General features: G+C 38.7%; 4 protein-coding genes across 8 annotated transcripts; 2 read left to right on the top strand and 2 right to left on the bottom strand.

Annotated features, from left to right (window-relative positions):
* Positions 1-6457: 6457 nt before the first annotated feature.
* Positions 6458-10990, top strand: LOC144705435 (protein SELF-PRUNING-like). The gene is made up of 4 exons (XM_078578103.1): positions 6458-6728; positions 8545-8606; positions 8718-8758; positions 10573-10990. The coding sequence occupies exons 1-4, from the start codon at positions 6528-6530 to the stop codon at positions 10794-10796; spliced, it is 528 nt and encodes a 175-aa protein (XP_078434229.1). The 5' UTR covers positions 6458-6527; the 3' UTR covers positions 10797-10990.
* A 7-nt stretch (positions 10991-10997) lies between these two features.
* Positions 10998-38556, bottom strand: LOC144705432 (Sodium Bile acid symporter family). Of its 5 annotated transcripts, XM_078578099.1 has the most exons (15): positions 38188-38556; positions 38004-38109; positions 37690-37797; positions 37540-37607; positions 36663-36741; positions 36524-36582; positions 36377-36445; positions 35776-35889; positions 35593-35614; positions 19311-19378; positions 18552-18637; positions 13230-13359; positions 12746-12847; positions 12576-12650; positions 10998-11849 (listed from the first exon to the last, which is right to left on the bottom strand). In XM_078578099.1, exons 1-14 carry the CDS (start codon positions 38347-38349, stop codon positions 12576-12578), a joined length of 1248 nt encoding a protein of 415 aa, XP_078434225.1. In that variant the 5' UTR covers positions 38350-38556; the 3' UTR covers positions 10998-11849. The 5 variants fall into 5 exon arrangements, 4 of the variants coding, with proteins under 4 accessions (XP_078434225.1, XP_078434224.1, XP_078434227.1 ...); XM_078578098.1 differs by lacking the exon at positions 10998-11849 and having other exon boundaries at positions 12432-12650; XR_013582039.1 differs by lacking the exon at positions 10998-11849 and having other exon boundaries at positions 12612-12650; positions 13216-13359.
* Positions 22345-26784, bottom strand: LOC144705434 (uncharacterized). The gene is made up of 2 exons (XM_078578102.1): positions 25722-26784; positions 22345-25392 (listed from the first exon to the last, which is right to left on the bottom strand). Exons 1-2 carry the CDS (start codon positions 26782-26784, stop codon positions 25364-25366), a joined length of 1092 nt encoding a protein of 363 aa, XP_078434228.1. The 3' UTR covers positions 22345-25363.
* Positions 38557-39848: 1292 nt separating the features above from the next.
* LOC144705892 (Glycosyltransferase family 29 (sialyltransferase) family protein) lies at positions 39849-41382 on the top strand. Its single transcript, XM_078578750.1, has one exon. It carries the CDS (start codon positions 39979-39981, stop codon positions 41203-41205), a length of 1227 nt encoding a protein of 408 aa, XP_078434876.1. The 5' UTR covers positions 39849-39978; the 3' UTR covers positions 41206-41382.
* Positions 41383-67139: the final 25757 nt, after the last annotated feature.

Here is a 67139-nt window from a genome sequence, read left to right as displayed (position 1 = left end):
TTTGAGGTGATTCAATGATGGAAGAAAACACATTGAAATCACATTAATTACTTTTACTTTTTAAAGATCCATATGGAAAATGTGATTAGAGGCAAGGCTTAACACATATTTGCATGACAATAATTGGCACTTGTTCGGCAACATTGAGGACACACATCAACGATAGATTAAACTTATTTTCAGGTGATGATTTTTATGAAAAATATTCAGGTAATCTGAATATAATGCTACCATGCTGGTGATCCATGATGTGGATATAAGAAACGATAAATAATAAATGGTTCAGAAGTCAATATCTGGCTATCCAAAATGATTTTTGGACTGAAATATTCAGGGTTGCTATGCCTTTATCTTCTCTAACATTTCTCATATATTTGAATATACTATCTGATTACATGCATCTGGGGCATTCATTTACATTCGGATTCTCTTGCTTTAATGCCTCATTCTCATGGTTATGGTGCATGTTATAATTATTTGATGATATTTTCACCATTACCATGCAATCCCACTAAGTGTTAGTTTTTAAATTATTTAAATTTTAATTACAGTCTTTTATCATGTTCGATCTTTATCAAGATCAAACCATTTGAAGCTAAGCCACATTTCATAAGTTTTGTTTTTAAGGACTTGAGTGGATGAATAATGTAGCAAATACATGAATAATAAGATTAGAAGAATAAAAGTCAACTTCCAAAGTTGGCCTAATTTCACTTTTAAATCAAAACAGCGACTCCTTTAAACCAACCTATTTTATTTGTAATAATTTATTCCAAGTGTCATGGATTGAAATAAGAGCAAATTTAGAAACCAATGGAAAAAATCATTAAAAAGGCATTATAAAATTCATTGATGAAAACGTGAAGTTATAGTACTTTCCTAGATTTTTAATGAACTTTCAAGAATTAAGAAGTCCCAAGAATTAAATTGGAATGGGCTTGCAGCAATAGCAGACATGGTTGTGCTGACAAGTGACAAAACACCGGTAAGCCAACGCTGCAGCATGGGCCCATTCGTGGTGCCTGCATAGCGCGAGGATGGCCCTGGGAGGCTCACAATGCTCTAATGGATATTAGTTATTTCAAATTAATATTCACTATAGTTATTCCATACCCTTCTCAAAAGCTAAAAGCTTCCACCCTATGGCATAAATATTTCTGAATTCCTGTCCAGGACACACGGGAGAAAATGAGGCATCATATCAATATCATACGCTCAAGGTTACTTAAAGAGGCATATCAACTATTCAATTATACATAAAGAAATGGATTGACAAGGTATCTCATATTTATATGAATGTATATAAGTTTCTCTCTTGATCAAAACAATACCTGAGAAACCCTCGATTAATCAAGCATGTTGTAGTGTTTCTCTGGTCAAATTAGAGTGATATGTGTTTTGGGCTCACAGACACTCATCTAGATCTTGACAGTACATCAAACCATAACTGAAGAACAACATAATTCACAAGCTTTGAAATTAATTTAAGGCTTAGTTTGGGTTTTCTATATTGGAAATATGTATATTAAACAAAACTACTATTGTTATTCTTTTGGAAATATTTTTATTGTTTTGTTAAGTTATCTTTCCATGGATTTTTATTATCAAACTCTCTTGAGGTTATAACACCCAAATATTTTTTTCACCACTGCATCATCATGAAAATCAAAAATTTTGGGTGGTAACTTTTGAGAGCCATATCTCCAAATCCAAACATTTTTACAAATATTTAAATTTTTTCCATTAAATATCTTGCATTATTTTATGCTTGTAAGGAAAGTCAAATATTTTTTCATGAATCAGAAATTTTAAAAATATTCAACTTTAATTTTTGGGTTTATCATGTGTCTAATAAAAATAAAAATTCAAATTTCATTTGAATATATATTTTAAAATTTATTGTTTTATTTACTTAAAGAAAAATCTATGCAACTTTTAAATACAAGGGAAGTAAAGAATATTTTTAAATTTTATTTACAATTAACAAAATTATGCTACATTATTAAATTTGGGGTATATATTTTTGAATGAGGTGATAAATGTTTTGTTAATGCGTCTTATTCTATGTTATATTGATTTTTTATAGTCTGAAATAGAGTTCAGCCATCTGATATCTATCCAATATTGGATATCAGAAAACCAACATCAGATATCCACTTATAATGAGGGCAGTTTCAGCTATCGAATATCAAATATTGGATGGATATTGAATATCCTTCCGATACTGGATATTGAGATGGATAGTTCGGGACTCCAAATGTAGTGGATGCCGGTACCAGATATCAAAACTGAATATTGAAATCAGATATCCGGTTATCAGATATTGAAATTTGTACCAAAAATTGGCATTAGGATAACAAATTCCGATATCTGGATACAAGTTAGAAAAGAAGCAAGCACTGTCCCGTATGAATAAATATAAAGCTTAAAATATTATAAATACTTCTGAAAAAATCAAAATTGAAAATCAAAATATATTTCTATTTATGTGTTGGATATAAAAAATCCACTATACAACACTGATATCTGATATTGCCATCTAACCCTTGAGACAAAGAAGGATACCAATATTGGGACATATGATGTTGTAATACCAATAATATAACAAAACAGATATCAGATGACGATATCAGATGAAAACATGAAATCGTCATCTGGTATCTCGTAATTGGGAAATACAGATATTGGATGCATCCCATCTATGATATCCAGGTCAGCGTTTGTTGTGATATCAGACTTGGGATGGGCAAAATGTAGTATGAAGCATCACTCATCCATTAGTGGGCTTGGGACAAGGTAACACTAGTTTGAAACAGCAGCCATCCAATAGGGGACTTGGGAAATGCAAACACTAGACATGAATAATACCCATTTATGTGAGAATTAACAAAGATCCTTGATTAATTCTCAACAAAAGTAGTTTTTTTACCCATTTATGTATAATTTTTAATTTCTACATTAAAATTAAAAAAACAGTTACAAAGGCATAACCTTTCATGATAAAGGAAAACATATCTAGATAGATTTTAAGTATCAATATGAATAATTAATTATCTCCAAACTGTTTTCAATGTAAGGTATGATACAGAAACCATGGGAAATTCCCAAGTGAACAGGGAAGAGTTTCAAGCCAATAGATAATATATACCAAATCATATTTTCTATTAAAATTAACTAATACATTTTGACTCCGCCCAATAAAAAATATTTGCTAATTTTCATTAACTAAACATCTTATATTAAATGGCCTGAAATGATAGTACAAACATGAGATCGTAATATTGTCGGAACTGGATTCAAATATTCTTCAGAGTTAGTAGATATTCTCATTTCAGGAACTCCTTTTCAATAATCATATAATTCAATAATATCATATATTTCAATAATCATGAGTACAATATGAAAATTAAGATTACCAAAAAAATAATAAAAATTTGAATAATAAAAATTAAATTAATTATAAGGGAATAGGAAATTGATTGAGGCTAAATTCAGAAAATTTTATACCAAATAAGTCTCATAACAAGTAAAATATGTTAATATCAATATTCTATTCATTTTTTGATGCCACATCTCTCGTCCTATTCATGAGAACTATTTTAAAATTTTGAATAATTTTAGGATGTTTTAGTCTCACACTAAAAATCAAATAGTAAATACATCTATCATCAAGTTGTCTGAATATTCTGTGTAGATGGTTGTCATATAACCAATGGGTAAAGTAACAAAATCACACATGTATATGCATTACTTTAATATCGACCCTTTATTTGCAGCACTACCTTTGTTAATGGTCCACTTATTTTACCTGATCCTGGAGAGAGTTTTGCCCAAGACTGGAATATAAACTTACCTCATATTGAGAGATAAAACATAAATAACTATGAATTCATAAATTTGACTATACTTTCTCAAAATATTAATATCCTTCATTTAGATTTTATTCTGATATCCCTATGAGTTTTTTTGCCTCATTTATTTAACATGCATGTCAACAAACATCATTAAAAGATAATTATTGTTATTAAAAACATGGTTATATTATTTTTTTGTTGCAAAGGATAGATAATTTTTGTGTTCCTATAATTAATATTTTATATAAGTAGTTTTGATATAGTTTGTAATTAGAAAAAGTTGTAAATCACATAACAAATCTATATCTTTACTGAAAGAATTTGCTAATATTTTGAACAAGGCTATGTAAAATCTTATATTATATACCCCATTATGCGTTCAATGAATACAATTTGGAGCCGCAAACATTGACAATTTAATTCATATGGACATTTTAATTTAGACCTATTATATATCTTATTATTAATTCATTTTATACTGATCTCAAGATCCAATCAGAAAAGATGCAACTTCCAACTATTTTATCTGTAATATCGCCTATTGAGTCTTATAGTTAGAGATCCATACCTATTATCTGAGTGAATGAATTTCTCATTAATCTGTATGATTCTAATTGATCTTAACTTATTTTAAGTTTTAAAAACTCTTTTATTTATTCTGAAACAGTTCGTCCATCGACTAACATTTTCAATGTATTATATGTATATAATAAGTCCCAAGCATAAATACCAAAAAACTATATGTATATGACATTTCTAACTATTCCTCATACAAAAAACTCATAGGGACATGGAAATATTCATATATCAATATGCATTAAAGGAATATAAAGAGATAGTTTACATTTTCACACTAAAGTAAATCATATGGGCAGTGCTTTTAATCTACTGAAGCCAACATGCCATAGTAAGATTACCAAAGAGCTTATTTTAAACCAAGTAAAGAGTTGTCTAAATCATAAACCTAATTAAATCTAATAAGATCTTTAAATTCTTGATGTTCTTCGTAGATTCTTTCCACACTCATCTCACAAAGGCAATCCATATGCCCATATGATTAGCTTAAAATTTATCTAAGAAGGAAAATGAGAACAATATAATCACTGCATGTTGTCTAGGAGCTATTTCACACATATGCTGGGAATAGACTCTTTCTTCGTGCACATTTCCTGGTGGTACTAATTGTGTCTCATCAACAATCATTTATTTTTTCATTTAACGTGTCCTTTAGCACTTGCTCAGTTCCAACCACATGACGAACTGTGGCTCATCTGAATAATCTCACTTTCTTTGAAATCTGTCCAACTCTTCACACATCCAATGACCTCATCCTGCTGCCATTCAAACATCATTGATATCCTTTAATTCAACTTGTGAGATAATGTATGGGTCCGCTTATCCAATGATTAGGCCTGTAGCAAAGCCATCTTTGTCGTTGAGTGCAAAGGTCTGCTAATAAAGGGAATAAAGCATCACCAGTGGAAAGATTCTAAGAATTCTTGGTCCACACGATTCTTTAGTGTGTAGGAACAGAAAATGTCACATTGCTTGAATAGTTCAAAACGGCACAACTCTTCTGAAAGGTAGAGAGCTGTAATGGCTTAAAAGCCGCTTTTGAACAGAAATAATTGGTTGGAAGAGTATGACCAACAACAAGAGGACAAAATAGTGAGGTGTGGAAATGCCAAGGCAGAGAAGGTAGACGGAGACAAAAATACAGCTTACGAGGTGGTGAAAGCACCAAAACATTGAGTTAGATATGTATAATATTTATTAATGGAGAGAGAGATAGATAAAAAGCTAAATTGATAGAAAGAGGGAGAGATACATAGAAAGATAACTAAAGAGAGAGTTAGAGGAAAAGATAGAGTGTGTGAGAGATAAATAGGAAGAGTTAGATCGAAATATAAATGGATAGAAAGAATGAGATAGAAAGATAAATAGATAGAGAGAGCGAGAGAAATAGATTATTAGGCAGAGAGCGAGCTAGAGAGTCAGATAAATAAATAGATAAAAATATAGAGTGAAATAGAGAGGGATAACTATAAAGATAAAAATATAGAATGAAATAGATAGAAAGATCAAAAGATAGAAAGAGAGAGAGAGAGTTAGAAAGATACATAAACTACGAGAGTGAGAAAGATGGAAAGATAAATAAATTACGAGAATGAGAGACGTAGAAAGATAAATATATATAGAAAGAGACAGAAAGATGAAAATATATATTGGGATAGAGAGAGAGAGAGAGAGGGAGAGAAAGAGAGAGAGAGAGAGAGAGAGAGAGAGAGAGAGAGAGAGAGAGAGAGAGAGAGAGAGAGAGAGAGAGAGAGAGAGAGAGGGAGAGAAAGAGAGAGAGAGAGAGAGAGAGAGAGAGAGAGAGAGAGAGAGAGAGAGAGAGAGAGAGAGAGAGAGAGAGAGAGAGAGAGAGAGAGAGAGAGAGAGAGAGAGAGAGAGAGAGAGAGAGAGAGAGAGAGAGAGAGAGAGAGAAACACAAGCAGCACGCCTCAATCTAGAACCTCATCTAATTCTGTCGTCTTCCACAGCCTACGCAGGGTCTATAAATTGCCGGCCCCTCCGTTCGAAAGCCCAAGACGCCAAGAGCACACTTGCCCCCTTCCTCTTGTTATTCCCAGGTTTTTTCTTAACCGCAGTTCGAGTTACGTCCAACAACTCATGGCCAGAACTCTGGAACCTCTTGTTGTGGGGAGAGTGATCGGCGAAGTGATTGATTCTTTTGATCCCGTCGTGAAGATGACTGTGGCGTATGGCCCCAACAGGGTGGTTTCCAATGGCCGCGAGTTCTTCCCTTCTACAGTAGCCTTACGACCCAAGGCCGTGGTTCAGGGAGGTGACTTGAGATCTTTCTTCACACTGGTGCAACCTCTCTCTCTCTCTCTCTCTCCTCTCTCTTTCTATCTCTCTCTATCTGTCTCTCCCTGTCTCTCTCGCTCTGCCTTTCTGTCTATCTCTTTCCCTGTCTGTTTGTCTCTGTTTGTTCTCTCTCTCCGTCTCCCTGTTTGTTTTCTGTCTGTCTCTCTCTGTTTGTTTTCTCCGTGTCTATCTCTCTGTCTGTTCCCTCTCTCTCTCTCTCTCTCTCTCTCTCTCTCTCTCTCTCTCTCTCTCTCGTTCTCCCTGTTAGTTCTCTCTCTCTCACTCTCGGTCTCCCTGTTAGTTCTCTCTCTCTCACTCTCGGTCTCCCTGTTAGTTCTCTCTCTCTCTCTGTGTCCGTCTCTCGCTCTCTCTCTTACGGTCTCCCCGTTAGTTTTCTCTCTCTCTCTCTCTGTCTCTCTGTTGCTCTCTCTCTCCCTCACTCACTCTCGGTTTCCCTGTTAGTTCTCTCTCTCTCTGTATCTGTCTCTCTCTCTCTTACGGTCTCCCCGTTAGTTCTCTCTGTGTGTATGTCTCTCTGTTGTTCTCTCTCTCTCTCTCTCTGTATCTGTCTCTCTCTCTCTCTTACGGTCTCCCCGTTAGTTCTCTCTCTGTGTATGTCTCTCTGTTTTCTCTCTCTCTCTCTGTATCTGTCTCTCTCTCTCTTACGGTCTCCCCGTTAGTTCTCTCTGTGTGTATGTCTCTCTGTTGTTCTCTCTCTCTCTCTCTCTCTCTCTTACGGTCTCCCCGTTAGTTCTCTCTGTGTGTTTCTCTCTCTGTTGTTCTCTCTCTCTCTCTCTCTCTCTCTCTCTTACGGTCTCCCCGTTAGTTCTCTCTCTGTGTATGTCTCTCTGTTTTCTCTCTCTCTCTCTCTCTGTATCTGTCTCTCTCTCTCTTACGTCTCCCTGTTAGTTTTCTCTGTGTATGTCTCTCTGTTGTTGTCTCTCTCTCTCTCTTACGGTCTCCCCGTTAGTTCTCTCTGTGTATGTCTCTCTGTTGTTGTCTCTCTCTCTCTCTTACGGTCTCCCCGTTAGTTCTCTCTATGTCTCTCTGTTGTTGTCTCTCTCTCTCTCTGTGTATCTGTCTCTCTCTCTCTTACGGTCTCCCCGCTAGTTCTCTGTGTATGTCTCTCTGTTGTTCTCTCTCTCTCTCTGTGTATCTGTCTCTCTCTCTCTTACGGTCTCCCCGTTAGTTCTCTCCGTGTATGTCTCTCTGTTGTTGTCTCTCTCTCTCTCTCTCTCTCTCTGTATCTGTCTCTCTCTCTCTTACGGTCTCCCCGCTAGTTCTCTGTGTATGTCTCTCTGTTGTTCTCTCTCTCTCTCTGTGCCGCTCTCTCTGTTTGCTCTCTCTCTCACACGGTCTGCCTGTTAGTTCTCTCTCCCTCTCTCTCTCTCTCTCTCTCTCTCTCTCTGTTTGTTCTCTCCCTGTAGTTCTTCCTGTTTGTTCTCTCTGTCTCTCTCTTATTCATACACGCAATCCGAGTGTATTTTCTACTCTATACGCCGTCTTCATCGCTTTCTTCTTCATTTGAATAAATTGCCATAGTGTATACCGCCATCAGTTTCTCCCTCTCACCCGCCCCCGGTTCTTTCTCATGCACTCTTGTTTCATTTTTGTTTATTTCCGAAAATGTTAACCCACTTCTTGATACATCAATATACTCCTTATCCCGATCCTTATTAACTATTTTATAAGTGCATGCATCCTCCATGTTAATTCATTTTTAGGTCACTTAAACCCACTTCTTTACATGAAAATATTCCCTTCATTGTACCCCACCCATTATTAATCTATTTTATATTTGCATGAATCCTCACGGCAGGTAATGGTAGACCCGGACGTGCCAGGCCCCAGTGACCCATACCACAGGGAGCATCTCCACTGGTATAACCCTAATCTAACTTTGGCTTCTCCTGAGTCAGTAACGTGCTTCCCTGTTGTCTCATACAATTTGTCAAAAGATAGTCTAAAGCCAAGAAATGGGTTCTGTTTCAGGATGGTGACGAACATTCCTGGCACCACAGACGCTTCCTTTGGTGGGTCATCTCTCCAGTTGAATAATAGAGTGATCGTTTTGTAGTTAGGGGTATGGATTGACGGAAATGGGTAGGTAGACAGATGAATAGGTAGGCAAGGCAGGTAGAAAGATAGGTAGCTAGATAAATATATATTATGCAAACAGACAGATTTTATACGATATATAGTAGATCTATAGGAAATAGGTCAGATTAGATAGTTGGATAGATATAGAGGGGTAGATAGATTGATAGTTGAATTGGTTGATGGATTGGAAGATCAGCAGATATATAGGTAGGGGGATATACATTAATGGGTTTAGGTTAATAGGACATCAAGGTATGTAGGTAGACAGATAAATAGTACATAGATGTATAGATGACAAAATAGACAAATCAGATGAGATAGATACATAAATAGATATGTAGGTAGGTAGGTAGTACATAGTAGGTATGTATGTAGATACCTATCCAGGTGAAAGGATCATAGATATGTTAAATAAATGCATGACTATATACTTGTTAAAGTAGTAAATAGTTTATAGTTTATAGTTTATAAAAGTTAAATGCGTGTGTAGGTAGGTGGGTGGATAGACATATAAAGCTGTAACAAGAGATGCTTTTGATCGTGAAAGGCTTCTGAAAAGAAATGAAATACGTCCTTAGTTATAAGAGGAATAATTAGAGCCCAACGTTAGAAGTTACGAAGTTTCTTATTTTATAGAATTGGATGAAGTAAAGATTGCCGGTCTCATGTTTAGGAGGTACTTGAATAGAGATTTTTAGCAGATAAAGGAATTGGAGATTAAATCTGATTCCATATAATTGAGATTAAGTGATATTGACATTGAATGAAAGATATATATTCATTTGAGAGATTCCTTGAAAGACAGAGATTGGATAAAATATAAATATTCATTTTGGGAGATTCCTTGAAATACAGAGATTGGATAAACGATATATGTTCATTTTGAGAGATTCTTTCAAAGACAGATTGTATTGAATTGTAGTTGCTTAACTTATAGAGATAGGATTTTATTGAGTAAGTAGGATTGCGCATGCAGTACTCAGACGAGAGCAGGAAGTTTACTGGGTATATCCAAATCGGATATATAGATTCATGGGTATACCCATGAATATATACCCATAAATAGATATATATATATATATATATATATATATATAGATTCATGGATATACCCATGAATCTATTTGTAAAAAACTATATCCAAATCGGATAGGGTATAATACTAATGAAGAGGGATAGAACTCTAGATTTAAGTTTTAAAATAGATATGTTTGAGAATTTGAATCTATCGAAAGAGTTACGTTCAGTTCTCTTGAAACATTGGGATAAAATTTGGAATTAGAGTTTATTATAAAAATAAACATTCTAAGATTGAGATATAATCATGCATACATACCTATAAGACAGAAGGATGAACATACAAATAGGTTCATGGGTAGTTATGTAGGCTGGTAGACTGAGTAGATATATAGATTTATCTTGGTGGATGGGCAGACATGTACAATCTAAGGGAGAGACGGAGATAGAGAGAGGGATAAAGAGAAACAGAGAGAAAGATAGAGAGAAACATACAGACAAAGAGAGATGGAGAGAAACAGACAGCCAAAGAGAGATAGAGATAGATAGATAGATAGATAGATAGATAGAGAGAGAAGAGATAGAGATAGATGGATAGATAGATAGAGAGAGGAGAGATAGAGATAGATGGATAGATAGATAGAGAGAGGAGAGAGAGAGAGAGAGAGAGAGAGAGAGAGACGTTACTTCTAAGTGTAAATAACTCATTGGGTTTCTTTTTCCGAGCCAGGTAACGAAGTGGTAGGCTACGAGAGTCCAACGCCAAAAATCGGAATACACAGGTTCGTGTTTGTACTTTTCAAGCAGGAGCGGCGGCAAACATTGGTGGCACCGGCGACGAGAGATCAGTTCTCCACCCGTCGCTTCGCTGCCGAGAACAACCTCACCCTCCCCGTCGCCGCCGTCTTCTTCAACGCCCAGCGCGAGACCGCCCCCAGAAGGCGTCCATATTGAGCGCGAAAGATATATTTATGTGCATGATTTATCAGAAAGAGAGAGAGAGAGAGAGAGGACCAGATCCGTGTAGGATTATGAGACCCACTGTCGAAAGTAGCATCTTTCTTCGTAATTTCTTCTCTCCATACGAAGAGCGAGAGATATATTTACAAGTATTTTTTATCAGAGAGAAAGAGAGGGGATCAGACCCGTGTAAGCTTATGAGACCCACCGTCGTAAGTAGCATCTTTCTTCGTAATTTATTCATTCTTTGATCCGCGTAAGATTATGATACCCACTGTCGAAAGTAGCATCTTTCTTCGTAATTTCTTCTCTCCATACGAAGAGCGAGAGATATATTTACAAGTATTTTTTATCAGAGAGAAAGAGAGGGGATCAGACCCGTGTAAGCTTATGAGACCCACCGTCGTAAGTAGCATCTTTCTTCGTAATTTATTCATTCTTTGATCCGCGTAAGATTATGATACCCACTGTCGAAAGTAGCATCTTTCTTCGTAATTTCTTCTCTCCATACGAAGAGCGAGAGATATATTTACAAGTATTTTTTATCAGATAGAAAGAGAGGGGATCAGACCCGTGTAAGCTTATGAGACCCACCGTCGTAAGTAGCATCTTTCTTCGTAATTTATTCATTCTTTGATCCGCGTAAGATTATGATACCCACTGTCGAAAGTAGCATCTTTCTTCGTAATTTCTTCTCTCCATACGAAGAGCGAGAGATATATTTACAAGTATTTTTTATCAGATAGAAAGAGAGGGGATCAGACCCGTGTAAGCTTATGAGACCCACCGTCGTAAGTAGCATCTTTCTTCGTAATTTATTCATTCTTTGATCCGCGTAAGATTATGATACCCACTGTCGAAAGTAGCATCTTTCTTCGTAATTTCTTCTCTCCATACGAAGAGCGAGAGATATATTTACAAGTATTTTTTATCAGAGAGAAAGAGAGGGGATCAGACCCGTGTAAGCTTATGAGACCCACCGTCGTAAGTAGCATCTTTCTTCGTAATTTATTCATTCTTTGATCCTTTCTTCTGTCAAAGAGAAGGCTGAAGCGGAACAGATATGATATGAGATTCAATGTATGGTTGCTCTTCGTTTAGCGAGGTGGGAGAAAAAGAGAGACAAGTTTTACTGGAGAGAGATGGAGAGAAGACCCTTGTATCGTTATGAGACCCCCTTTCACAGTTAACGTCTAGGTTCTTGATGGTTGTTTTTTTTATCATTTATCCTGCCGAAGATCGTACTGAAGTGAAACAGGTGGAGAGACAGAGAGAGAGTATTTTTTGGGAAAGAGAAGGTTTCTGAGAGGAAGTGAGAGAAGTTTTTTGAGAGAGAGAGAGGGAGTTCCTGAGAGAGAAGTTTCTTGAGAAAGAGAGAGAGAGAGAGGGTTTCAGAGAGAGAGAAGTTTCTTCAGAGAGAAAGAGAGAGAGAGAGGGTTTCTGAGAGAGAGAAGTTTCTTTAGGGAGAAAGAGAGAGAGAGAGAGGGTTTCTGAGATAGAGAAGTTTCTTTAGAGAGAGAGAGAGATAGAGAAAGGTTTCTTGAGAAAGAGAGATATAGCAGGTTCTGAGAGACGTAGAAGTTTCTTGAGAAAGACAGAGCAGTTTTTTGAGAAAGTGAGAGAGAGAGAGAGAGAACCGGAACCATGTATCATTATGATACCAATTATCATAGATAACATCTTGCATGATTCTGATTTCTTTCTCTAATAATTTCTTCTGTCGAAGAGAGGATTATAGCAAAAAAGACATTGCTTCGGGATAGGAAGTCTAACCTATTCTTCTTTTGGCGAGGAGGCGAGCTGGTCCTGGCGAAGCCACAGGTTGACCAAGAAAGAGTCAATGATTATCTGCAGGGAGACCACTCCATTCAACGTCTAGGCCGAGTAAACCGTTAAAAAAAAAATCTGCAATGATTAAGAGCAGTGAAAGACTTGGAATTTACCTGGTTTATGTGCGCCGCCACGCAAGGAAGGACCAGCAAGCCAGGCTCTCCTAACGCTCCTCGGAGCTGTTCCACCACGGCCACCATCACAGGAAGAGTTTTCTGCCAGATTAAGAAAATCTGAGTCATTTCCTTTCAGAAAATTAAAGAAAGACATGAAAACTGAAGGGATTTTGAATCAGTATGTCGGCTAATTTTGGGATTCAGCTCAATGGAACTGGGTGATTGTACTTGGGGAAAAAATCTTTTGTAATTATAGAGCTTCCATTCAATAAGCTACAAAGAGAAAACTCGTATCACTGTTTGAAATTACCATAAAAATTGACTAATTTATGCCATACATCAGAAAAACAACTCTACGATATGCATGATCTGTAGGCTTAAATATTCATGCTGGAGTTCGACGTGAAGGAGATAAATGATGCTTCAAGATGAATATAAAGATCAATGACAAACATCAAGTTTGTTACCATTCAGCGCTGACCTGGCTGGCTATGAGTATCACAGCACGAGAATTCTCCTTCCTTGTAAAAACAGAATTATTCTTCAAAGAAATTGCTGACCCGCCTTTCAGCGCAAGGGTGTTGAACGCCAGCAAAGCCAGGTGGAGGAGCCTATACACAAAAGGTCAAAACCTGAGCTACCATTTCATTGACAAAAGTCAAAATTCAAATGTTAAAAAATTAAGATTGCTTAGATAGTGTTAAGGATTGATGCACTAACCATGGGCCTAAGGCCATGTAACTGTAATAGAATCGTTAGGGTATTAATGGAACTGCTAACTCCCCTTAGAATGCTGCTAATGGACCCCTGGAAGGCCCATTAGCAGCCCAGTAATGGTCCACTAAGGGCCCATTACAATCCCACTAAGGGCCCATTAAGGGCCCATTAGTGAAGGCCCACTAAGGGCGGGAATATCAGGCCCACTAAGGGCCTGATATGTTCTGGGCCTGTCCTGGACAGGCCCAGAGTCCAACGGCTAGCCGTTGGACCCTCCAACGGTTACTTTTTCGAATAAGACAAATAAGACAGTTGTTAAACAAGTAACCTCTCTTTTGAATTTCAAAGGGCCTAGTGCCCTGGATTTTTTTGTGTATAAAAGGGGAACTCTTGGCAGTAATAGACCATCTTTTGTGCCCCAACTCTGGTGTTCATCTCTCTCTCTCTAATTTCTCTCTCTAGCTTTCTCTCTCCTCGGATTACTCCGTTTCACATGGTATCAGAGCAGGTTTTCTAGCCTGTTTCTGACCTTTCTTGCTGAAGGTTGAAGGCATCCTACGGGAGGCATCTTCAACCACTTTTCTCACTCAAGAGGGAGAGTTTTTTCGTGCTGGGTTCATCTTTGTGCTGTTCTGCATTGTGCTCAAGAGTGCCTGGAGTCATCCAGCCCTGCAATTCTTCAGCAGATCAGCATCTCGGCATCCCAGCATCTTCACATGGCAGCCAACGACAATTCCAATGCTCTGCCAGCTGCTGCACCAGAGATTTCAGCAGGAAGGCAGGCCATCGTCTCCTCAGATAGGTGGCTAACTTCTTTGCCTATTCTTCCTAAGTGTGCTCTGCTCAATGGGAACAACTTTCTTCTGTGGTCTCAACGGGTTCAAACTGCCTTGACACCCCGGGGCCTTCTTCATCATCTCACCGACAGTCCTCCTCCAAGGACCTCTCCGAATTTCCCTCAATGGGTAATCGAAGAGGAAGTTGTCTACGGATGGCTGCTGGATACTCTGTCAGGAGATTGCCAAGGAGAATATTCCTCCTTTGGCACCTCCAAAGAGCTCTGGGAGGGCGTCCAGCAAGACCTCTCCAAACAAGGTGACAAAGCCAAGATCGTGGATCTCCTTTATAAGTCATTTACTATTCGGCAGGGAGAAAAAACGATCAAGGAACATGCCAAAGAGCTCCGGAATATCTACACGGAGCTCGATCACGTCTGGCCACTGCCCACTGAACCTACAGCTAGGGCTCAGTGGTCAACACTCCGTCTCTGCAACTTCTCTTCAGCGTCAATCCGGAGTTTGAAGTCTGTAGGAGCCAGTCGTGCAATCAGGAGGTCGAACCGACCTTCAATGAAGCTGTCTCCAAGCTCATGACAGATGAGAGCCGCATTCTCCAAGAGAAGGGGGCCTCCACAGCACATTGTTATTATGTCGCCAAAGGCTATACGCCTTAGCGGCATCTCCCAGCCTACGAGGCTCCCCGAACCGATACTGGGAGAGCTCCCAGAGATACCATTATCTGTGCCTACTGCAAAAAACCGGGGCACCACAAAGATAAATGTTGGAAGCTTCATGGGAAGCCTCCACACATTGCCAGGGCTCACTTAGCCCAGACTTCTCAGCAAGGGGGAGTCATCTCAGCCGATGCTTCAACGACTACCGGGGAACTCCAGATGGTGATGCAGAAGCTGCAAAACCTAGAGAGTATGATCAACTCCCCGGGCAGCATTATCGGATCCACATCAATGGCCAACTATGGTAAACCCGAACTTATCTTTAGTCTAAAAAGGTTTACTACAAATTCTAAATTAGCCTGGATACTCGATTCTGGGGCTACTGATCATATGGCTCATTCGAAAACTTGTTTTTCGACATATGAAATGATAGCCCCAGGAAAGCATGTCCAAACAGCAGACGGCTCTCTCATGCCGGTTGCTGGGATTGGACAGATCCATCTCCAACCTTTAGGTACCATTTCCTATGTGCTGCACGTTCCAAAACTCTTTATTAACCTAATATCAGTGCAAAAAATAGCAAAAATGGAAAACTATAATATTCTTTTTGATGACATTGATGTTTACCTATGTCATAAGGTCCTCAAATCGAAGATTGGGCTAGCTAGAGTCCATCAAGGCCTCTACTATCTACCTGGATCAGATTCCTCTACCCCGTGGACAGGACCTACGGTGGCTGTCGCACAAGCATCAATGGAAAAGACCATGGAGATCAACGGATGGGTCATCCATCTTTCCATCTTCTTAAAGAAGTGTACCCTCATCTATTTAAGAATCATGAATTGACTTCATTTACCTGTGATGCTTGCCAATTAGGAAAATTAAGAGGCCTACTTATCCAATTAGTAATCACCGTACAAAATTTCCATTTGAATTACTGCATTGTGATGTAAGGGGACCATCGTCTTCCATAGATCTCCTTGGTTCTAAATATTTCCTCATTTGTACGGACGATCACAGTCGTTTTTCTTGGGTGTTTCTATTAAAATTAAAATCTGAGGTTTCCAAATATATCCGCAATCTGATTGTCCTCATTGAACAACAGTTTGGGAAAACGCTTAAAGGACTCCGAACTGATAATGCTAAGGATTTCATTAACAACGAGTTAAATGAACTCCTAGCATCCAAAGGCATTACTCATGAGACGTCTTGCCCCTATACCCCTCAGCAAAATGGACTTGCTGAGAGGAAATTGGGGATCTTGTAGATAAAGCCAGAACACTACTTATCCAAGCTAGCCTACCATTAAATCTTTGGGGTTTTGCAGTGATGACTGCAACTCATTTAATTAACCGCACCCCTTCCAAAACTTTGAATTTGCTGAGTCCAATTCAAGTTTTGGAAGCACATTACCCAACTGCTCGACTCCGAACCGGCCTACCCCCAAAAATTTTTGGGTGTGTTGCCTATGTCCATAATCCTGGACATAAGCTAGACAAGTGGTCTACCAAAGGTCTTAAAGGTGTTTTTCTAGGGTATTCTACAACTCAAAAAGGATATAAAGTCTATCATCCCACCACTAGAAGACACTTTGTTTCAAAGGATGTTGTTTTTGATGAAAAATCTTTTTTCTATAAAACTGATAGACATACCACACTTAGGGACCTCCACTACTTAAAGAAACTCGATGAACATATTCCTGCAAGGACTACTCCTGATGCTGATCACAACGACTCGTCTCAGCATCCGGAGCCTGTGTTTGTTTTTCAGGAAGATTCGTCTTCCGCTCTTCCTGAAAACTCTCCAACAGACCCTGCAGTCGTTCCAACAGATCTGTCTGAAACAACAGCAGATCCTCTGTCTGATCTTAATTCTCCCAAATATCATCATGACAACCTAAAAGACCAACTTCCACCCTCTCAACCCATCACAGGTGACAACAGCTCACAAGGTGATTGGTCCATTGCCATTAGAGAAGGAAAAAGATCCTGTGTCAAGCCTCGGCCAACTGACACAGCTCATCTTTTGACTTTTAATAAGGTCTCCTCAGAATATAAAACTTTCCTCACTCATGTTCAGGAAGGATATATTCCAAAAACACCTCAAGAAGCTCTCTGAATTCCTCATTGGAAGGAAGCTATGGATGAGGAAATGAGAGCTTTGATGCTTAATGATACTTGGGAAATTGTGGATCTTCCAAAGGGTAAAAAGGCAGTTGCATGTTGCTGGGTCCTCACCCTGAAATGCACACTTGATATCACCAACAAGCCTAAGGCTTGGCTTGTAGCTAAAGGTTTCACCCAAACCTTTGGCATAGACTACCAGGAGACCTTTGCTCCGGTAGCCAAAATGAATACTATCCGTATCATCATTTCTTTGGGAGTGCACTTTGATTGGCCATTACAACAATATGACATTAAGAATGCTTTTCTACATGGGGAGCCGAAGGAGGAGATCTATATGACTCTCCCACCTGTCTATGGAGACAGTACGACGTCCAGGAAAGTCTGTCGATTAAAGAAAGCTTTGTATGGATTAAAACAATCCCCTCGGGCTTGGTTTGGTAAATTCACTAATACTATGAAAGACCTAGGATATAAACAGTGCAACGGAGAACATACACTATTCTTTAAACATTCTTAGTCCTTATTAACTATTCTCTTAGTATATCTTGATGATATTATCATCACAGGAAACGATTTTCAGGAAATTCCTCAACTGGAAAAACATCTCAGCAATGTGTTCCAGGTCAAGAACTTAGGATCCTTAAAATATTTTCTTGGAATTGAATTTGCCCGGTCTGCTGACGGTATGCTTCTGACTCAGCAGAAGTATATACTTGAACTTCTAGAAGAAACCAAGCATACCCAATGTCGGGTCAGTGACATACCCATTGAATCTAAACACCATCTCTTGATTAACGAGGCTGACCCCACAATAGATATCACTTCATATCAAAAACTCATTGGAAAACTTCTTTACTTGTCCCACACTAGACCTGATATTTGCTATACCGTCAATGTCTTAAGTCAGTTTCTGCACTCACCTCGCACTTCCCATTTTCAAGCTGCTAATCGAGTTCTCAGGTACCTAAAGGGCACCATTGGTCTCGGCATCACCTACCAACGCACAGGTAAACTTAATTTATATATCTACACTGACTCTGATTTTTCAGGCTCCAGACTAGATTATAAGTCCACTACAGGTTACTGCACCGTCCTCGGTGGCAACCTCATCACCTGGCGAAGCAAAAAACAAAGTGTTGTCTCTAAATCCATCACTGAGGCTGAATTTAGAGCCATGTCTAAAGGAATTGATGAAGCAATGTGGATCAAGCACATGCTGGACGACCTCCGCATTCCCTACGAAAAACCTATCACCATCCGCTGCGACAACAAGTCTGCCATCAGCATTGCACATGATCCAGTGTACCATGATCGGATGAAACATGTCAATATTGACAGGTTCTACATCCAAGACCACCTTGAACGAGGAATCTTGTGGTGTTCATCTCTCTCTCTCTAGCTTTCTCTCTCCTCGGATTGCTCCGTTTCACAGATAGGAACAACTAGAAGCGCGGAGTAGCAGAGTATCAAATATGAAGCCTCACATAGTATTAGACAATGGACTTACATTCCCAATCCCATGGCCGAAATAAAGGCCATGGTTTGAACGTTCAACAGCAAACTCCTTGACCTGCTGATTTGTATCCAAGGTACCTAAAAATAAATTCGGAGGTTAGGTATCCCATAAAAGTTATTATTGCAAGCAGATTATTAGATAGATGCCCTCTTAAACCAAAGATTTGAAAAATTATGCCTAGGGGTACTAAAGTAATCTCCATGTACAAACTGGAAGAATGAGTTTTCTGTCTCTACCTCACCTGGATGAAAATGATGAAATCATCATTGTCCCTTATCTGAAGGCATGATGATTTTGTCTCGTCAGCCCCTCTTGTCATACTCCCTCTGTTAAACTCAGATGATGAGAGACGATGACAGTTTTCATTGTCATTGTCATTTTCTTTGGTCATGAAGATGATGTTGATGACGAAATCAACATCAACACTCAAGATGAGTATGACGAATACAGGTTTTGAATGGCAATGAAAATTTTTGCCATTGTCCCCAAACACAAGTTTGATGTTAAATCTTCTACTGATGGAATGTGCGTGCACATGCTTGGATAAAGCACAGCAACTTAAACAAGTAAAACCCATGCATTTATGAGAAAGCAAGCAGTACAAACTTTGCTACAGAACATAAAAGAGATTCCTTGATGATCTTTCGTGGAAGAGTGCGCTCAGAACATGCTCAAGTTCTTGAATAAACTTTTTCCAGATGATGATCACAGATAATAGAATGGAATATTCCTTAAGAAATTCGTTCATACCAGACTGAGAAAAATTGCACTTGCAGTTGAGAAGAGCTTGCGATTTTGGTCCACGAATTCTGCCACACCTGAAGATACAGAGATGAGAAACGAAAGTTCAGCATTTATCTTAACCCTATAAATCATAAAACTCAAATGCTAAGCCCCTTTGAAACATATGAGCGAAACACACAAGTGGAGTATTACACTAAAATTAGCAACTCGAATCAGATATCAAATCCACACATCTCATCCGCTATCACCTTCATGGTCTGCGAGTAGCAGAAGGGTTGCAGTGAGATTGGTGAAATGCCCAGTTCTAGGCAGATAGTATGGTCAATGCTTCTTGTAGCCATAGAGATTAAAGATAGTGCCAAATTTTTGCTGCAGCTGATTGACCAAGGTTGGATCAATGTCCCTCATCTCAGGCTTAGCGTAATGGGACAATTGGAAGAAATCCATGCACAGATCATTCTCTTGACCCATCCCCTTGCAGCTTGACTCGAAATAAATTCCGGGACAGCTCATGCTCATGTTGCATTGCAATGAGATGACCAGCTCTTGTACCACAAAGGTCAGACTGAGCTTCAGCCAAATCAACCTCGATTTTTCCCACACTCTGTAGCCATTGCATACCCAATATCACATCCACACTACCAACACGAAGTGGGAAATAGTTGTCTATGACAGTGAGTCGTTGAACCATCATGGGAACACCTTTGCAGATGTCCTAATCCTACAATATCTCCTTATTGTTCAAGGTATTGAATAAGCTTTATATGTTTCTTTTTTTGTTTCTCTCTCTTCTGTCTGTCTCTCTATATGTACCTTCTTGAAGAGAACCCTAAGCTAAGCTGTTTTGTTTGTTTTCTTCTACACATTCTCTCTCCTCGGAGCTTTCTCTCCCTTGAGCTTTCTCTCTCCTCAGAGCTTTCTCTCCCTTGAGGCTTCTTCACAAGGTGATATTGTCAGAAGAGGAAGAAGAAATGAAAATGTTCGAATATCCACTAGATCCGCAGATATGAAGTTTTGCGTATCCCCACAGTTGAGTAATAGTGATGACTCAAGTCTGGTTGAAGGAAACTTCAACATATTATGGTTTATTCTGTGGTTCTACCGCATCTCTTCTACCCCACTTGAATCAAAGAGTATGCCCTCTGATAGGACCATTACCAAGAGCTCCTTGTTGCACCAATGAACATGAAAGAATTTCTCCTCACAAGAAAAATGCGGTCCCTTCACTCAATGATCCTGGACCTGCTCAGGGATGAGGTTCATTTTCCGAAGAAGTTGGCTGGAGGGGAATTTAAGAAAATGCTGATCTTGAACTCAGATAGTGCAGTATGGGTCTACCAGATTGGTGCGGGCCTGGAGAGCTCTGTTGTCCATAGCTTGTCACTAATGGTTTGTGCGGGTGATTGGAAGGTGAGCACCATCCTGGCTGATGCCAGTGCTAATAATATTTTTTAGTGTGTTTGGCCTTCATCCAGGTTGATTGAAGGTTGTGGCATTCTCTTAGTCTAACTCAGCACAAATTTCCAAGATCAGGCCTTCAGAAGTAGTCCATCATCAGTTCCTTGGATACTTGTTAGGACTCTGGCAGACCTAACAGATGTTGACGGAAACACCTCGTACTATCCCAATGTATGATGAAATGCAAGAAGTGGAATTCAAGTAACCAGAAATATCACGGTCTTGATACAGTTATCAATGATCGGTCTACATGAAACAGATCTGAGACACAAGGGGGAAGAGAAAGATTAGCCTGGAGATGGCGTGTTCCTGGATAGAACTGTCGTGTAGCGACGGAGTCTGGGCGGCCGGATCAGCGGAAGACAATGGAGAATTTCCACCAACCTTCAGTAGCAAGTTGATCGAATGCCCCCTCTGGATGCCCCTCTTCTTTATTTATATCTCTTCCTGCCTGCTGGTTTCTCGCCTTTATTTGAATGTCCACACGTGTGGGTCACTCCGCATGTGTGGAAATAGTTGCTTTCCTCTTTTTTGATATATATGTATGCAATGGCTGCTTATCAATACTCTTCGAAAATTAGCAGCAAATTGGATAAACTCCTCCTGATAATAGGTCACTGTACTGTCTTGTTTGATGTTGAAAAATTATTGGTGGGTTGTTACCACCTGACTGACCCCAAACCATGCAAGGAGCTGGATCTTGAGAGTGAACCAATCTTTAATAAGCGACAAGCTGATTGACCACTAATGACATGTCAGGGAGTTTCCTTCTGATACATTCCCCGCTGGGATCATATTGTGAAGAAGCTGGCCCTGGTGGAATGGAGAACGCAGAGGGGACGAGGGTGGTGGATGAGTGGCAGAGTGAACGTCATGGGGATCAACGAAGTGGACGTCGTCGAGGGAGAGAGAAGCTGCAAGAGAGGAAACAACTTGTAAAATCATGTCCTCTCATCAAACGAGGAGGGCTACATATTTAAAGGAAAATTCAATAGGGAATGGGAAAGACAATAATGCCCCTAGTGGGCTTACTAGAGGGAGTGGATTGTAACAACTTTGAAGATTGTACATGCTGCCGTGACTGATCAAAGTGTACCCTGATCAAAGTGGGCAGATCTCTCCCCATGGTCAGCTTTCAAGGGCTCACCTTCAGCAAAGAGCGGAATATGTATTGTAACTCATTTTACCCAAATGGGTCCAGTTGGTCCAATTCTTGGGCTGATCAGATAAAAAGACATGGAGGAAATTCCCCAAGCATAAAATTTACCAACGAATGGCGGTCCATTTGCGGATGGTATGCAGATCTTCCCATATACAGCTTTGAATAGCTCATCATTCATTCCAAATCTCAAAGTCAATGGAGTTCTCTGCAGAAGATGCTAGTGAAGATTCAGTCACTATCTGATACTATAGATGATGGGACCCCACATAGGTCCAGGACCTCCGTTGTGAAATCCATAACAGTAAATAGATACTTTAGGGCAATAAATGGCCATATTATGTGACATGTCCTTCAATTGTATTGGTAGATATTGAACAATGTAACAAACTGCGAAACCTCACGATGATGCCAGTAGACAGATTGAGAGAATAAAAAGGAGAACGATATATTTGTATGAAAAATCAGTCAAGAAGATTACAACAAGTACAATCGAGCTTTTATAGTCGTGTACACAAGGAGGGATGACCGTTGGAGTCCAACGGTCATCTCTTAATGGGCCCACATGAGATGGGCTGGACTAACACCCCCCCTCAAGTTGGGTATAGATGTTAAACATGCCCAACTTGGACACCAAAGCTTGAAATTGTGGGCCTGGTAGGCCCTTCGTGAAAATGTCAGCTACTTGCTCCAGCGTTGGGATGTAATGGGGAATAATAAACCCATCATCGATGTTCTGCTTAATGTAATGACGTGCCACGCGTGCATGCTTGGTCCGTTCATGCTGGACGGGGTTCTTGGCCATAGCAATAGCAGACTTACTGTCTGAATAAAGATTGACCCCCGTACCAGGAAAAATATGTAAGTCTTGTAGAATATCCTTGAGCCACATGCCCTCACACACTCCCTTCTTTAAGGCACGAAGTTCAGCTTCAGCACTGGAGAGAGATACTTCCTTCTGCTTTTTACTTCTCCAGGTAACGAGGTTACCTCCAATAAAACTGCAATACCCTGTGGTGGACCGACTATCCTCAAACGACCCTGCATAATCAGAATCGGTATAGAGAGCCACAGTGGGTTCTCCACCCGTCCGGAACAGGAGCCCTTGGCCAATAGATCCTTTCAGATAGGCAAGAATGCGATCGGCTGCTTGTTGATGAGACTCCCGAGGGTCACTCATAAACTGACTCAAGGAGTTAACAGCGAATGCAATATCAGGGCGAGTATGGTTGAGATACAGCAGTCGCCCAATAAGTCGCTGAAATGACGCCTTGTTCACTGGGGCATCTTGACTATGCTGCTCAGCCTTTAGCTTGACATTGATGTCTACTGGAGTAGCGGCTGGACGACAGTCCAATTTACCGGTTTCCCGTAGTAGATCAAGAATATACTTGTGCTGGGACAGAACGATTCCAGTCTTAGAATATGCCACCTCAGTGCCCAAGAAATAGGTAAGTAGGCCAAGTGCTTTAATATCAAAAGAGCTAGTGTGGTGTGCTTCAAGGCTCCGAATTTCGTCCACATCGTTTCCTGTGATTATAATATCATCAACATAAACAATAAGAATAGCGATTTTCCCGTGAGGACTATGCTTGATGAATAACTCATGGTCGCCTTCACTCTGGAAGAAACCGGCAGCCAGCATGGTTTGAGAGAATTTTCCGAACTAGGCGCGAGGGGACTGCTTGAGGCCACATAGAGATTTCTTAAGGTGACATACATCACCTGAATTGTGACTCAGAGAATAGCCGGGGGGTGGTGACATGTATACTTCCTCTTCCAAGTCGCCATGTAAAAATGCATTTTTGACATCATATTGAAACAACTTCCAATCAAAGAGCGCTGCCAAAGCAATTAACACACGAATTGTATTCAACTTTGCCACCGGAGCAAAGGTCTCAGTATAATCAATACCATAGGACTGGGTATATCCTCGTGCGACCAGGCGAGCTTTATACCGTGCAATAGAGCCATCGGAATGGTATTTGATAGAGAAAACCCATCGACTACCCACCACCTTCTTGCCAGCTGGTAGAGGACCCATTTCCCATGTAGAATTTCGCTCAAGTGCTTCCATTTCCTCATCCATAGCTTGTTTCCATTCAGTTGACCGCAGGGCTTCGTTGACTGTTTGTGGGACCGTCACGCTCAATAAGGCTTGAATCACTTTATTATACGCCGGGGAAATTCGATTATATGACACATAGTTTCCAACAGGATATCGCTTTGTTTGTGTGCATGCTCGGACACCCTTGCTGACGGCGATAGACCAGCCATTGTTGCTAGGAGTGTCGGCACACACCGCGGCATCAGTGCTTGTATTGAGATCTGAGAGATTAGGTTGTTCTTCCTCCGAAATGGGGCAGAGAAGCGGATCTGCAACGGGCGGTAGACTCGTGTTGAGTGGTGCAGAGAGTGCCAGCTGTTCATTGTCACTCGTCAACACCTCCAAGTCGAGATTCCCATCGGACCGGCTTTCTGCGTCATAAAACATCCGTCCCTCGTCAAAGGCGACGTCTGCTGTAGTGTAGATCCGCCTTGAGTTGGGATGATAACACCTGTAACCTTTTTGAGTCGATGAATACCCCAGGAAGAGACACTTGAGTGCCCTGGGATCTAACTTTCCTGCATGGTGAGCATGTACATATACGACACAACCAAATATCTTGGCGGGCAAGTTAGTCTTTAAACACAAATGTGGAAATTCTGTAGACATAAGATCAATAGGAGAAGAGAAATTTAAAGTTTTGGACGTGGTGCGATTTATGAGGTGAGTGGCCGTGGCAACAGCTTCACTCCAGTACTGTTTGGGGCAGTTTCCTTGGAACAGAAGAGCTCGAGTTGTGGACATAATATGACCAATTTTCCTCTCAGCAAGTCCATTCTGCTGAGGAGTGTTTACACAAGAGGACTGGTGTACAATTCCCTGATCCCCTAGATATGTTATGACCTCTCCAGAAAATTATTCTTTGGCATTATCTGTTCTGAGAACCTTGATCTTTCTATTAAACTGTGTATGAATCGTCTCGCAAAAAAGTGTAATGACTGATGAAACTTCAGCTTTCGATTTCAGCAGATATACCCAGGTATATCTAGTGAAATCGTCGACAAATAAAATGAACCACCGGTGATGAAAGAGACCCGTGGTGGAACACGGTCCCCATACATCACTATGGACACATTCAAATGCAGCGGAAGATCGATGATTCGAAGGAGGAAAACTCGTTCTTTTGTGTTTGGGAAATTGACATGACTCACAAATCAGATTGTCCACAAAAACTCCCTTAAACAAGTTGGGGTATACATGTTTCAAAAGATAGAATGAGGGGTGCCCTAGTCTTCGATGAAGGAGGATGACCCACTCTTCACTTTGGGTGTTGTATGCCATTTTTCGATGATCACCCTCCTCCAATCCGTCTAGTAGGAGAAGGCCCCTTCCCGTCTAACAGATGAAATCTTCTTCCCGGTGTCCTTGAAGCACAAAAAACAGGAATTGGCATCGAGAATGAATCTCAAATTAGTATCAACAACTAACTGCGTTAGAGATAGTAAATTTGCTTTTAAGTCAGGTACGTGTAAAACTTCCTTTAATTGCATTCCCTTAACAAAGACGGTCCCCCTTCCTTCTACTTTTAAAATCCCACCATTAGCAGTAAAAACTTTATGACCACTAGAAACCGGTTCATATGATTTAAACAGGGATTTTTGGGGTGACATGTGATCTGTCGCCCCTGAATCCAAAATCCAAGATGATGATATGGAACTCGTATGATTATGAGTAGTAAGTGCAAGGTGTTTACCTGATCTGACCAGTGACGTAGAGCTCATCTTCTGCAAAATTTTAGTCACTTCGGATTGGATGATTTTCTGAATCTCGCCCCCGTCATTACTCTTCTTGGTGGAGGGATCGCTCCCTTCACTCGAAACATATGCCTTCTTCTGGTCTCTAGGTATCCAAAGGCCTTTCCGGATCTGCTCCTTCCAAGCCAATTTTCGGCAGTCCTTTACGTGGCCTTCCTTCCTACAATAGCTGCAAACTGGTGGGTCGGGAGGATTACCTTCTTTAGAATATGCTTTAGGTGCTTGCGTCGTAGGTGCTTGCGTGGCAGAACTTGTGGTATTCCGTGGTTCACTCTTTTTTGCGAGGTGAGCTACAGAGGGCTGAGGAGTGGGCTCTTCGTCCTTGCATATCAATTTTTTCCGTCGCTCTGCCCCTTGTAGTTCAGAGATAGCCTCTGCCAGTGTTGGAAATCGTTCCCGATGGAGTAGTTGGCTCCGTAAAGTTTCGTATTCTGGATTTAACCCCATCAGAAACGTAACTGTTCTGAATTTGACTTCTCGCAGATAGGAGGGGGAGTTTTTATCTCCTGTAGGCCACAAGAGATCCAGCTCCCTCCAAATAGCTTTGAGCTTTGCCGAATATGAAGATATAGACATGCTACCTTGCTTCAGTGTCCTCTCTTGTTCCCGGAGATCAAAGACCCGAAAGTCGCTATGAGTTTCTGCACAAGATTTATTGATCTCTTCCCACAAATCACGAACACAATCTATAAGTAGATAATCGTCCCTTTGTTCTTCTTCCATATTTCGTATCATCCAGTTGACTATTAGCGCTTCTTCTGACTCCCAGATATATGATTTTGGATCATCCTCTGAGGGTGCATCTTCTGTCAGATGTTTACCCAAATATGCAGCTTTAAGTGATCGTTGAGCAAGCGTAACCCATTTTTGACCATTCACGCCGTTGTATTTCATATCCAGATCAGGTAGAATCACCCTGTTCTGGATTGTAATAACAGTCTCCTTGGAGGTCGAACTTTCAGCCTCCTTTTCCACCATTGTTGATCGGGTTTTACCACCCATCAAGCTTGCTTAACTGATGAATAACACAAGTAAGAGTCACCGACCTGAGTTATGCGTCGAGTCGATGCTTGCCGAATGAATACGGCACAATGTTGTTGATTCTTCTCTTGAGATGAGACTATTGCCGAATGAGTACGGCCCCAATGAATAATCCCATTTTGGGATAGTTCAATAGACTAATAGGAGAATACCCAATAGAAGAATCCCGTTTTGGGAAGAATGCCCAAAAAAAAGTATTCTTGCCCAAAAGAATGCTCAAAAGAAGGGACGCCCGATAGGAGGAATATCCAATAGAGGGAACGCCCGATAGAAGGAACGCCCGATAAAAGGAATACCCAATAGAAGCAATGTTCAGACTTCACCAAGCTTCCCCGCCGGGAGAGAAAAACAGGTCGGGCTTCGCCGACTTTTCCTGCCAAGAAGGTCCGGCTTCGATGATCTTTCCCGCTGAGGAGAATAGGACAAGCTTTGCGGGCCTTCTTCGCCAAGAAGAGGAGAGCTGACGTTTATTTCCTGTCGAGAAGGCTTCGCCGAGAGTATCCTGCTTCGCCGATTTTTCCCGTCGAAAGGGCTTCGCCGACCTTTCACGCCGAGAAGAATCGAGCGAAACAAACACGACCTTGCCGGTCTTCTCCACCAAAGAGTGGAAACCTAACTTCGCTGTGGATCAGCGACAAACTTCACCAAATGTTTTTTTTCTTTCCGCCAATTTCAAGATTGCTCTGATACCATGTGAAACCTCACGATGATGCCAGTAGACAGATTGAGAGAATAAAAAGGAGAACGATATATTTGTATGAAAAATCAGTCAAGAAGATTACAACAAGTACAATCGAGCTTTTATAGTCGTGTACACAAGGAGGGATGACCGTTGGAGTCCAACGGTCATCTCTTAATGGGCCCACGTGAGATGGGCTGGACTAACACAAACTCTTGGTAATAATTCTGTTATGCCACCTCAGTTCTTTTTTTGAAAAAAATGCCTCCTGAGTTCTTGATAGAATAGATTGCAACATAGAGATGCAATGTGAACAAACAATGCTTCCAAGAATACCAAATACAATGTACGATAGAGTTGGAGAATTACCGCAGTGGGAACAAAATGGAAAGAAACAAGAAGATGAAAAGGAAGCTCAAACTAAAGTTACTGGATCAGTAACCCTCCCTCTAGACCGGGACTCTCCCGGCCTCCAGCCAGTTGCTGCGGCAACTACCTTGAGAAACTACTGTCTCTTCTCTTCCTCCTGATTATTATTTATAGGCTTCTTATTCGGTTGACTGACCCACCATATATTGACCAGCAACATTTAGTTCTTTGATAGGTACATGGTAGACTTGTATCAACATTCCCTCCAAGTTCAAATTGTTCTCAATCTGTAATTCAGGGAACTGTTGGGAGATGACACTGGTGTCTTCCCATATAGCTTCAAAATTGGGCAAGTTTTCCCCCTTGATGAGTAGCTGCAAACATTTTCTGGAGAAACGTCTTTTAATCATCACTTCAAGGTAGACCTGTCATTCGCATTCATCAGAAATGTTTGTAGGAACAGGTAAAATGTTAATATTATCTCCCACAGCTTCGCGTAAATTTGATATATGGAAAACTAGGTTGAATATTTGCTGACTCAGGTAGGTCCAGTTTATTAACTACAGGTCCAATTTCTTTGATAGAGGTGCAAGGATCAAAGTACTATGGTGCTAATTTTTTGGAAATTCATGTGGCCAGTGATTTTATTCTATATGGTCATATTTTTCAAGTACACTTTATCACCCTCTTGGAACGTGATATCATGGCGATGTTGATTTGCTTTCCTTTTCATAATTGCTTGGGCTCTGGTGAAGTGGCTTTGTAATCTGTATAAGATATTGTCTCTTTCTGTGAGTAAAGAGTCTAACAAATCTAGAGGACATGGCAGAGAGCCATAGCGAATGATAGGAGGATCTCTACCATAAACAGCTTTGAATGGGGTCATCTTTGTAGATGTGTGGACACAAGAGTTATGACTATGTTTGCCATGCTAATCATTTTGCCCACTTATTTGGATGTTCAGAAACAAAACAATGTAGGTAGAATTCCAAGCTTCTATTCCTGACTTCTGTTTATCCGTCAGTTTCAGGGTGGTATGATGAACTTAGTTTGACCGCTGCTTGCAGAATTTTTTTGAAGTTCTTGCCAAAAAGAGCTGGTAAAGTTCTGTCTCTCTCTAAAAATATAGAACGATGATTCCATGTAGTCCGACAATTTCGTTAATAAATGTCAGCAATAACAGGTGTTTCAGTCCAACATAATGGCAATATTTGCTTAACCTGCTACCTACTACCATAATTGAGGCATATCCCTCAAATTTTGGTAACCCTTCAATGAAATCAATGGACACGTATTCCCATATTTGTTCAGGGACAGGGAATGGCTGCATTAAACCTGCAGGGGAGAGTGTTGTTGACTTGTCACGCCAGCAAATTTAGCAGACTGCTACATAGTCCTTGATTCTCTTTTTCATACCCTGCCAATATAACTGTTGCGCAACACATTTATGATTCTTAACTACTCCTTCATGACCACCTATTTTGGTATTCGTGATACTCTTTTAGGACCCAGTGAATAAAAAAGATATTTTCTGGAAATACCATTTTACCTTTGTAGAAAAGAATATAGTATTGCTAGGTATAGTTTGGTGTAGTGGGTAACTGAGAAAGAAGTGCTTCTTTGATATTGGAAATTTTGGGATCTTAGTGTATTTCCTTGTCCAGAATTGGCCTATGATATGATCCACCAGCGAGTTTAAACTCGAAGGCCCCGACAGCAGCCCACTAAGCCCAACAAGGCCTAGCCCACTACGAATTCTATTTAAGCCAGGCTACGATTGGGGAAAACCAAGAATTAAGTGCTAATTGTGAGCCTCTCTTTCTCTCTCTCATTATCTTCATCACCCCTCTCTTCTGAGTTGTGATTCTTGTTAGAGCGTATCACATGAGTACTGCACGTGATACACCCCTACTAGCCGTTGCACGGCCTCTGTATAAATATCGTATTTTTTATGAAATGGAATACTCTTTTTCTGTCTCTGCTTCTGTTGCCCTAAGAGTTCCTCTTCTATCTTCTCTGCGTACCAAGAATTAAGTGCTAATTGTGAGCCTCTCTTTCTCTCTCTCATTATCTTCATCACCCCTCTCTTCTGAGTTGTGATTCTGTCTCCTTATTGCCAGCAGAACAACGTTGTCCTCCTGCAGCCACAACCATTCATCGACGTTCTGTCGTCTCTTTCTCTTACCTTCCCGTTTCTTCTACCTTTGACCCACGGGAATCTCTATCTTCTCAATTCTCTCTTCTCGCCACCCTCTGTTTCTGTTATCTCAGAGGAAGACATTTGAAAGACTTCGTTTTATTGCAATTGGAATTTGTTTGAGATACAACTGTTAATTTCGGTCAAGACAGAGCAGAATCTTAACAGCCTATCTAACCAATGTGTCACTGAGATGCTGTGGCAATGTGGTTGATTATCTATCATGGATCGGGACAAGGAGTCTGCCACAATGTTGTGCCTTCCTAACTTGAACTGAATTTCAAAGTTGAAACCCAAAAGCTTGGATACCCACTTGTGATAGTGTTGCGGTACTTCTTTCTGCTCTGCAAAAAATTTTAAACTGAACTGATCTGTATGTATAAAAAGCTTTTGAATAAAAGGTAATGTTTCCACTTATGTGCTGACAAAATCACAACCATTGATATACTGACTTGAGCCTTGAATTGCTGCTAAGAACCTTACTGTAATATGCTATAGGGTGTGACTCCTGAAGAAGTACTGCTCCCAGTCCAAACCCAGAGGCGCCAGTTTCTACCATAAATGGTTTTGAGAAATCAGGTAATTTTAAGATAGGAGTTGTAGTGACTGCTTTCTTCATTTCTGTGAAGACTTTGTCTGCTTCCTTGGTCCAGTTAAAAGATTGTTTCTGAAGTAGCGCTGCCAATGGTTGAGCTTTGGAAGCATAATGAGCAACAAAACGTTGATAGTAATTGGTTAGTCCTAGGAATACTCGGAGTTGCTACAAGGATTTCAGGGGTGGCCATGCTGAGGCGGTATCAACTTACTTGAATCTGTTGCCAAGCATTGAGCATAAATCCAGTGGCCAAGGAATTTGATGCAGTCTTGCGCAAATAATCATTTCTTTGGGTTGATCCTTAAGCTATTATCTTGCAGAATGTGGAAAACCAGATGCAAAAGTTTTTCATGCTCTGTATTAGACTTACTGCATATCAGAATGTCATCAAAAAACACCAGGGCATTGCGGAGGTGTGTACTGAGCTTGGAAAGTGGCCAGGGCATTACTTAACCCAAACAGCATGACTAAAAATTCAAAGTGTCCCTGGTATGTTTTGATTGCAGTCTTATACATGTCTTCTTCATACATTTGAATTTGGTAATACCTAGATTTGATATCTAGTTTAGTTAATGGAGTGGCTCCATGCAGTGCATCAAGTTGTTTGTCTACTATTGGAATAGGGTACCAATTTGGAACAATAACTTTGTTTAGGACCCTGCAGTCAATGCAAATATGTCAATCTCCACGTTTCTTTCTGACCAGTAGAGCTGGACTAGAGTATGGACTGGTGGATGGTCTGACAATGTTTGAAGAAATCATATCCTGAGTTAATTTTTCCAACTCATTTTGAGAAGGTAAAAGTAGAGGTAAGGCCTGAAGTTAATTGGTTGGGTACCAGGTAGCAGACGCACTGTATGATCTATATCTTTTTGGTGGTAAATCCAAACTAGACTCAAAAAACGAAGGGCGAAGAACATGAAAAGTATCAACTTAAGTAGACAATTGAATGGTAAATACCATGGATTGCATAGGATCGCATGCTGCATTGAGTGCTTGGAACTGCCTTTTACTGTTACTAATGTCTTGTGCACCACGGAATAATGGTGTTGAAGCTGCTAACAAGTAGGGATCCATCTTGAGCTGATGAACACGCCCTTGCCATAGAATTTTCAAAGTTCATAGATAATAATTGCTGAAGAACCATTCTAGGGTCCTTTACCATTGAGCTCAAAGTATGACATCAATTGTTCCCATTGGTAAGGGATATAGGTCCTGGATAATGTCTACTCCTTGCATATAATTTGGTACATCCAGACAGACAAATACTGATGATTGCAGAGTCCCATTGGCCAGTGTAACATCAAAACATGCTCCTGCATAAATCTGAAGGGATGTGACTAATATATCATTGGGGTTATTAAAATTGTGGGATGCTCCGCTGTCCACAAGAATCTTCACTGGGAGCCCCGAAATATGTCCCCCGACCTTGATACTGTGATTTCTCACTGGCACCTGAGATATAAATGCTGTTAATTGGGACAAAAATGCTGATCCATCAGTAATTCGAATATCGTCCATCTGCATCGGATCTGGTTCTTCATCTGCTTCCTCAAGTAATTCAGTTTTGTCAAATATCATAATGAGGTTTAAGTCTTTTCTGCATCGGTGTTCTGATAAGAAGTTAACATTACAATAAAGCAAAGGCCTCTTTTCTTTCGTCGCTGACCACAAAAGAAAAGGCTGGCCTTCCAGTTGACCATCAGAAACCTCAAGCTGGCTTTGTCCAACTTGAGCACGAATTAATGGAAAATCAGATAGTGTTTTTATTTCTTCATGGTTAATACTATGGCTACAGTTTTTGCGGATTTTAGACTGGAGTCTGGCAACCTCTGGTGGCTATCTAGGATTTTTGGAGAAACAGAAAACTCACGAATAGTTTTTCCCCATATTTATGGGGTTACAAGTGGCCTGAATGTTACTGGGCCCATTACGATACAAGTGGGCCCAAATGTAAAAGAAAAAAAGGATTTAAGTAAAAATAGAACTAGGAATGGTTGCTTCCAACAGTTTTCAGTTGTAAGTTGATTTTTTTTCTTATGACAGATGCAAGTGACTCTGACGGGCATTGGCTTGTCCCCTCGCAGCATTACCGCACCCGGCCCATGCCCAGATGCATCTGTTTCCAACATGAAAGGTCTTTGTAAAGTCTGGCAAGGCAAGGATACGCACCGATTCCTGTGCCTGCTTGAGCTGTTTAAATGCGTGTTGCCTGAAGTGGCCTCTTGGACAAGGCATTTTTCAGTAGTTGAGTTTGGACCAAAGCCAGTAATGTGAAGTTGGCAATGAGACAGTGGTAACACCCCACTAACCCAAAGAAGTAATGCGGTTCTTGGACAAACATTGGAAGCGGCCATTCTATACAGCTGATATCTTCTCTAGATCTACATTGAACAAATACCAGTTTTAATGATTCACATGGAGTTGATGCTTCTCTAGGAGATTAAAGATATCCAAGAGATGGATTTGATTTTGATCCACGATTGTGATGTAAATGAAACATCATCCAAGAATACCTGAAGCTATATCCTCAAGAAGGGCCACAATATCGGATTCATTAAAAATTGAAAGGTAGCCGATTCATTAGTCAACCCAAATGGCATCGGGATAAATTCATAAAGGCCATCATGGGTCTTGAAAGTCGTTTGGCCATTGTCGTCTGCTTTCTTGTGGCTCTGATGTATCCTGACTTCATGTCCATCTTGGGGAAATCATCAAACCTAACAGTTCATCAACAAATGGAATGGGTAATCTGTCAGGGGTCATCATTTTACTCAACATGCGATTATCTGTCAGGCTGCATCATCCACACAAAATCATCATGTACCATCTTTCAACGAGTATCCTAGGGCTTTTGTAGGGATCTGTGACATAGAAGGACACCTTGTGAGAAGAGTCCCCCTCGCATGATTGACTCCAGCTCATTCTTTTGCCCATGAGAATATTGATATGGTCTCAAATCCACCATCTTGGATCTTGGCAGCAGTGTGATGAAGCGATCAAATTCATTTGGCGGAGATACCCCGTACATGGAGAAAAAATAACTGGGAAGCAGTGTTGGAGGTGCTTGTCCAGTGCTACTCCTATTGAGATGGCTTCGGACAAAAGCCCCATGCACAACTTATTCAGCTGGCCCTGCACCTTGAGGGGAGAGTTTCTATTTAAAGCCTCTGGAGTTAGTGGGACTGTGCAAATCACTGCCTCCTCATTAAGAGTAACAATGCCATCTTGGGGTTATAAGCAGCAAGGTGATATGATTCCCCCAGGGAACATATCGCGAAAGGAGAAGAGGAAGGCATAAGCGAGATAAATGACGCCAAGGTGGATGAAGACTGAGGAGTGGCAGATTGGGCGTTGCCACTGGGTTAGAGATCTGATGGAGTGGACGTCATGGGGTTAGTTAATAGCTGACAAAGGGAAAAACCAAATTGTAACATCATGTTGTGCCTTCCAACAAGGGGGCTACATATTTAAAGGGAAATGCAAAGATGCGAATGCCCCCGGAAGGGTTACTAGAGGGAATAGATCATGACACAAAGTGCTCTAACTCATAGTGGTCATCACCAAACTGAGCAGTTATTTATTGGGTTGGGTTAAGTTGAAACCCAACCTGGAGATCAAGGCAACGACCGCCCGCTACCCACTACTCATAGGGGAACTGCAAGCATCCCAGTAGGTAATGTCCGAGGCCCATTGAGTAGTGGGTAGTGGGCGGTTGCCACCTTGATCTGCAGGTTGGGTCACAAGGGCACCTCAACTAAACCCATTAGGGCTATGATATGGTTCACCGTCGGGTGTACCAAAGTAGACGGGAGAAGAAGGGTATAAGTAGCCCATCAAAGAGTAAAGAAGGCAGCGAGTAACTTGATGGTATGTTATTTCCCTCATCTCACCCCGAGTCCGTCCTACTTCTCACCCCTTTTCCTGTGACCTAATCGACCAGCGCCGCATCTTCAGGGTCTCGCCCAAGCAGGACATCTCTCCGGCGAGCTGTTGTCTCCCGCTTGGAAGGAGCTCTTCTCTCTCTCCACCTCCCCTTCTCACTATCTCTATCCCTCCTCTTGTCTCACACGCACCAAAGGTGTTGTCTGGTGGTCGCAGGGAAAAGGAGAGGCGTGACTATGGCGCCCGTGGCACAGCAATGCTGTGGTAAAGGTGGGCACGGTGGTGTAGGGACAAAGACATGGTGATGGTCCCTTGCGACGAAGACAATGGTGCGGCAAAGGCAGAGGCGTGGCCATTGTAGTGCAATGGTGGAGGAAGATTGACCAGGCTCATATACCAGTATAGAGACCATAATGTAGGTTTTTATCAAAGACATGATTCTTGAAAGAAATAAACCAAACTATAGACGATGCATTGAGAAAATGGAGGAGTAAATTGAAGTCGTGGTGGTACAGGCCTGCATTGGCAGGTGTACGCCTTCTAAGGAGGATCTCCCATACAGACTCGACCCTTCCATAGAGGGCATCTTCTATACCAGGTGGCTCCTCCACACTCTCGTGTCTCCTTCCTTCCTGCCAAATCAACCCTCACTGCTACATCTTCCCATTTGGGGGGCTACGTGTATTCATAGCGTACTAACCTAAGGACTAGAGACAGAAATGTCCTTCGGAAGGGTCAGGGATCATATCGGAGTCTTAAGTCAGAAAAATGCATGAATCCTGGTGAATAAATCATAAGGTTACATATCAGGTACTGTCTTATCTGAAGATGATACGATCCTCGAAACCCTCAGGAGAAAAATAGTCGAAATTATTGTCCCTACTAGAAATAAGTAGCAAACATAAATTGACCAAAAACTCCATGATAAATGAGTCGTAGTGATATAAACAACAGGCATTGAAAAAAATTCAAAGATGGATTTCATGAAATGTGGTGTCTTAACCATTTATAAAAGAGGATTAGCAAAAAAGGACATCGAATTACCTGAAAAAGAATCTCGAATAATCTGCAAAAAAAGTAATATCATTAAGCTTTGCCTTACATTTTTTGAATGATAGACAGTGACATGTAAAACGAATATATTACCAACCTTAGAAGTAGGAAAATAATAAATATTTTAAAGGTTCAAGTAAATTATTTTCTTTGGAGTACGGCAACAATAATTACCTTTCCAATGACAAGAGGGACAAGGAGGGTCATGAGGAGGCTTTTAAGAAGGGGAAAGGTTGGTATGGATACTCCAGCACCTTGTCCTATAAAGTTGGAGAGCAACAGAGGCATCTGAGATGACAAGCATTATTAGCATTGAAAAAAATCAGAGAGAGCTAAAAAAATACTCAGGGGCGATTCAAGTAATACGAAATACTTGTGAAAATTTCTATCATCATAAGCATTTGAGTTCAAAAATGACCAATCAATGCAATCAACAAAATAAATAACATGAGAAGGCATAAATAGAGGATGATAACAAAAGTGCAAAGACACAACAATCCCTTAGACTCTTTTATAAATGCAGGAATGATAGACACAGAGATGAGAAAAAAATATATATATGAAAACACTGTAATGAGAAGTAACTCCACTCTCATCAGAGAAAACCTCAAGAGACTTTAAATAATAATACTAATAATATACATTCGATATCATAAAAGGACGGCCAAAAATGTATTAAAGAGAATAACATAACAGTACACCCAAGAAATAAAACTTTATGAGAAGGCATTAAAACCAAGAAAATAAACTGAAATACTAATAAGAACCAACTTACAATAAAGATACCAAAGAAGTTTGATAAAAGAGTCATTGCTAAAGCCAATGCCGAATTTCCCTTTGCAAGCTGCGTGAGGCTTGTTCTGTGTCACCAGAGTGATAAAACAAACCATCTACGGAAAGAGATACCACATATGTGACATACATGTGTCAATGCTATCCCACTTGAAAGTGTAGTAGGCATGCAACAAAAAATAGCCAAGCCTGGAATAGTTTCAAAGTCAGATTTTTTTTCTAAAAATGAATTTTTTTTCCTGAGTTGAACGAGTACAAAACTCACGTACCAGTCACAAACTCTTGGGGCACCAGTTGAACTTTCATAATCAGCTTTGCAAACAATGGGGTGAAGAATAAAATTGATACCTGCAAAAATTAGGATATAGTTTTAGCATGTGTCTATTTACTCTATGTTTGTGTTGCCAAGAATAGAAGAGTAGCAGACGAAGTCTAGAGAATACTGTAATTGTGTCCTTAAGATATCTGATTTACTCGGACACATCCCTGTAATCCAGCATAACTATTAGAACTTGTGGAATAAAACCTATTAGGTAGGGCAACGACTGGCCTACTGAGTTATAAAAGTGGATATACGGATTCATTAGAAAGGGTTTATTTTTCAACATCTTCCAAGACATTGACCTTTTTTTAAAAGAAAAATAAGGGACAACCCGGGGGAGATATGAAATTTGTATCTTCACCAGATGGCTCTTTAAAAAACGTTTGTGTATTACCTTTTACATCAAATAAATAAGACTTCAAAGTCTATCCGCCTTTCCAAATGCATTCTTCCCAGATGAAGCATTTAGTGAAGATACATTACAGTACTTAAAACCCAGAAGTAATAGTTTACCGGAAATTGAGGTGTCAACTACTAGTTAACAAAGTGATTTTGACAGAAAAACATCTTAATCTAGGTATCCTTATCATGGACCATGACACAAGCTAATAACGACAGGCTAGCCTGACCGAATATAGAGCAGGTTTTCCCTCGAATTTCTAGCTCATTATAGAAGTAAAGAAAACGCCTTTAAACAATTTTTCCATTTTTTTGGTCAAACTCTGGGGGATTTCAAGAACTCGATCCATCAAACATCAATCTAACAAAGAAAATTACTCGTTTAAACTATAACTATGAAATGTCCGTGACAAAGCATGACATACCACACCAAATAATCCAGCAGGCCATGCTTCTCCAGCTGCACCAACATCTGCACTCCGCACAGTAAGTCCTGGATGCAGAAGACATCTTTAGAAACAGAGAATAATTAAACCTCTGACAATTAAAATCACTCTGTTTCTCAAAATAATCACCTGATATGATGAATATTCCAAAAGTGCTAAACTTTGAAAGCGAGTACTGGTGGGCGAGAAGGCCAGGCGTAGGGTTCATCAATCCCAGAGAGACGCCACTGAGGAGAGCTACAAATGACGAGTCACAAAGAAATAAAAATTTATAACCATTCTCAAAATTCAGCTTTATATAGGTTATGCATTCTCATTACAAGGAAATTCCACCCAATCAAGGGAAATAATGGCATTAATCCCCGTTTTTACTAGTGAATCCAGACTAATCAGAGAAGAAATCATGGTACAATAAAGGGAGAAAATTCGTACGAGGATTACACCTAAAGGGAGAAAATTGGAGGAGACGAAGGATAATAAAGGCCGCGACCAAGTCGACAGTCTTCCTTCTTTCGCCTTCTCTGCGGGCTCTTCATCCCCGCTCTGAAACTGCTTCCAAATATGACCTCATCACATCACAATTCAAAACAAGAAACCAAACTAGCAGTTTGCCGCACACGAGGCTACCTTATACGAACCATTCGCTGCTCCAGAAACGACTGAGAGGCGGAGGTGAGATAAACGCAGAGAGATGTTCTTGCGCACAGGAGAGGTTCTTGCACGGCGGAGACGGATTCCTGAGTCAGGTGGCGACTGAGTATAGAGCAATCGACAAGCCATCGTCGCCATCGCCAATTGACGAAGAGAATAGACGATCGAGAGCGCGCTGGGCGATTTTGAAATTGAGAAATCGGACAGCAATCACCGCGGTCGTCGGTTTTGGGGGAAGATCGAGCATTTATGCACGACCCATCAAGTGTTCTTCCCCGGGAAGAAGGGAGAAGCGTCGAGATTTGGCCATCGCTCCGCCGCTTCCAAGCAATTTGGCTATGGCGATGATCTTGACTCGGAAAATAACCGTTTATTTGTAGGTAGTTCCTTCCCACAGAGTTACCGTTTTTCAAAATCTATTAAATATATATATTAAACCAGAAATTTTGATTTCCACGAACACCTTTTGTCCAAAAAAATTCAAATGAATTTAATTTTCTCCAGTTTCCAATGAAAAGTTTTTTTTTGACATTTTTTGTTGTTTCCTGCTACTAAACCAGAAAAATGAATAATTCGGCTTTAAAAGAAATATTGATTGAGGCCTGCAAATAAAGCAAGTGCATGTCACACACAGGAGAGGTTAACCAGCAGATCTCTTTTTTCTACTATTTATAAAATAGAAATATATATCTATATATATGTACATATTTCATAGATAGTCTGGATAGAGAGATCAGCGAAAGTTACAAGCACATTATGCTACTACTATAGGTGAGCGGAGTTGGTTCTATTTTTTGGGTTGCATGCAAACCTTTCAGATGTTTAAAATAAATGTCACTAAAATGTATCAATAATATCTCAAACATAAATAGGAAAAATTTGTTGGATTTCATAACTTTGACTCAGAAGTACTTCAAATAGTGGCCAATCCCTGTGCTCCTAATGTCATTAGTTTGTGATAACTTTTTTGGTGTTCAAAAACTACACTGTTGATGTGATTATCTCATCACTTAAACATAGTATGTTATTATATTGGTAAAGAGGGAATCCGAGAGAGATGAGAGATATATATACAACAGAGAGAGAAGCATTTTACTAGGTATGCCATGGCCAGAAAATATATACATTAGTAGGAAGGGAAAAAATAATACATTTTTACGTAAGACGTGCTGGAGAACAGTTGCCGAACCCCACTTCCAACAGGCCTCAGAAATTTGCACAAACTTGTTTTTCTCCATTGACGGCTGTCTAATTAATTTGATATCCACTGGTCCCATACTTTGGTGAATATAGATTTGGCTTTGATTAGCTTTCAACATGCCAATTCTATAAAAAATAATAATAATAAAATAAAAAAACATGCCAATTCCTCAATTTCTTTAAAGGGTTTTAAATAGCCCCCATCCCAAGATACGATACAGAACAAGAGACCATATCCGGGCCCAATAAGACAATTAATATAATGGGCCGGCGTTTCCCGTTAGAAGAAGACAAAATTTGAAAACAAAACTTTCACATTCACCCAATTCTAACTATAATTGTGTTTATACTCTACCTTCACCAAGAAAAAAGAGTACATCAGCAATTTTATCTTCCTAGCGGGTGCGAGGAGACATAAAGAGATTTGGCGAGGGTTGGATCGTCGTCTTCTTCCTCATCTTCGTTCGAGCTCGGGCGAGCTCTACAAATCGAGCGATGGAGCTCGCCTCGACCGATCTCCACCGCCATTGATGAGCTTCGAAGCTGCTTGACGAAGCTCTGGAGGCTATGGCGATGAGGAAGTTCTTCAGAGCGAACGGCGGCGTAGCTCTTCTTCTCGTGGCGATCGGAGCTCTGCTCGGCTACCGCGCGGCCATCACTGGCTATGCCGATTCCTCGATCGTCCCCCATCGAGATCTCCGCATTCGCTACGAGTTCGCCGCTATCGCGGAAGAATCCACGCTCTCGAGGAACTCCACGCTGATCCGGCTCGCCGCTGTCAACGACGGCGAGCCAGATCTGAGGAAGGAGATCGAATTGCTCGTCGACGGTACCTTCCCCTCCAGCGACCCCCGATTCCGATCCGTGGCAGATTACCGACGGCTGAGCTTCATCCTGGACAGGCTTCAACGGCCAGGATCGAGGTTCAGGATCCCGCAGTCTCTCCACCACGCCAAGATCCGGAACGTTTACCCCGAGTTCAGGCTTCGTCTCCGGGATTGGGCGCAGCGGCGGCGATTTCGACCTGGGGTGATGTCCGAATTGATCGATCTCGTCAAGCGGCCTCTCGATCGCCATTACTCCCTCGGAAGCTTGGATTTCTCTTCCAGAACGCGTTACCGGACTTGCTCGGTGGTCGGCAACAGCGGAATTCTGATGAACAATGAACGGGGAGCTCTGATTGATCGCCATGATCTCGTCATCCGCTTGAACAACGCGAGGATCGTTGGGTATGAGAAGAACGTCGGATCGAAGACGGGGCTGGCCTTCGTGAACAGCCATATTCTCAATCTCTGCAGTCGCAGAGAGAACTGCTTCTGCCATCCCTACGGAGAGCGAGTTCCGATCATCATGTACATCTGCCAACCTGCCCATTTCGTGGATTTTGCGATCTGCAATGGGTCTCATCGAGCTCCTCTTCTCGTCACCGATCCTCGGTTCGATCTTCTCTGCCAGAGAATCGCTAAATACTATTCTCTCAAGGGATTTGTGGAAAAAACGGGGAAGACGGCTGAAGAATGGGAGAAGGTACGCGATGCTAAGGCATTTCATTACTCTTCTGGAATGCAGGCTGTTGTTCTTGCTCTGGGGATTTGCGATGAAGTTAGCTTGTTTGGGTTTGGGAAATCGGCCGTGGCGAGACATCACTATCATACCAACCAGAAAGCGGAGCTCAACCTTCATGATTATGAAGCGGAGTATGCGTTCTACCGAGATCTTATTCTCAAACCTCAGGTTGTGCCGTTTCTTTCTGAATCTGGGTTTCGAATTCCTGTGGTTGTTGCGTATGATTGAGTTGTTCAATCTGCGCACAGGCTGTGATCTTCAAAGGAAGAACACGTGAAAATAGGATAGAATTGCATGATCCAACCTCTCGTTGATGATGGATTGCGTTATGCATGATCATAACGCTTCTCACCCATGTCCATTGGTTTCCAGAAAAATGAATACCAATTGTTATTGATGGCTGAACTGCATAGGCATGGTGGTAACTCTTCTCAATCATGTCCATGCTTCGCTTAAAAATTATATAAATAACTGAACTGCATAGTCATGGTCCTAACTCTTGACACCCATGCCCATGGTTTGCCGAAAAGTTATAATTTATTTATTAATGATTGAATTTCATAGGCACGGTTCAAACTCTTTTTATCCATATCCACCGTTTGAAGAAAAATAATTAAAAAATCTTATTGATGAATGAACTGCGTACGCATTGTCCTAACTCTTCACACCCATGCCCATGGTTTGCAGAAAAGTTATAATTTATTTATTAATTACTGAATTTCACAGGCACGGTCCGAACTCTTCTTACCCATGTAATTAAAAAATCTTATTGATGAATGAACTGCGTATGCATTGTCCTAACTCTTCTTACCCAGGACCACGCTTTGCAGAAACATTATAAAAGACTTAATAATGACATAATTGTATATTTGTGTCCCAAAACCTCAGGCTTTAGAGGCTTTGCCGATTGAGAACACCTCGTTTACTCGTGGTTAAGCAAAACCCTTCCTTATTTTTACAAGGGCAAGTTTCAACGTAAAATGTCTAAGTTGAATTTATAATTAGTATCAAACAGAAAACGAAATATCTTCTCACTGATGTCCATAGTTTGCAGAAAAATAATGTTAAAATATTCTGCACGCATACTGCTGACTCAATTACAGTGCATCATGGTAACTCTTAACAACTATGTACGTGGTTTGCAGACATAAATTAATAATTTTCTGTGCACAATCTAACGACTTGAATGCATGTGCATGATCCTAACCCTTCTTGCACTCATCGATCACTTGCAAAAAAGTAAACAAAGAAATGTCTTGCATGCTAATCATGGGCCCAATAAGAGTTCTAATTCTACACACTTATTATGGTCCTAATTAAAGGCTGGATCGTACATTAACCCTAATTCTTCTCACCCCTGCTAGTATTTTTTTATTTTACTTGTGTAAGTTTTCCTAATAGGGCGCCAGAGGGAGGCAAGAGCGAAATCAAATTTAGGGTAAAAGTAAAACTGTCACTTTTCTATTTGGAAACAAACACATATAAATTCATATTGGCCTACTTTATTATGGACAAATACTTGCGATTACTATGCTAAGATTCCTCAAACTGTGTATCACATGGTTATCACATACTGAAGAATGAATGTCCTTCATTCCCAGCTTGGAGTCTTAGACATCATGTTGATATCGGGGCAAGCTTGATCAGTATATTGGCAATATGATGCTTAATGTTGACATATTCAATCTGGATAATATGACTTTCTAGTTTCTTTTTGATGAAGTGGTGATTGATCTCCTTATGTTTGATCCTGCCATCTTGAACAAGAGCATGGGCCAAGCTGATTGCAGACTTTTTGTCAAAGTAAAGATTTACAGGTTGAGTTGGCAAGAGCTGCTGTTCCTGAAGGATAACTTGAATATAGAGGTCTTTACAAATGCCATGAGCAAGATCACATATTCCAGTTTCAGTGTTGGATCAGGAGACCACTTTCTGCTTCTTACTTAGTGGTAGATATTACATAACCTAAAATCCATGATAATTAGAGTAATTAAAATAGTTATAAGAAAAAAGACATCTCGATTGGAAATGAAGACTAAGACCGATCGTTCTCTTGAAAGATATTAAGACTTGGTGCAGTGGAAAATTGTGGGAAACTATAGACTGCTACACAAACTGGTTTAAGATATCATCAAAATAAGAAGTATTTTGTAGGCATGAGTTATGTAGACCAGTTTTCCAATAAGCTGTTGATAGTGAAAGGTATCCACAATAGGCTCAGTCTTTTTTGTTTTAGTTTTTTTTTACTTCCATAAGGTTATAGACAGGTTGCCATTGAGGATGACCCTTTTTGTCCCATAGATTCTAAACATATTTTTTATATGATACTGATTCCGTTGAGAAACCTGAATGGCTTGGAAATATATTTTGAAGAACAACTCATTCGATATCAAGTTGATCTCTTAGTTATTAGCTCAGTATAGAAATCCCCTGAAAGTTATTTCATGTATTAGTTAAATTGTTATCATAGACTGTGAGAATAACGATATTTGTAAGAGGACTATGTTGAAAAAAGAGGATGGGATCACCATTATATTTCTTTATAAATGTGTCATTTCATAGCAATAGTAACATTTCCAAACTAGCCACGAGAAGACTGTTTGAGTCCATGTAGAGCCATCTAAATATTTGTAAACATGTCCACCAGGAAAACCATTTACAAGAGAGAGATGATGAATGCAAAAGTGGATTTAATTTCATTAACTAAAGCTTCTTATTTGTAATTTTTATAATTTTCCTTAGGAGCATAGAGAGAGCAGGGGTCAAAGTAATAGGGAGCAAGTAGTGATTAAGTGAATTTTAACTTTACTTTACATTTTGAATAACATTTTCAATAATTAAATCTAATTTAATAAAATCAACAATTATAATTAATTCAAAATAATTTAAAGATGATGAGAAAATAAATATCTTTATGTAACCTAATTTATAGAAAATTTATAATATAACATTAGAAGTTTTAATACATTTCGCAGTGGAAAATACTATTTAATTATAATTAAAAAGCTTAACCGGCTCTTTTGCAATGTCAGCTGATGATTGATATTGGTGGCATGAATGTAGGTTGAGGATAAATTTTACTTGGGTAATTTCTGAAGAAGAGGACTGTAGAGATGCACTGGCAAGCAGTAAAGTGGGGCCAAGGATACTGATTTTATGGTTTGTGGCGATGAGGAAGATGGTAGCAGATAATGAGTAAAGGAATTGATGGTGGCTTGCATGATGATAAAAACCTAAAATATTGACGATGATAACCTCCAAATGCATCATGAAATTATGTACATTATAGTGCCAATTTCAGATCATTTTATCTATATTATCCTCATCTTTATATAAATTTTAATTTTATGCATTAGATGGAGAATTTGGTAAAAATAAAACTTTTTAATATAATGTGTAGCATAATTTACTAACCTGCTAATTCTTATTGAAAACATTCTTAAAATGTTAAATGATTTTTATCATTCTCTCTCTAGTATGTTAGTTTATATTTTTTAGGGGTATACCATTAAGAATCGGTCCACAGCTGCGATTTAATTGCTGATGGGGAATCAATTAAAAGGGGATTGAATGGGGGGGATAGACTCGTCCTTCTCCACCCTCAATTGCCATCCTCGTTGGGTAGTCGGTGGAGGCATTAGAGGGTTGAGAGAACCTCTCTCGGCCCTTTAAAGAGAGGTTTTGAAGGCCTAAGGCCTAAGACCCTTTAAATGGCTGGTGGAGGTTCCGCTTGTAGCCTAAAGTGCTTGGCTGGACTGCTCCCTGATTGTACAGATAGCTCAAGGAAGCATTAGAGAATATCTAGGAAACAATAGATTCGCGCCAGCAAGGAGGAGAGGGAAGAGGGGAGACTGCACATTGAGGCTAGGGGATGGAGAATGTCATTCCCGCCCTCCATCGTTCTATTCAGGGTGGATCTGGTAACTTCTTGAGCTCAATATGAGTGATAATAATTAATTAAACATAATACATTCATTCACTTTTAGTTTGATTCAGAGAAGGGTTTTGTATTTATCTTGTTCTTGTCTTTTGTCCTTGTTGAGGCATTCTTTTGAACACATGCGTGGTGTTAACAAAAAAACCCTATTTTCTCTTGACTCTACCTTATAAAAATATAAAACATTTACTTCTTAAATATATTTCCTATATAAGCCATATTACCACCTACCTAGGATTATCATAAATATAAAAATCATAAGTATATTTTAATATTCATCTCCTTAATATTCTTAATTTTGTACCTCACTTTCTCTCGAACAACTTAATTAATCCCTTTATTCTATTCTGAATTTGGTAACACCTCTTATTCTTAAATTCAAAACATCCAGATACACATATATACACATCCATTTCCCTCTCCTCTTATTATTTTCCCCTTTACTTGAGCTCTTCTAAACTCAAACAAAAATTTAATCTCTTTCTATCTAGTTAACTCGACTATCGTAGATATTCTTCGTATCTATCTACTTTATTCTCTTACTAATTAAATGACCCCTATACCTCTACTTATCTTTCCTATTCTTTTACTCTAAGCATACATGCACATCCTTTCATCTTCTCCAATCCATCACTCAAATTATAATACCCATTTTGGCCTATCTTTATAAAATGTTGTCTCTATCTTTCATCATTCTTCTTACCTCTTATCAAACTAAAAACATCTATCAACTAACTACTTAAATCTTATTTCCATAACATCTTATTCACTATCTTACTAAAATCTTAATGTATATTTTCATTATCTCATCTCCTATGAATAGTAGTCCATGATTCTATCTACCATCTATAATTTTCTCTACCTTTTCCACTACCCACATTAATATCACCTGTAACTTTAATACAATTATTCCATTTCAAATATCTGACTTCCTTATTACCTATAGTATCTTAAAAAAGATACAAATAATATCCAATGTTTTCTCTTTCTCTATTTCTCTCTCACATCATATACTTTCCATTATTATTTTATATTATCTTAATTCTCTAACCCGTTAGATACAACTCCCTATCAACTAATTACTTATCTTCTACTATATTTAATATCTTTATTCCTATTATTACTTGTTCTTAACTATAAATCAATTATTGAATTCACATCTAAAGGCCAGTCCCTATAGACATGATCTCACTCTAACTCAACATTTGAGTGAGTTTTATATTTTTATCAATTTTTTTTATTTAAACAAATTTAAATTACAATGAAACCAAAATTAAATATATAATTTGCCTTCATCAATAAAGTAACATTCTCATTACATGCCCAATGAGCTGAGTGGTGCTTTATCTTGAAATTAAAGACAAACCCAAACAGTATTTTGAATGAGAAAGTCAGCCTACTAATTTTAATAAGGAATAAAATTCAAGGATTCCTTTTTAAAAAATCAGGGTAAATTTTATAAATCATATGGTATGGATTGATAGAGGGAAGAGGGGGACAGCTATCCTCAAAATTTTAGCCTAAAACTATATTTGGATTGTTATATATCATGAGTTTAAATGGAATCATTCTCTATCTTTCAATCTTCTCTCCCCGTCTTTATCCATGCATCAGATTCCTGGCATCAAATAAAATTTTAGATAGATAGAAAAAATAGAAAATCCTTTAAAATATTAAATAAATTCAAAACATATGTTTCAACTTATACAATAATTTTATTTATGAATTTAATACCATCCAATTCTTTAAAAATAATAGAAACTTGGGAAAATTAGAATACCATTCTAAAAATATAATAAACCCCTAAAATATGAAAATGAATAAAATCTGACAGGAATTTTTTTTCTTTATGTGTTCAGTATAATTCCAAGTAAAAAATAAACCCATCAAATAGTAAAAGAAATCCATGATATATAATGATCAACACTTCCTTAGAGAAAATATATAAACTTTCTTCCAACATAAGAAATCCCATAATTTATTCTTATTTATTTTTTCCTTTTTTTTATTTCGCATCTTCTACTTTTTAAAAGGGGTGAATAAAAAAACAAAAAATCTTGATTCATAAAAACGTGGAATTTTTTATCAGATAAAAATCTATGGCATAATTCATCCTACATAAACAGAAAATGGGGGAAGGATGGCTACCTCTGATGATAAGGAACAACTGGGTGAAACGGTATGAAGTAATTTAGGGAAATGGGTGAAGAAGATATAAAGTTTTCAAAGGTAATTTAAGGTGGCTTGAGGAATAGTGATTATATGCTTTAGGACTTTAATAAGTGCAAATCCCTGTCATAGAATAAGATTCAGTGAATAGATAGCAAGGACACATAAGTAGGGTCAGGTCATAAAAGGTGTTGATGAAATGGGGTTCACACAAATCTTTCATCTTTCCTTCCAGGACTACAATACCTAAACCCTTTCATTTTCATGATTGTTATGCCACCCTTCCACATACCCTTGCCATTTGGTAATTGTTCACAAATCATCAAACATCATATGTTTTAACATTTAAAATATGATCATGGTCTAGTTTAGGAGACTAAATTCTCTACCCATACTCCTATTTTCAAAGGTAAACGGAGTTTCTGAGGTAGAGTTATAATATTACTCAGTTTCATGAAAAAGAAATGTCCCCCTCCCAAAGTAAATTCATTAATGAAGTTTTAAAAATATAGGAGTGTCTAGAATGACTCCTTCCTTACTATTTCATGCATAGACCTCAATGCATAAGAAACAAATATATTCAACAATAAAATAACAGCAAACCTGAGTAGTTCTGCCTGCATTATGACTTTCTTATATTTGTTTATTAGCCTTACAGTGATTTTCTCATATTAAAAAGGTAAATTTATGATAAAAAATCAAACAAAAGCAAAAAATCAAGGAAGAAAAGCAATAATTCTGATGAGGGACCTTCCAGCCTCGAAGACCTAGTTCCTTTGTTTTGTTTGCACACGTGTGAGTCAGGTATGCTCCTACATTTTTGTGCGTAGGCGAGCCCATGTATGGGCATGTATGTGGTGCTTTTTTTCTTATGAGGCTCTCTATGAAGTTTTTTGGGGCCTTCTTCCCTTTGTTTTTAAGTTGGAAGGCCCATATTTCCCCTATAAGAGGGGGGCTCCCATCGTAGAAGGAAGGAGAAAAAAAACGAAAGAAAAAATATTTGCAAAAATGTAGTAATTTGGGTTCAGAGCCTAACCTATGTCAGCCTACGTACTCCGCAGTCGTAGTCGTCATGCATTCATCATTTATTAATCTTGCATGCATTTGCGTTCAGCCAAACGCATCTCCACTCCAATGAATGAACCATCCCTAAATAGTTTGAGGTTTTTGTCCCTATCCAAGATTCGTCTCCACCCGCTCCACCATCCTCCTCACGTGGGGATGTTGACTGCATGTTAGACGCTGTCCAGAATGGTTTTCGTGATGTAAACACATGATTAACCAACATGGACAACTGTCTAACCAATTCTATCGATGCGGTTAGTGAGCAAATTTACCAATTAGAGAATCGAGGACGTGATAGGCATTGTCGTGATCTCGAAGACCCATACACGCCTAAACCCAGACCTCAGGATCACGATAGAAATCATCACAAACCTGATGATCCCTATCGACCCGAGAATAGATCTGGGGGTCGAAATCAGAATCGTCCCGAGCGAGACGATCTGATTCCTCCTGAGAATAGAACGCCAGGCCACGATAGGAATCGTCGAGAAGATTTCTATCTACCTGAGCCTAGAAACCCGGGCCGTGATAGGAATCGTCCTCCGCGGAATGATATCTATTCACCTGCGGATAGAAACCCGGCACAAGATGGAAATCATCCTTCCCGTGACGATTACTATCTATTGGAGGAGAGGATCCCAAATCGTGATAGGAATCATCCCCTTCGAAATGATCCCTATCCACCAATGATAGGCACCGAGGTTGGAATGGGAATCGTCCTGAACTAGACAATCCCTATCCTCCCGAGGATCGGGCACCACTTCGTGATCACTGATGTTTGGATCACGACAACCAGTGGCAGCAGATTCAAAGGAGTGTCAAAGTCGATGTTCCATATTATGAGGGATCTAGGGACCCTTAAGAATATCTAGATTGGGAGTCTAAACTTAACAGTTATTTCAAATGGTACAATATGCTCGAGTGGTAGAAAGTTCATTATGCCGAAATGAAATTAGGGAGTCAAGCCAAAATCTTTTGGGAGAACCTTGAATTTTCAATCTATAACCGACGAGAGACACCTATAGACACGTGGCCCCAAATGAAAGACAAATTGCTTGAGAAGTATGTCCCGATTGCTTATTTAGATAACCTTCTAGATCGATGGCATAAGTTACAACAGGGTAGGCGTCCCGTATTCGACTACATTACACAATGTGAGGAGTTTTATATGAGATGTCGAGTTGAAGAGAATCCCTGAGTTGTCATATCTCGATTTAGAATTGGAGTTAACCCGTACTTAGAGACAAAATTACTTGTTCGCAAGGCTGCTACACTTGTGCAGGCCTATCAGATTGTAGAAGATGTTGAACTATGTCAGACCTTATGCAACACTCCTGTCGTTAGTTGCCATCCCACCCTTGCCGATCGTGCTCATTCCTCCTACTCCAATCGATTAGCTCCACGTAATCGATTACCACAATCAACTGCTCCAACCAACCCTAATTCTCGTACCTCTTCTTCCCTCGACTCTACCGCGAGAGCTCTGCCTCAATCCAATCCAGCACCAATCTGTCCGTTTGGCATGAGAAGTTCATCCACCGCCATCGGATTTGCTTTGGATTTTTCTGGAATTTTCAAACAACAAGTGGAATAGGTTTTTCTTGAGTTTTCCACCGAACGTGAATTTGAGTTTATTGATTTTGGTGCTTAGCATCACCGCGGTGGTTGAAGACAGTACTCCCGCCCTCGACGAGGAAAGGGGATGCACCACTACTATTTCATCGGATTTAAGTCTTCAAAATCGATCTTGTGATTTGTGGTCTGATTTTTCCATTACATTCCTAAATCCTCCTGGTACCTAGCACCTGTCGTCGCCATTTCCCCTAGATACCTACACCGCCGCACCTACCCGTGCTTTCGCGCCTACCTGCGTCATCATGCTTTTATGTGTCTCCGTACTTATCTGCACTGCCGCATCTACGCGCGCTAGATACGCGTCTAGTATTTTGTAGAGTAGTTTCTAGAGGAGCGATCACCAAACGACCCGCCGCCGCCAGTTCACAGCTGCAAAGTACATGCTCCTACAGAAAGATCAACCACCACCATCGCTGCCAACAATTACCTTTTTCCTCTAGTAGCTAGTTTTAAAGCCATCATCATCATCATAGTGACGTCATACATAGCCGATGCCTCCTTGTTACAGCCACCTATGCCGCAACACCTTTGCTCCGTCCAAGGCCTATCGCTACGGTCTCCTAGAGTAGCTTTAGGGGAGACGTCCATCGGACGACATGCCGTTGCCAGTTCACCACCATGAAGTACATGCCGTCGCAGGTAGAACAACTGCCGACGCCTATCTTTGTTGCATACAGCAAGCCGTATCCAATGCTCACCCTGTCACCGTTACTGACGCGGCCGCCCTACGCCGCCGCTTTACAGATTAGTTGTCCTCCTCTTGAGGTGTAACACAAGCCGCTCGATCCCCGGGTGTCATGTTACATCAAATTCTAACTTTATTAAAAGGAAAATCCTGAAATGAAGGGATAACTCATGGGTTCAAACATAAATGTAAGATATGATAAATAGCCATATGAAAAAAAAATCAAATTTGGTTTCAAGGCTGTCTTTTTCCTGGATCTTAAATTGCATGAGTTTAAACTTGGATAAAGAGATATATAATGAAACAATACTCATTTTACATTATTAGCTATTGAGAAATGAGGAATAATTTCATAACAATGAACATAATATTCAGTTTTTAAAAGTATTTCATTCATTCATTTGTAATTAATGAACGCCAATAATAATGTCACGTTTTTATTTTATAAACAACAAAGGAAAAGCAAAAATACTTTTATCTTTAAAAGACTTATTATTTCTAATCTAATAATGAAGAGTTCATAGAAATAGGAAATGAACTTTTTTCTTCAAGCGGTCCTTCACAATGCTCATTCTCATGTTGTTAACCTCATTTACATGAATTTCAATAAAACTTCAGATAAAGCTTTTCAAAGTGTTAGTATAGTCATGACACGGTTGGACTCCACATTTTTAGTAGAATTTGAGCTGAGGTTTGACCTTTATTTTGGTTCATCTTTTTTCCGCATATGTAATGTTGTTTTGGACAGACTGAGGATGTTTATAACATCAATTCTATTGACAGGGAGGTTGAGGATAAGAAGAAAAAAGAATAGAAATCTCATGAATTCCCTTTCCTTTCTATTGATCATGGTTTTGGTCAGACTTTATAGTTTTTGAAAATGCACATAAAAATATCACACAATCTCTTCTTAATCAACACCACCTTTATTTTAAAATATAGGTCAGAATTACTACATTATTTAAATACAAGTCAGTAAATAATGCACTTCATTCAATAATTTAAGAAACAAATTCTTTCAAAAAAAATTCATTTTATGGTTATACTTAATCCCATATCGAAACAACTGCATTAGTGTAATATTTATAGTTTGTATCTTATTAATGATTCATAAAAAAAATGTTCAAATAATTTGTCATTCTCATGAGATTCATGAAGTGTAGGGATTCTGAGTTTTGATAAATAATAAAGTGACTAATTTTTTTGGGATAATGCCAAAAAAGGATTTCTGATTTTTATGATATTCTAAAACATATTTAGGGGACTCTCTCAAAATTCTGTTTTTACACTGAATTACAGAATTATAGAACTCAAATGAACATTTATTTGCCTCATTATGTTCATGGTCACCATTATATCTAAGATCATAATATCAATAATTTATTCCATACAAATGTCAACTGATTATCTTTTTACAAAATAATCAAAATGATAAAGTATGTAGGTATACCACTGGATTTCTCCTCTGAATTCTTCCTATACTGGTACATATATATCAATATTAATAAATAATTTATTAAATTAACAACAATCTTAGGAAAGGTTGCTACTTGATAAACCCAACTTTGGGGTTAGTTTTTCTACTTTATAAACCCTACACCAAACTATCTGGGGTTCTAGTTTATATACAACATATATATAATATTAATCACATAAATGAAGCTATACTCAAATGATTCTCAACCATCTTATTTTTTTTCTGTTCAATTCATCTAGCAGATTGCTATGATACATACCTTTAGTAATACCAGAAAAATTCAAAAAATTTGAAACTTTTAGATAAACTCAAACATATATTATGACTTATAAAATTATTTTATTCCTGAATTTAGAGATAAAAATTATGTAAATTCGAGAAAAATAAGAATTTCAGTCCAAAATAAAATAAAAATAGAATAATCTCTTAATAGATCGAAAATTATATTTTATTTATGAATTTAATGCCATAAATTCCACCAAATTAAAATACATTAAGAAAAATAAGACAATAGTCTAAAAATATAACATATCCCAAAAAATATTTAAGTAAATCCAAATATATATATTTAAATTACATAATTATTTAACTGATGGATTTAATTGCATAAAATTCCATAAAAATATTTTTAAATGAAGAAAATAAAATATCTTGACATATTTACGTAGGAAAATAAAATAGTTTTTTTAAAAAAAAATTCTGAAAAACATCAGATGTTAGGAAGCACATGATATGATATAAAAATATTTATATGACTCCTAAACATATATTATATTAATGAATTAAATATTTTAAATTATTTTACTTCTGAATTTAGTGTTGAAAAACACATTTGAAAACACTAGATGTTAGGAAGCACATGATATGATATAAAATATTTATTAGACTCCTAAAAATAGATTACATTAATGCATAAATATTCAAAATTATTTTATTTCTGAATTTAGAGTTGAAAAACACATTTGAAAAACAACAGAAAATAAAAAAACCATAATTTGATTTGAAATGTTTATTATAGCCCTAAAGGTAGATTAGGTTAATCAATAAAATATTTTGTTACTTATAAAGTTATTTTCTTCAAGGAAGTAGGGTTAGAAATTGATGTTAAAATATGATTATATAAGGATAATCAGAACTGCACTTTATAGGGTGATAAATAATTTTGAGCCTTAACTTTGGATTTTGATCATTTCAACAAAAAGAATCCTAAAGATACATGAAATTGGTATACAAAGTTGCATGTTATTTGTGGTTATAAGGGGATTGATATAACCTTCTCCGATGAGATAGCCATCTTAAAAGACATATCAAACATGAATATTGTATAAATCACTATTTTAATGAGAAGGCAGGGAGATTAATATTCTTGTAGCCATATCAACAAACTTTTCTAGATAATATAGCCTTGAGAAACTAATCAAAGCCTATACCTTTTCTTGTTGATTATCACAATGATATTTTACTGCACAGATCCAATGATATCCAATAGGTTTATGCACAGGGATCTAGGTTTGTTTTGATTTCAAGATTTACATCTTGGCATTCCTTCCATGTCTGAAGCAAATATGAATTAAGAAGGTTTGATGAGATGGAGCCATTTGTTGATATGATAGGAAATGACACCGTTATAGTTAGCTGACAAATCAATTAGGCAACCTTATGGGAAATTAGAAGATGTTATTGCAAAAAAAGTAGGACACTGTAAATTTCATGTTGATTCATAGTTTCAGATATGAAATTAACAGGAAATATTATTCATGCATTAATAATTATGGGGAGACCTTTTTTTGCCACGACAAAAGCCACCACAGATTGGGATAAGGGTACAATTGAACTTAGAGTAGGGAATGAAAGATTGAACTATCCATATCAAATTTTATGAAATACCCTAAATACACTAGTGAGGATGTTTTCTTTCAAGGTTTGGTAGAAGATGATAATTTTGATTATGATATGTGCTCTTATGATTTGTTTTCTTATGAATCTAATAGGTACATGAATGAACAATCATCAATACCAGTAAATATTTTTTTACATTCTGACATTGAGCTTAAACCTTTACCTTCGTCTTTGAAGTATGCTTATTTAGGACCATATAATTCCTTTCCAGTAATCATATCATCATTGTTATCCTCTGAACGAGAATTAGAGTTACTAAACATTTTATCTACTTAAAAATATGCCGTAGGATGGACAATAGATGATATTAAGGGCATTAGTCCAAGCATTTGTGATTATAGGATTTTATGGGAAGAAAATTCTAAAGCAACAAGACAACCTCAACGGTGACTCAACCTACACATGTTAGAGGTTTTTAAGGAAGGAATTATGAAATGGCTAAAAATTGATTTCATCTTGTCATTGCAGATACCTATGGGTAAGTCCTATACATGTAGTGCCTAAGAAAATAGTAATAACAATGACGGATGGTGAAAGTGGAAATGAAGTTCAAACAAGAGTGACTTTGAGTTGGAGAGTGTACATGACTACAGGAGGCGTAACTCAATAACTGAAAAAGATCATCACCCATTACCATTCATTGATCAGATTCTCGAAAGTCTTTCAGGGCAAATTTTTTACTGTTTTTCAGATGGATATTCGGGATATAACCAAATTGAAAATCAAAAAAATGATCAGGAAAAAACAATGCTTACATGCCCAATGGGTACGTTTACATTTAAGAGAATGCCTTTTGGGCTGTGTAATACACCAACAACTTTTGAAAGGTATATGACTGCTATGCTTTCTGATTTAGGAGGGAATTCCCTAGAAACTTTATGGATTTTTTTGAATCTTTGGTTCATCATTAAATAGCTGTTTATCTAATTTAACCAAAGGGTGTTGTAGATATGTGTCTAGAACAATCTGGTGTTAACTTGGGAGGAGTCTCACTTTATGGTGGAAGAGGGGATTGTTTGGTGTCGATAAGGGATAATTTATCGGATAACAGTGGTGTCATCGTCCGATAGTTAACCCTAATGGGTTATGTAACTACGTGAAGATGAATGCCCTACGTGTCGTACGTGCAGGCTCCGACTTGAGGGAGGCGCGGAGCTCCAAGCTAGGACGGGAGTCGCCGAGTTACGGCGATGGTGACCTCTCGAACCTCGTCGGAGCGACGATAACGTCTACAACCGAACAGAATCAATCCGTAGGGCTTGCACGTAATAGACGTACTTGCACGTGCCGGTAAGAAACTCAAAGACGTAGTTTCTCTCGTTATGTTTCTCTCACATACCTAGCATGAGCACAGAGGAGACGAGATGAAAGAATACTACAAGAGATAATTAAACGAGCGACGGGAGAGGACGGTATACCTCTTCGACGGTGGCTCGTAGTGCAGGTTCTCGTATTCGTCGGTGGTGTGTCGAAGCGGGTGGGTCGGAGAAATGCCGGAGGAGACACAGCAGCTCGATGAGCAATGTAGTGCTAGAGCGGATGTAAAGGACAGAGTAGATGAGAGGAGGAACTACCCACGATGGTGACCCAGCTCGAGCAACTCTGCCAGCCCATCCGGGCGTGCTAAGGATAACCGATCCGGGCGGTCATCAACAAGTGCGAGCATTAACGATCATTGGTAATCCCGGACGTGCAATCGAACCGTTGGCGAGTCTGGCTGTTTGGAACCCGCAGCTCGTGATTCTTAATCCCAAGTCTATGGAATCACAATCGTGTTGATTTGCCGATCAATGGGAGTTCGAACAGGCCCAAATCTTTACTCGGGTGTGATAACATGCTAATGAACCTATATTTGTATACATTTTAGATTTTTTTAGTATTATTAATTTATAATTTATCATGTTATTGTTTGAGCTAACCAAATATTTATGCATTAGCTAATAATTCCAACTTTTGCACAATATGATTATTTTTCACTAACTTCATTGACTTCTATGAAGTCAATCAGTTTGATTTCTGATGAGTATTTTATAATTCCAAATGTGCATAAAGTTACATGAATTAGAAGATATCATTCTGAGAAAAATTGGAGGATTTCTGGGAGCTTAGTGATTATCAAAATGGACTGCAAATGATGAAACGATATTGTGGGCTTTTAAAGGAGAGATCAGAGGGGCTTGGACCACGACCTGACCTACCTATTGGGCCTGCAAACACATTACAAAAGAAACAAACTGGAAATTATCAAGCCAAAGCTCTCAATCCATGGAGAAAAAGAGGCAAAATGGCACGAAGAGAGAATAGATAATGCCCAGAGGGGTATTTTAGTAATTCTCACAATATATAAATAGACTTTTTCTCCCTCATTCTGGACGTGCTCTAGCAAGTGGCTGGCCAGCAGGACAAGGCATTCTTCAGAATCCAGGTTGTTCAACTTGCTTAATGTAAGTTTATTGAAGTTTTCTCTTAATCTCGTCTCTTGTTTGCATTGAAAAATGCCTGATCCAGGCAAAATATAAGGATCCATACTTGATAGGAAGCATTGAGGGCTCAGTAAACTTGCATTGAGGTTTTATGATGTTAGATTTCTACCTTCTCCATCATTTCCCGTCCATTTACCCTTAAAATCCATCACTTTCCCACTCTAAACACTCATTTTCTCCACTTTCTCTCTCTAAAATAGGTTTTTTTTCTCTCACTAACCTTCATCTATATCCATAGTTACTTCCCTAAAAATTTCATAAAAAATCTTCTACATTTGCATATCCAAATTCTATCTCAAAGTCCTTCTACACTCTCTCTTCATTTTCTCTCTATCTCCTCATTTCGGCCCTTTCTCTCTCTAGAATATGTTCTTACTCTCTCTAGACCTCAATCCATATCCACAGTTCATCACCTCAAAATTTCATAAAAAATCTCCTTCATCTGCACCTTCAAATTCCCTCTCAAACTCTCTCTACACTATCTCTTCATTTTCTCTCTCTATCCTCTCATTTCGACATTTTATCGCTCTAGAAACATTTTTTTCTTACTGTAAAATATCTCCCTATGTCTCTCTAGGTCCTCAATCATTCCCTACTTCGAATCCCAGAAAAAATTGCATTAAAATATCATTTTTTGATATTTTCAAAGCACAAGTTCTGTCTTCTAGCCGCCACCGTGCGGTGCCGTGCGGTGCCTGCAAGGCAGAGGCAGCCCTTTGGCCGCCGGTCCGCGCGCAGCCAGCGCATAGGGCCGTAGGGCACAGGGTACCCTGTGCAGGACTTAGCTGAATCGGCTAAGTCCTGGTCATTGGGTTACGCCCAATAAGGCTTAAGCCCAATTTGGCTGTCTTGACTTAGCCAAATTGGGCGCACCTTAGTGGGCTGACCCACTAAGGCCAGCCCTCTACGGGCCAACCCAGGCCCGCCGGCCCATTTGGCTTGCCGCTGCTGCCGCCGCCGCCGCCGCTCCGGCTATTGCCGGAGTAGGTAAATTTCATAGTTTTCGTATTTAAAATTGTTTTAAAAATAGAAACAAAATCAGAAAAATCAGAAAAATTACTTTCTGCATTGCAAAAAATCCAAACAATTTGGAAAAAATCTAGAAAATTCATATAATCGATTTAAAGTCATTTTAACACCTAAAATATTTCAAAAAAAATCTCTATTTCTCATTTTTAATACTTATAGTTGTTTTTTATGTAAATTAATTCCAGAAAATTCTAAAAATATTTATTTCTGATTAATTTGTTAAGATAAAATAGAAAAATTAGTTTCAAAATATGATTTTTTGTTTCTCCTGGTACTTTGGCTTAATTTAAATCATGGGGAATTATGAAAATTACCTAAAAGTCTAGAAACATCCCAAAAAATTGTATTTTTCATGTTTAAAATCGTTTTCTTCATCCCAAGCTTGAGAAAGAATTCTGAAATTAAATTTCTGCCTCTGTGGATCGACCCCTTACTTGCCCTGTATTAATTATAGAGTATTTAAGTGGAAATTTTTCATAAATATTGTTGGCTAAGTCTGAATCAAAACAACGACATAAAACCCCTAAATTTGGACTTATGAGGGTGATTTCTCGACCAGCAGAGACCCCTTCCCCTCCCCTGACGATTAGTTCACCGTCAACGTCCACGGCCGATGGAGTTTCACGATCAGACCAGGACCCTAACTTGGTGGAATTTCCAATTCGGCTGATCCTGATCAGAAGAGTCTGCGGTTGAGCTCCAGCCAAGGGGGAGGAGTCTGCGGTGGATGGATTCTCGTTCATAGGAATCGACGTTGCCGAGCTCCTGTTCAGAAAAGAAAACGATGATAGGCCAAATTTCCGAATGACGCCGTTACCAAACAACAATCATAATTCCTGGGGCGCAAACCTAGAGTTTGAATCCAGGTGACTCCTCAAGCCAGGGGTAGGAACCCCAATTCAGATCTGAATTAGTTAGACGACGCCAATCGGGGCAGTGGATTGCCCGTTGACCGGCGGAGGCCGTAGGGCGACCGAAATTACCAGTCGCGGTCGAATTTACGGCGACTGATCGAGGATTCTTTCCCACCAGAGGGATCCGCTGTAGGAGGCCGGTGAGGAGGAGACAAAGTAGGGGAACATAATCCGTTCTTCCTTAACTCCATCGGCAGATCCTCCCTCCTGATGCCTTCAGCCAATCTCCTTTCCTCCTCCTTGTGTTCTTCTCTCTATGGAGGGGTGAGACCAGTCGAAGAACCTGAATACTTCTCTTAAAATTCTTTCTGGTCTAGTGAATTAGGGCACCCACCCTTCCCTTATAAGGTGGGAAAGGATGGGGACCTAATGGGCCATAAGAGTCCTTTGGGCAGCTTTATGAGTGGGCTCCCCCCATTACAAATCAAAAAGGAAAACACAAACAAAGGGGGAATTAAGGGGGAGAAAAGAGAGGGAAAGAGGGACAGGCAAGGGGAGAGGGTCATAGGACGGCCCCTCCCCCTTGACGACAAAAATGGATGGACGAAAGACGTCGCGAACACGACAAAACATGACAAAAATGGGACGAACGAAAACAAAAAAAGACAAAACACGAGAGAGAGAGAGAGACGAGAAAAATGAAAAGGATAACTGAGCAGCTTCACCCGGTCTTCAATGTCGAGGGCACGCGGCGCGGATGATGTCGATGACGACGCTTGATGGCGTGCGCCATCAAATTGTCTTGGGGCACCATGTGAGGAAGGATGGGCTGAGGGTGGACACGGCCAAGGTTGAGGTCATCAAGAACCTCCCCCTGCGTACAACCGTAAAATAGCTTGGGGGATTTCTAGGGCATGTTGGCTTCTACAGAAGATTGATAAAGGATTTTGCTAAAATTTATAAACCTTTAACTGATTTACTTTCTAAAGATACAATGTTTGTTTTTTATAAAAATGGTAAAGCATCCTTCTTGGAAATTAAAGGCTTTAGTTTAAGCACCAGTTTTACAAGCTCCGGATTGAAATAAATATTTTAAAATCATGTGTTTTGCCTCTGACTATGCAGTAGGAGCCATTCTAGGTCGAAGAATTGATAAGAGCCCAGTTGCCATATATTACGCAAACAAAACTTTAGGAGGAGCGCAGGTAAGCTATTCAACCATTGAAAAATAATTGCTTGGTATAATTTTTGCCTTAGGAAAATTGTGATCCTATAATTAAGGTAATAGAATAATTTTTTTCTCATATCATGTTGCATTCGTGTTTTTAGAGAATAAGAAAGAAACCAAGCCTAAACTAGTGAATAAGAGGCATCACAGTAGCAGATCACCTATCTAGATTATCTACAGAACTATCAACTCCTATCAATGATGAATTTCCAGACGAATACATACCAGAAATTCAAAGTAAAAACTTCCATGGTATGCTCATATTGTACACTTTCTTCTCACAGGGTTGTTGCCTATTGAATGTGATATTAATGATAAGAAAAAACTTGATAAATATATTAGTTACTACTACAATGATGAGCCTGAACTTTTTAAATTAGGTATTGACCATGTGTTCAGAAGATGTGTATCCGAGGAGGAAAAATAGAGTATATTAGATGCTTGCCATTCTTCATTATGTGATGGACACTATGCCCAAAAATTAAATGCATTTAAAATTTTAAAATGTGGATTCTTGGCCAAGTCTGTCAACTGATGCTTTAAGTTCTGCTCTAGTTGTTTAAAGTGTCAAGCTGTAGTAAATATTAAAAAGAAAGATAGAATGCCACTACAGCCTATAATTGAAGTAGAGATCTTCGACATATGGGGAACAGATTTTATGGGACCATTCCGAAATTCAGATGGACATGAGTACATCTTGATGGGAGTGGATTATTTATCCAAATGGGTTGAAGCAATCCCCACTAGGTCAAATGATCATGAAGTAGTTCTTAAATTCATTCAACAACACATATTTTACAGGTTTGGATGTTCTAGAGAAATTATTAGTGATGCGGGAAGTCATTTCAATCATTCTCATTTCAGGACCATGTCAAAGAGATATGGGATTCAATATAGAATCACAACCCCATATGATCCACAAGCCAATGGTCAAATTGAAAATTCAAATAGGGAGATTAAAAAGATTTTTGAAAAATTATTAGGCCTGATGGGAAGGATTGGTCACGCAAGTTATATGATGCCCAATGCACATATAGAATCTCTTACAAAACATCCTTAGGGATTTTTCATTATAGGGTTTTTTTTGGTAAGGCTCGTCATCTTTCAGTGGAAATAGAACATAGGGCTTACTAGGATATAAAAAAAATTAATCTCTCTCTAGATGCGCCAAGAAAAACAAGGTTTATTGCAGATACACGAACTCCAGGAGCTAATGAATGAAACTTATGAAAACTCAAGAATTTAAAAAGCCAGGATGAAAAAATTTCATGACAAGAACATGAGTCACTAAAGTTTTTAGAAATATCAAAAGGTATGGTTTTATAACTCTAAGTTGAAACTTTTTCGAGGAAAGTTTAAATCAAGATGGGATGGACAATTCACAATAATTGATTTCAATGAAAATGGAGAAATTTTGATTTTTGATCCGAAGAAAGGGAAGGAGTTAAAAGTGAATGTCATGCGGCTAAAACCATGTATAGAAGCGGGAAATCTACCACCACCTACAACAGTACTCTTGGAAAATCCAACCACTACTACTGAACATGAGTTACCATCTTAGGTCTTGGATTCTGTTTTTCTTTAACTGCACTTTACTTTCGTAGAATAATGGGAACTAATCTATTTCACTCACTCACCATTTTGGTTGTTTTGTTTTCAGTTTTAATTTCCATGAATAAATAAGGAGAACCACAATTCTAACATAACTACGACCAATGACGAGATGTCAGCACAACATTAGTAAGCTTTGCAAAAATCAAGGATCACACCTACTCGGATTTGCAATTCTGAACCTCAGAATTATGTTTATCTTCCTATATACGTATGTAGGGCATTGCATGTTTTAGTGGGGGGAACATTTCATGTTTTTTAGAATTTCAAGCATTTTTTAATCATCATGTCATAATCTAAGCATTGGGGCTGTCTTATAAATTCCATTTACAATTAAACCCAAGTGTAGGAGATCATCTTCATCCATTAATATGGATTACATTTGTACGAGAGTTCAGTTTTATAGCGCATCATGGCCATGCAAACATGAAACAAACTTTGATCTTGGATAATGTGGGAGTCACTTTTCAAATGGCCAGGGTATCTAGTGGATGTGTAGGGGATAGGAAACCAAAGGATTGAAGCACTATGACTCTAAAAGGTGGAGAGTGGAGTGAATTGAGGACCCCCACTGCACCACTATTTCATTGAGCCGATTCTACTTGGACATTTTATCTCTCATTAAGTGAATCCTAGTCTAGGGTGGAAGATAGACATTTACTCTTAAGTCCTAAAGCACAGAATTTACCTTTCCTTGATTCTCCATACACTTGTCATCCCACTTGTCCTTCTACTTTCATGAAACCTTCTCTAACCCACAGCCTATCATGGATGGTAGACATCTCCCAAGTCAGTCTATCTCCCGTTCTACGGGATCATGATTATATCCCATCTCTGTCACCACCTCGGTCCAATTTCGCTCGTTAACTTCTTAATACCTTCTCTTCTCTCCCTTGATTTTGCATAATGCACTCACTAGATTTTATTATCACCCTCTTCTCATATAAACTTCCTTATTATGTTCTGTACCCCAAAAGAAAGGAAATTAAAAGGGTCCTCAACTTCAAGCAAAACCCGAGGAGTCTAAAAAAATTATTTTAAATAAGGGGATTGCATGTGATAAGCGTCTTAGTGTATCAGTCTTCCTACAAGCTATTATCCATTGAATATATTGAGGGCATCACGCACCATCATTCATTTCATTCTATATCCATCTAATTCATCTAAGTCTTGGGAGAAGGCAACCTGAAATTATGACCAATACTAAACTATACAAAGCCAATTCATCTCCTTTCCTTTGAGCATTCCTTTTCTTTCTTATTCTCTTATCCATACTATCCTTTCTGAAGTCAATCTCATTACACACATCTCACTAGTACACCACTTTGATATTCTGTGCTAAATGGAGGCGGAGAATATCTAGCTTTTATCACAAAAGTAGGAGGAAGGTTAGTGGGAGAATTTTAACATCAGGTAGCCACTACCTAGAAGAGAGTGACCTTGATATGATAGGCGAGAGGCCCACCACATAAAGAGTGCAGTGAGGTTTCTTAAGATCATATTGTCAAATCTGGAGAGAAGTACATCTTTCTATCTCTTTTATTAGCTCTACCCAAACCAACAGGGATGGCGCTCACATTACTGACAAGGTGGAATCCAATTGTCAAAGGGAGTTCCTTTTGAGTATGTTATTGATATCTCTAACACTTCATGCAAATGAACGAGGATTGATGGATGAAGAGGTAACCTAAAGAAAACAATGGTAAATTGCTAAGGGACTAGCAATGATTTAAGGGGGGGGGGGGGTATGATAACTTGCAATTTATATTAATATTAATAACATACTCAAAATTACATTCATTGTTACATACACATACACATACGCGAATATTACTTAAATACGCATGTTCTATTGGTCATATTTGCATGTTATAATAATTAAATAGACATAAATAGCTTGCAGTACAGTTTCATGATTGTTTTTAATTTTTTATTATTTTTTACATGACATTTTGACCTTAGCGCACTAAACATTTATTTTCTTCAGGGTATAAAGTACTTGGGTTAAGGTTGTTAAGGCCTTTACTAATACTTCCGGAAATTTTGCACATTTTGTATAATTGTTTTACTAGTATTGAGCTGAGAAATAATTTTTAGAGCTAAAAGAACAAATTTTTTGATTTATTTGGCATTTAATAAATATTTGTTAAACTAATTTATATGGCTTCCACCATTCCGCCCAAAATTTTGAGCGAATGATTGGCTGCGCATATCATTTGTCATAGGCTAATTATGGCATCGCAATGCGCAATGCCATAATTAGCCAATCATCATCTCGATTAGTACCTCATGCGTAATGCCAAAATTTTGAAAGGTACGTTTGTATTTTTTGTTAGCCTTTTTTGTGCAATAAATACACGTTATGAATTGATAACCGTGTGCGTTTATTCAAATTAAGGTACTTTTTTTTCTTTAATTAAAATGAGAAATGCTTACACGGGTGTCGTGGCGTTCTCCTAGTCATTCAAAAGGTATATTTTCTCTCGCTTTTAATCCCAATGATTGAATTATTTTTTAGCGTGCAAAGATGTGGCAGGACCTGATCTGAGGGTAGAGAAACTAATGAAAAAACCCTGGTGAATTAAAAATGCAGATTTTTTGCTTGCGTGTAGGAGAGATAAAAAGATCTAAGGGCTAGGATTAATCACTCGTAAAATGATAGTACCTTCAGATCTAGCTATCTGGTTGCTCCCAAATTTTAGGGTAGGTTTTCTTTTCACCTGCTACGATCCATACAGTTGGATTATAAAATAGAGGTTGGGAATAAGGGGAAAACCACCGAGTAAGGTCTCCCCCAATTAGTTTGGCCAGGAAGGACACAGGAGTTGCTCCAAAGTTGACACTTCCTGCTTCAAGGATCAAAATTTTAAGTTTCTTCTTCATTATTTTAACATCGTCTTGAATGATTTCAAAAATGCCAAGGCATGGGCGAAATGCACATGGCCATGGAGATGAATGGAATGGTGTTTACCATTACATTTTAGTTTTGATTCAAGATCTGAGTTTAAATTCCCAGTTATAGACTTTTTCTCATCTCATCTTGAATCTTAAGTCCATAGATTAGAGTCAAATTTCACCTACAACTAATCCCCCCCAATTTATCCCACTTTCTCTCTCTCTAGGTTATCTTATCTACTTTTTCTTTCTAGATCTAAAAATTGATTGTTGGAAAATTAAATTCCATATCTACCATACCAAAATCCAAAATTTCAATAAAAAAATTTTCCATCTTGATGTCCAATTTCTATATCAATTGCTTTAATTATTACTTCACAATTTAAATACATAAAAGTTCTCTAGATAAATCATATTGCCTTGCATTTTAGTGTTATTTTGACGTCAGAATAAAAATCATAAACGCTAAATTTTTCTGACCTAAAATATAAACATCAATACAAAGATTCTAAATACTTTCTAGGAATTAAAAAACAAGATTAAACATAACTAGGGCTCACTAAATGCAAAATTAATTTGTTTGTTTGATCAATTCATAAAAAATGGATAAAAATTCTTGGTAAGTGCCTCCCGGTGGTTCGAACCCTTTCTCTTCTTATAATTCATAATTGTGATTAAGGGCAAATAGTTAAAAATTTATTGGATTAGTGTTATTCTAACGACATTATTAACTGAATTTTCTTAACCAAAATTAAGCTTATCAAGGATTAGTTAGTATTATTTTGTCAGGATAATGTGATATTCCTCTTGACTATCCACCGAATAAGAATATTTTGAACACGTGTTTAAAGACTTGCGATCACTATATTATGATCTCATCATAATTCACTAGGTCATTGCACACAATCATGTACTTCATTATATACATAACACTGGAATAATAATGAGCATAATATTTTATTCAATGAACTTAAATAAAATATGGTGGTGTGATTTGTTTTGATGACCACATAATATCCATCAGTGAAACCAGAAAAGTATCACCTAGATTCAAGTGAAAAAATATACTTGGAATATTCATAATGTCTCTCTCATTATCTTCTACTTCTAGAGACCTCCGCTCTGAATGGCTTGGCATCATTATTATTACTTCCATCAATATCATCCATCTTGTCCTTGCCCTTTTTTATTCAGAATCTGATGAATCATTAATCAAAAAATATATTTTTTCACATGGTATAATATCATATTTTAAGGAAGTCCATGTCTTGGTTTCGTGGTCATGACTTATTTGAAGGAAGTCCAATATCATATTTCATGGAAATCATTAATTAAAACTCTAAATGACTCGAAGATGTGAAGATCCTCCATATTCCTTTTGTGTCTCTTCTTGATCTTGAGTTGACCCAAAAAACTCTCAAATGTAACCCCTATGGTAGCTGATACCACCTGTTGGTCCTTCTGTGGAACCTCATCTCCCTTGACATCATCCGCTAGGCCATCAGCTTTGAGATATCACTCCGTTCTCAAAGCCCAAAGGTGATAACTTGTCTTCTTGAGCCCAAAGACTGATTGTTGCTCCAGATGTAGCATTTGATCCACATCGCCAAGACATGGGTGTCCTTCCTCGTGTTTCTTCTTACAGATTGTTGCAGGTTCTCCAGCTTAGATACTAGTTGTTGAGAAATGTGTAACCGTGTAAGTTACCCTATAAGACATTATTTATCATCTCTGATATATCTTATATGTATATAATTTAAATTCAAGAAAATATTGCCTGAAATGTGTCTTAAATAGGGATGTTACTACCTCTACCAATTAAATAATTAATTGCTGCATGGGGATCTCTTGTTGTGACTTTTGATTTCTCTAGTCCACGTTTCATGTTTCAGAATCAGCACGAACATTGATTTCACTATTTATCTTGATCTTTGTTGAATATCGGTTTTGGGAGAGCTGTAAATTGCCAAAACGCCTCCTTGTATCTTCTCTTGTGCATCTTTATTGAGATTTTCATTATCTTCCTGATGCAGGATGACCACGAAGAAGCAGATTAACGGTCTAATGATGATGGGTTGTGTGAGTTCGTTGCGGGCAATTTGGATGACTGTTGATTACTATTCCATGAGTTGACAGTTAACTTTTCCTGGAATGATCATTGACTGGCTCAGTGAATGGCAATGTGCGTGACCAAAAAAAGATTTAAGAGGGAGAGAAAGAGAGGGAGAGGTAGAGAAAACATGACAGACAGAGAGAGATCACAGTACGGGCAAAGAGCAGTAGAGCGAAAGAAACGATAGAGAAGGAGAATGTGATAGTAGGGATTGTCCATCCGACATCCGTTCGATAACAGGTATCGGACATCCGATACCCAATATCCAAAAAAATGGGTCAGTGTTTGATATCAGATATCGGATATCGGATGATATCCGTCCTAAAGGAGTAGACAGATGTTGAAGATGGATAATCAGATGGGTAAGGACGGGACAGATATTGGATACCGCGTATCAGATTTAGATTTCTGAATATCAGAACCGGTATCTAAATATCGATATCCAATATCCAGATTTTCTTCCGGACCCTTGTAATCCCATATGGAAGAATTCTAAAATTATAAAAACGTATATATCTTGTCATGCCATTTTGCACATAAGTCCCTGTTTTAAATTGCACGCCAAAAGGGATGCAGCCTGTAAAATTATTAGAGAAATATCCTTCCACTTCTCTTGTCTCCAAATTTCACTAGGAAAAAACTACGGGAAAATCCAAATTAATCGATAAGCCCCTGCAAATAATATTTTTGGATTTTCACTCCTGCAATGTGTAACCGAGAGTTGTTTTTTGCGGCATATATCTAAGGTAAAGTTTAAACATTTCCATCCGACTTTAGAAATTACTCTAAAAGCCTCTTTTCATTATAGTTATATCGTGTTTTAAGTGAAGATATGATCTTTCCATAAATAAATTCGAAAAAAAATTGTAGAAAAATCTTAAAAATTTGTAATTCATCCCCATAATAGATTACCTTAGATTTCAGTTTGAGAACTGCAAGTAATTTTTAGTTACAGTCATTCCAGACCCCATTGAATTCCATAAAATTCATAAATTAACAAAACAAATTAAATAAAACCCGAATTCATTTGGAAATGATTAAATAATAAATATATGATGACGACCCTATTTTGAGATCTTTAA

This window comes from Wolffia australiana, chromosome 7, assembly GCF_029677425.1.
Source record: "Wolffia australiana isolate 7733 chromosome 7, ASM2967742v1".
NCBI classification, from domain to species: Eukaryota; Viridiplantae; Streptophyta; class Magnoliopsida; order Alismatales; family Araceae; genus Wolffia; species Wolffia australiana.
Note: the sequence above shows the minus strand (reverse complement) of the source record. Positions and strands in the feature narration are given on the sequence as shown.

Coding starts and splice junctions, on each gene's coding strand:
- LOC144705435 (XM_078578103.1), top strand. CDS start 6,528: ATGGCCAGAACTCTGGAACCTCTTGTTGTGGGGAGAGTGATCGGCGAA. Junction 8,607..8,717: donor CACAGGGAGCATCTCCACTG/GTATAACCCTAA, acceptor GTTCTGTTTCAG/GATGGTGACGAACATTCCTG. Junction 8,759..10,572: donor CACCACAGACGCTTCCTTTG/GTGGGTCATCTC, acceptor TTTCCGAGCCAG/GTAACGAAGTGGTAGGCTAC.
- LOC144705434 (XM_078578102.1), bottom strand. CDS start 26,784: ATGGGTGGTAAAACCCGATCAACAATGGTGGAAAAGGAGGCTGAAAGT. Junction 25,393..25,721: donor TACGTCACTGGTCAGATCAG/GTAAACACCTTG, acceptor TTGTGCTTCAAG/GACACCGGGAAGAAGATTTC.
- LOC144705432 (XM_078578099.1), bottom strand. CDS start 38,349: ATGGCGACGATGGCTTGTCGATTGCTCTATACTCAGTCGCCACCTGAC. Junction 36,446..36,523: donor GTGGGATAGCATTGACACAT/GTATGTCACATA, acceptor AGCCTCACGCAG/CTTGCAAAGGGAAATTCGGC. Junction 19,379..35,592: donor TATTCGAGATTCTTTTTCAG/GTAATTCGATGT, acceptor CTGTATCTTCAG/GTGTGGCAGAATTCGTGGAC.
- LOC144705892 (XM_078578750.1), top strand. CDS start 39,979: ATGGCGATGAGGAAGTTCTTCAGAGCGAACGGCGGCGTAGCTCTTCTT.